Source organism: Manis pentadactyla, chromosome X (assembly GCF_030020395.1).
Source record: "Manis pentadactyla isolate mManPen7 chromosome X, mManPen7.hap1, whole genome shotgun sequence".
Taxonomy (NCBI): domain Eukaryota; kingdom Metazoa; phylum Chordata; class Mammalia; order Pholidota; family Manidae; genus Manis; species Manis pentadactyla.
Genome location: NC_080038.1, coordinates 103,239,059 through 103,290,148, shown reverse-complemented (window position 1 = coordinate 103,290,148; position 51,090 = coordinate 103,239,059). Strand labels below are relative to the sequence as shown.

Here is a 51,090-nt window from a genome sequence, read left to right as displayed (position 1 = left end):
CTATAATGTAGATTTTTATCTGGGTTATATGCATCTAAACGCTTTTTACCTTTCTTCATTGTTCCCTAGATTTCCACCCGTTCCATAACCTCCCCCACTTTTTCTTGTCCTTTGGATTCAAACACTCAGGATCTTAAGGCTGGCTTAGTGTACAGCCCCACTGCTTTGTGACTGTCTCTGGAAAGGACATTTGGACAAAAACTCTTTGATGACCATAACCTTCCCACGAGCTGCAGTGGCTGCTGGTTGAGTCCTCCTGGTGAGGTTCCCCTGGCACCTAACTTAGCAGTTCCCTCAGCGGAACTCCAGCATCATGCCCCAGAATCCACAGTACCAGCATCCAGACACTCAGGCTAGAAAAATGCAAGTTGTCCTGGATTTCTCCTTCTCCCTCAACCCCTACATCAAAACATCTCCAAGTTCTGTTGCATTTTCCTCCCAAACATACTGCATATTGGTCTTCTTGCTACCAGCGCTTCTCTTGCCTTGGCTGCCCTCACCTCTCCCTGGGACAATTGCATGGCTTCCTAACTGATCCCCCTTCCTTCCCGCTTGCCCCCACCCAATTCGTTTTCTCACGTTACCACCAGTCTGTTTTAACTGTGTGACTCTGATCCCATCAGTAACCTACTTAAAACCCTCAGTGGCTCCTCTTTGCTCCCAGGATAAAATTCAGACTCCTTAGTATGTCTTAAAACTAGGATTACCTTATAGTACGGTTACCATGTTCTCCAATCCAGCACTCTTTGAGTGAAAGGGGGTGCTGTAAATAAGCAGGCTGGCACAAAAGGCGGATGGTCACTCTCCTTATGATCCTTCATGATCTGGTCTAAGCAGCCCAGCCCCTCATCACAGCTCCCCACCCTACCCTCAAGCACACACACACACAGCTGCATTCTGTTGGGTGAACAGGTAAGCCCATGCTATCCTGATTACCTGAAACACCTGTCTTCCCCCTCCCCGTCTGGCCAACTTCTAATCAACTGCTTTGAGTCAAGATCATTTTCTCCAGAAAGCGTTCCCAACACCGGCTTAGGTACCCCCTCCTGTGCTTCCATCACACTTTGCTTTTCCCTCATCATAGTCCTTGTCACACCAAGTTTTAATGTCCTGTTTCCACCTCTAGATAAGAGTGCCTTGGGGTTGAGACTGAGTCAGATTTGGCTGTGTTCCTAGCGTCTAACACAGTGGCTGGTCTGCACTTACACTCTGTGTACTGTCCTGTCTGCCAGATGAGTGGAAATTGGGTCCCCTGTTGTCACCCTGGCAAAAAGAGGGGACCTGGAAGACCAACAGGTTCTGAGACTGCACACCTGCCTCTCCTCCAGCCCCCAGACACGTTCCCCAAGTGTCGCCTCCCTCCACCCTCTTCTTGGCTTCCCCCTAGTGGCAGCTAGGCGGCAGTGACACGCCCCTGGGAGCCAGGTGGTGGCTACAGGAAAGGGACGGAGGGGGCAATGTCCACAGCCAGGTTGCAGCTGCTGGGCTGCCCTCCCCTCATTGTGCTCCTCTCCTGCCTCACTACAGCCTCCCTGGCACCACCAGGTCCCCACCCCACCCACTGTGCCATTAGAGGCCCGACCCCAAGAACTTTGAAGAAGATGGAACAGTTGGGTGGTGTGGCTCCAGGCTGACTTCCATGCCGGCAGTAGAAAACTTGTGCTCGGTTGAATGCCCAGGCAGAATAGATTGGCCAAGCCTGGCTGCCCTATTTTGTTTTATATTCAAACCCTCAATCAAACCACAAGATGTGAGTGTGCTCACTGCAACTATGAATGGTGCAGCAGCAAGACCCAGCCACAGCAGTTAGTGGACGTGCTGAGTGGCAATGGACACCTCAAGAGCGTAAGAATTGAGCCCCAGTCTAAGAACCGAAAAAACAAAATGGGGCAGAAGAGAATGGGAGAAAGGCCTATTGTCACTCTGCTCGGTTGCAGATATTTTTACAGTCAAAATAAGCTTTTCCCTCCCCCTATGTATAGTCTTATAGTTGGTAGCTGACCTATCACATGAACATATTGGGGAAGAGCTTGGGAAAGGGAAGGTGGAGAAGAGTCTGATGGTGGTTGGTCCCCCTCAAGGGAGAGGGCAGGGACAGGCTGTCACCAAGGGCATACAACAGGCCAGCAGCAGAGAGGGTCGCACTCACCTGGACTTGGCTGGAGCAAGGAGCCAGCTAGTTTTCTAGAGTCTTGGGCTCTTAGGGCTCTTACAGCTGCCAAGGACTGGAATAGGAAAAGCTACCCTACCCCTTTGTCCTTCCCTTTCACTCTGCAAGCAAAAAACCAAGGTAACATCTACCTAACATCAAAGGCTAAGGGCACTCAGGCTTCCGGGCAGGAGGAGAATGGAAGGAGGAGGTCAGGAAGGAATGTCTTCTTTTTCATGGTCCTTTCTTGGTGCTGAGATAGGAAAGCAGTCTCAGGAAGTAGGCACTAGCAACAGGTCCGGCCTCTGCAATCCTAGGGGCCATGCACAGCAACTGCAGTCATTCCCACAGGGCTCCTGGGTCCGAATATGCCCATTCACCTCTTAGCTCCCCTGCAGCTGTCACAAACACCTAGAAGACTTTGAAAAACGTGACTTAGAAGAAATATTGGAACAAGGACTCTATGGAACATCAAGTTTTATCAATCCTGGTTTGGAGAACTTGCTTTATTCAAGGAGTCTGACTGGAAAAAAAAATCTGCAAGAAAAAAAGTCCTTGGAACACAGCAGGAGGAGGGGAAGCCTTGGGCACAGCCTTTAAACCCTGCCCTGTATCAGAGGCCACCTGCACCAAGCAGCAGTGTCCAGGGGCTAATGACTGGTTCCGAGGGAGTGATGCCAGCAAGTGTGCTCTTGGATAATCACTTGCAAAGGCAGAGCCTTGAAGACAGCCTTCCCAAGGGGCCAGCAGGTGGGAAAAGACAGCAAATGACCAACAGGCACACGACTGGTCCGTCCCAGACCTGAAAATGAGGTGTATATTGACTTTGACCTGCGTTCCTGCCCCGGGGTTGTGTTCATTGTAATAATCCTCCCTTCCTCATTTGCAGCTATTAAGAGGACAATTCAGTAACCCTGGTGACCTGTTACGTGATAGGGGGAAAGGGGTGCTTTGGCATCCCTAAGGGATTTGACATCTCTTTGGGTCATATTCTGCACTGGCTGCCAAAGGCCTTATCACAGGCAGTGAAAGTGGAATGACCAGCAAAGGCAGGCCAAGGGAAAACCGGAGGCAGAGGAAGCCAGGCTCAGGGCTCCACTAGCCAATCAATCAGCGAAGGAAGCATCTCCTTGAAGACTAAACCCAGGGTGGGAGGCTGGCTCCATCTCCTGACCGAAAATAACGACTATTTAACAAACGGGGCATTTACTCCCTCAGTGGCCTAGTCTGAGTGGTGGGCCTGGCACAGTAGTGCCTGTTTTCTGCCTTCATCCTTACTATTTTAAAGAGTTCTCTGTGGGGGAGGTGCCAATAGCCACGTTCCTTTCCAGAGGCCTCTCTTCCCCCTCCCTCACAACCAAGAACAGGTGAGAGGGAGATGTTAGGAGGGAAGAGCAATAGCAGAGTCTCCTTTTAATTTCAATTTTTTTGTATGATTCTAATAACACTCCGGTTAAGGGCTACATTCTATTAATGAGCAAATAAACTCCTTGGCACAACACATTTTGACTCCAAATCTGAAAGGTGACTAGCAGTCCGAATTTGAGATGAAATAAAACTTTTATAAAGGCATTGGCCTGCGGACTTGATGAGCTTTGCTCAGACACAGTCACACAGGTATCACAGGCCGTTTCCACGGGCGCTTACCGCAACTCTGTTTGCCGTTGGGGCTTCCGCCTCACATGCCACCAGCTCTGTTCCTGCTACTGTTCGCTAGTTAAGAACCACTTACCATCCAGGATACTTGGGTCTCTCCCCCTGGAGAAAAAAATAGCCTTGGAGGTACTATGGCATTTTGCTGAGTATCACAGGGAATTGAATGTTGGCCTTGCCCCTGTCAAAGACGGGGACCAAGAGCCTTTCCTGAATGACCTCAAAACCTCACCCTAGAAACTGGATTACCCAAGGGGGACCAAAGTAGAGGTCTTAGGTCAAAATATTCTGACGTGGCAAGGCCTGACCGAGTGGCCAGTACTTCAGGAAGCACATTAATCAGCAGGTTAGGGAACTGATGCTCCACATTAGCTTCTCCTAGAACCAGGGAGAGGGCTGGAGGGTCAGAGCTTGCTTCAGGCCCTTCTGAATCACTTTTTTTCAGAAGATTCATTGTAATATAGATATCTCAGTATTCAACATCAAGGAAAACTGAAGCAAACAGAGGCAGAACTGGACTTCAAAGATCTCTTCACAAAGCTCCAGAAGCATGTAGCTTCCCCAAGTAAAAGGGCACCCTTATTTGATGTACAAGGAAACTCACTTAAAATTTTGGAATCCATTGTAATGCATTCTTAAATTTCGCACATTGCCCTTCCCTAAACGGTTTTTATTGAGAAGGGCTGAAATTAAATGCCAAAAGCAGGTCAACTATTAATGGAGGGAAATTTTACATTTGGCAAAATCAGTTCAAAGTGAGTATAGAAACTGTTAGGTTGGAGGAAGGAAAAACAAGGACATGCAAACAGAACAGAGATGCCATAGGGGGAGAACAGACCAGACCCCAAGGTCCATACCTTATATAGAAAGGGGACAGCTCTTCCTGAATTCCATCCTTCTGATGTGCCAACTAAGACCCGGATGTCAGCCTCCTCCCTCTTGGAAGGAAAAAAGTTTCTAGTTGTCTATTATGTCACCTTTAGCCAATCATACCTCTCCACGCCCCCTAAGACAGCTTGCCCACTCCTCCCCCTCCTAATCCCTTATAAGCCCCCACCTCCCTGACCGGGTGTGACTTCCCCGGCCTGTAATACCAGACTTCGGAACATGACCCGGGAGTGGCATTCAAATAAACTACCTGGCCCTTTGTTCCCTCTCTTCGCCTGCTTATTTCGGCTAAAATTTATCTTACAGAAACTACCCTTCCTCTAAGAAAATACCTAATTGCACCAGATCCAGCAGGCATTATACATCCTCTAATTCAGGGACAATGCACAGTTACACTGTATCTAGCTCTCAGTAAACCCCAGACATCTTAAGGTCTTACATTCAATCAAACAGCAGCCAGTGTCTTCTTCTGGTTCAGCAATGCAGGTAACGGTTTGGAAACAAAGAAGAGCAGCAAGACACTTAAAGCAAACATCTGGCAGAAAGATATGATGTAGACCCACAATCACTTTATTAATTTCACCTATAAGAGACAATAACATCAATCTTGATTACAGAAATATCAGGCCATTTGAGAGGCCAAATAGATCCAAGGAAGTTGATAATCAAATACCTAATCAGAAGGCACTACACCGCCACCTAAAATCTATTACTGCAGTGGCAGTGGGCTAAGGAAGATTAAGCTACAGTGAAATAATCTCATGTAAATGTTAAGACATTACATAGCAGGAAGCAAGGGTACAATAAACATTTGGGTCAAAGAGGGTATTTGGCAAGGAAAAAGGTCAAGTTGGCTGAAAGTCACACCAAATGCAAAGGAACAGTTGTGAAGGGAAACACAAGCAACACAGTCCCCAAGCACACGGCAGCGGATCAGGCTTCGTCCTCCGGAGAAGTGTTCACTGCTCTATGGGCTGCCTCCCCTCAGGCTTCTGCCTTGCTGGGGGCTCAGCACCATAAGGTGGGTTTCGGGCTGCCTAGGGTGGGACTCTTGTTCTGTAATTCCACACCAACTTCACAGAACTTGTCACAGGTTGAGGGGATTGGGTTGGCTTTGTTGCCAGTAGTTCAGAAAAAGGGAAACCCTGAAGCATTCACATGCAAAGTAGCCTGAGCTTCCCCAATCACATTTCAACACCCCCACACAATACCCTCTGAGGTCTGAAAACCTTGCAGCAGCTGAGCTGTAGTTTAAAGCTGCAAGGCTCACAAAACCCAGGGAGCCAGAATGAGACAATGCAGGCAGGAATCTCTGCATGAGCCTCAATCTGTCTCTGTCTCATTTAGGAGAAACGCTAATTAATATACCTGATGTGGGATGTAGAAAGCTACACTGGAGGAAGCTGGGTCTTCTGCTGAATTTTTCATCAAATTCCAAGGGAAGAACAAGAGGTGGGGGTCACTTAATTTTGAAAAACCCTCAGAAGGTATTCTATTATAAAGGGACATGGCTGAACAGGTAGGAAACTGATTCCCCATTGTGAGTTCTTCTGATGGCTTCTGCAAGGATCATGGAGATGTCAATCACCTAGAAAGGCAAGAAAAGGTATCAGGTTGGTGTCCTCTACACAGAGATGACTGGCCAATTTGCAGACACTGGTGTGCAGCCTAATGAGGGCCCTTCCTCTTCAAACTGCTGTACTGTGCTGTTTTCCCTTGTGAACCCACTCCCAGCTATTCTTCATAATAACAGTTTTAATATAACCACTTAGGCAAATGTCAAAATGCTAATGGAGGAAAAACCCTGACTCAGACTCACTAAGATGGTGGTGGGTCGGCATTTAACATTTCTTAGGAATGGGAAGAAAAAAACTTAAGCTGAAAAAAAATTCTTAAGAATGACATCAACCTAAAAGGATCTCCAGGAATGAAAGAATTTTAAGAGAACCGTGTGACCAATCGAAACGGAACAATATCCACATTATAGGGGTCCCAGAAGAAGAAGAGAGAGGAAAAAAGGATAGAAAGTGTCTCTGAAGAAATAATTGCTGAAAACTTCCCCAAACTAGGGGAGGAAATGGCCTCTCAGACCACGGAGGTACACAGAACTCCCATGACAAGGGATCCAAGGAGGGCAACACCAAGACACATAATAATTAAAATGGCAAAGATCAAAGACAAGGACAAAGTATTAAAGTCAGCCAGAGAGAAAAAAAAGGTTACCTACAAAGGAAAACCCATCAGGCTATCATCAGACTTCTCAACAGAAACCCTACAGGTCAGAAGAGAATGGCATGATATACTTAATGCAATGAAACAGAAGGGCCTCGAACCAAGACTACTGTATCCAGCACGAATATCATTTAAATATGAAGGAGGGATTAAACAATTCCCAGACAAGCAAAAGTTGAGGGAATTTGCCTCCCACAAACCACCTCTACAGGGCATCCTACAGGGACTGCTCTAGATGGGAGCACTCCTAAAAAGAGCACAAAACAAAACATCCAACATATGAAGAAGGGAGGAGGAGGAATAAGAAGGGAGAGAAATAAAGAATCATCAGACCGTGTTTATAATAGCTCAATAAGCGAGTTAAGTTAGACAGTTAAGATAGTAAAGAAGCTAACCTTGAACCTTTGGTAACCACAAACTTAAAGCCTGCAATGGCAATAAGTACATACCTTTCAATAATCACCCTAAATGTAAATGGACTGAATGCACCAATCAAAAGACACAGAATAACAGAATGGATAAAAAAGCAAGACCCATCCATATGCTGCTTACAAGAGACTCACATTAAACCCAAAGACATGCACAGACTAAAAGTCAAGGGATGGAAAAAGATATTTCATGCAAACAACAGAGAGAAAAAAGCAGGTGTTGCAATACTAGTATCAGACAAAATAGACTTCAAAATAAAGAAAGTAACAAAAGATAAAGAAGGACATTACATAATGATAAAGGGCTCAGTCCAACAAGAGGATATAACCATTCTAAATATATATGCACCCAATACAGGAGCACCAACATATGTGAAACAAATACTAACAGAATTAAAGGAGGAAACAGAATGCAATGCATTCATTTTGGGAGACTTCAACACACCACTCACTCCAAAGGACAGATCCACCAGACAGAAAATAAGTAAGGACACAGAGGCACTGAACAACACACTAGAACAGATGGACCTAACAGACATCCACAGAACTCTACATTCAAAAGCAACAGGATACACATTCTTCTCAAGTGCACATGGAACATTCTCCAGAATAAACCACATACTAGGCCACAAAAAGAGCCTCAGTAAATTCCAAAAGATTGAAATCCTACCAACCAACTTTTCAGATCACAAAGGCATAAAACTAGAAATAAATAGTACAAAGAAAGCAAAAAGGCTCACAAACACATGGAGGCTTAACAACACACTCCTATATAATCAATGGATCAATGACCAAATCAAAATGGAGATCCAGCAATATATGGAAACAAACGACAACAACAACACAAAGCCCCAACTACTGTGGGATACAGCAAAAGCAGTCTAAAGAGGAAAGTATATAGCAATCCAGGCATACTCAAAGAAGGAAGAACAATCCCAAATGAATGGTCTAATGTCACAATTATCGAAATTGGAAAAAGAAGAACAAATGAGGCCTAAGGTCAGCAGAAGGAGGGACATAATAAAAAGATCAGAGAAGAAATAAATAAAATTGAGAAGAATGAAACAATAGCAAAAATCAATGAAACCAAGGGCTGGTTCTTCGAGAAAATAAACAAAATAGATAAGCCTCTAACCAGACTTATTAAGAGGAAAAGAGACTCAACACACATCAACAGAATCAGAAACGAGAAAGGAAAAATCACGACGGACCCCACAGAAATACAAAGAATTATTAGAGAGTACTATGAAAACCTATATGCTAACAAGCTGGGAAACCTAGGAGAAATGAACAACCTCCTAGAAAAATAAAACCTTCCAAGATTGACCAAGAAAGAAACAGAAAATCTAAACAGACCAATTACCAGCAATGAAATTGAAGTGGTAATCAAAAAACTACTAAAGAACAAAACCCCCAGGCCAGATGGATTTACCTCAGAATTTTATCAGACATACAGAGAAGACCTAATACCCATTCTCCTTAAAGTTTTCCAAAAAATAGAAGAGGAGGGAATACTCCCAAACTCATTCTATGAAGCCAACATCACCCTAATACCAAAACCAGGCAAAGACCCCACCAAAAAAGAAAACTACAGACCAATATCCCTGATGAACGTAGATGCAAAAATACTCAACAAAATATTAGCAAACCGAATTCAAAAATACATCAAAAGGATCATACACCATGACCAAGTGGGATTCATCCCAGGGATGCAAGGATGGTACAACATTCAAAAATCCATCAACATCATCCACCACATAAACAAAAAGAAAGACAAAAACTACATGATCATCTCCATAGATGCTGAAAAAGCATTCGATAAAATTCAACATCCATTCATGATAAAAACTCTCAACAAAATGGGTATAGAGGGCAAGTACCTCAACATAATGAAGGCCATCTATGATAAACCCACAGCCAACATCATACTGAACAGCAAGAAGCTAAAAGCTTTTCCTCTGCGATCAGGAAAAGACAGGGATGCCCACTCTCCCCACTGTTATTCAACATAGTACTGGAGGTCCTAGCCACGGCAATTAAACAAAACAAAGAAATACAAGGAATCCAGATTGGGAAAGAAGAAGTTAAACTGTCACTATTTGCAGATGACATGATATTGTACATAAAAAACCCTAAAGACTCCACTCCAAAACTACTAGAGCTAATATCAGAATTCAGCAAAGTTGCAGGATACAAAATTAATACACAGAAATCTGTGGCTTTCCTATACACTAACAATAAACTAATAGAAAGAGAAATCAGGAAGACAATTCCATTCACAATAGCATCAAAAAGAATAAAATACCTAGGAATAAACCTAACCAAGGAAGTGAAAGACCTATACCCTGAAAACTATAAGACACTCTTAAGAGAAATTAAAGAGGTCACTAACAAATGGAAACTCATCCCATGCTCCTGACTAGGAAGAATTAATATCGTCAAAATGGCCATCCTGCCCAAAGCAATATACAGATTCAATGCAATCCCTATCAAACTACCAACAGCATTCTTCAATGAACTGGAACAAATAGTTCAAAAATTCATATGGAAACACCAAAGACCCCGAATAGCTAAAGCAATCCTGAGAAGGAAGAATAAAGTGGGGGGGATCTCACTCCCCAACTTCAAGCTCTACTACAAAGCCACAGTAATCAAGACAATTTGGTACTGGCACAAGAACAGAGCTACAGACCAATGGAACAGAATAGAGACTCCAAACATTAACCCAAACGTATATGGTCAACTAATATTCGATAAAGGGGCCATGGACATACAATGGGGAAATGACAGTCTCTTCAACAGATGGTGCTGGCAAAACTGGACAGCTACATGTAAGAGAATGAAACTGGATCATTGTTTAACCCCATACACAAAAGTAAATTCGAAATGGATCAAAGACTTGAATGTAAGTCACGAAACCATAAAACTCTTAGAAAAAAACATAGGCAAAAATCTCTTAGACATAAACATGAGTGACCTCTTGAACATATCTCCCTGGGGAAGGGAAACAAATGCAAAAATGAACAAATGGGACTATATCAAGCTGAAAAGCTTCTGTACAGCAAAGGACACCATCAATAGAACAAAAAGGCATCCTATAGTATGGGTGAATATATTCGTAAATGACAGATCCGATAAAGGCTTGACATCCAAAATAATAAAGAGCTCACACACCTCAACAAACAAAAAGCAAATAATCCAATTAAAAAATGGGCAGAGGAGCTAAATAGACAGTTCTCTAAGGAAGAAATTCAGATGGCCAACAGACACATGAAAAGATGCTCCACATCGCTTGTCATCAGAGAAATGCAAATTAAAACCACAATGAGATATCATCTCACACCAGTAAGGATGGCTACCATCCAAAAGACAAACAACAACAAATGTTGGCGAGGTTGTGGAGAAAGGGGAACCCTCCTACACTGCTGGTGGGAATGTAAATTAGTTCAGCCATTGTGGAAAGCAGTATGGAGGTTCCTCAAAAAGCTCAAAATAGAAATACCATTTGACCCAGGAATTCCACTTCTAGGAATTTACCCCAAGAATGCAGCACTCCAGTTTGAAAAAGACAGATGCACCCCTATGTTTATCGCTGCACTATTTACAATAGCCAAGATATGGAAGCAACCTAAATGTCCATCAGCAGATGAATGGATAAAGAAGATGTGGTACATATACACAATGGAATATTACTCAGCTATAAGAAAAAAACAGACCCTACCATTTGCAACAACATGGATGGAGCTAGAGGGTATTATGCTCAGTGAAATAAGCCAGGTAGAGAAAGATAAGTACCAAATGATTTCACTCATATGTGGAGTATAAGAACAAAAGAAAACTGAAGGAACAAAACAGCAGCAGAAGCACAGAACCCAAGAATGGACTAACAGTTATCAAAGGGAAAGGGACTGGGGAGGACGGGTGGGAAGGGAGGGATAAGGGCGGGAAAAAAGAAAGGGGGCATTACAATTAGCATGTATAGTGTGTGTGGGGGGGCACGGGGAGGGCTGTGCAACACAGAGAAGACAAGTAGTGATTTTACAGCATCTTACTATGTTGATGGACAGTGACTGTGAATGGGGATGTTGGGGGGACTTGGTGAAGCAGGGAGCCTAGTAAACATAATGTCCTTCATGTAATTGTAGATTAATGATACCAAAATAAAATTAAAAAAAAAAAAAGAATGACATCAACCCCCATAATTTCCTTATTAATTTCAGAAAGCTAATGGGTTACTATACATATTTTTAATTTAAGCAAGCATTCAATCTTTCAGTGCCAACAGCACTAAAGCTTTACAGTGTCTAATGATTACTAGGGGAATTACTTTGAAGTGTGGTACCAAGACCTCTGGTTTTTGTAGATGTTGGACAGAGCAAATGAATCTGCATTTTAACAAGAACCTTAGGTAATTAACCTTGGTTACTTCCAGAGCACACTTTGCGAAACCAAGGAGTTCTAAGGAGTGCACTATCTGTTCAGAGATTTCACATTATGTCTGCAGGGGCCAACAGTTAAGAGTGACATGCATACACTCACTAAAACAGGCACCTGCCGTGTGCACCGCAATCACTGGGGAGAGCCTATTAAAATGTAGAATCCTGGGCTCCATCCTCCAGCGATTCATCTAGCAATCTGAATTTTAAACATGTGATTTTTAACTTTTGGATCACAGATCCTGATGACAGACTAAGCCCTTAAGAGCAAGGAGGACATCTTCAGAACCCAGACACCTAATTCAACATATGTAACTACCTCCTAAATACTTATCAGAGTCTTGTTCTGCACGAATTCCATCCTCACCTGTATCTTGGAGCAATGCTTCATCTTATCCTCCTGAGGTATGGTATTGGTGACTACTACTGCTTCGAAGCATGCATTGTTAATGCGAGAAATGGCCGGGCCAGAAAAGATTCCATGAGTCAAGATAGCATAAACTCTAGTAGCTCCAGCTGAGAGAAGTCTAGAGGAAAAAAGCAGAGTTGATTTGGACCAATCTTACTTGTCACTACAGAATCTGCGTTAGCTAGTGTTGCCATAAGAAAATACCACAGGCTGGGTGCCTTAAATAACAGAGTTTCATTTCTCAGTTCTGGAGGCTGCGAAGGCTAAGATCAAAGTAGTGGCAAAGTAGGTTTCATTCTGAGGCCTCTTCTTTTGGCTAGTGGGCTGCTGCCATCTCACTGGGCACTCACATGACCTCTTTATGTGCACACACATGGGGGAGTAAGGGGATCAAGCCCTCTGCTGTTTTTTATAAGGATATTAATTCCATCATGGGCCCCATCCTCTAAACCTACTTACCTCCCAAAGGCCCTGTCTCCAAATACTGGAACACCATCTCCACAGTGGGGGTTAAGACTTCAACATTTTAGGGGGACACAATTCAGTCCATAGCAACGAGAAAAAATATGGACTAAGAACTCCTCTGAATGGGTTGGATTAGTATAAAAAACCTATGGCACAGACTGCTATGTTACACAAAATCCATCTCTTCTTCCAGGGCACACACTGGGACGACATTTCCCAGCCTTCCTTCCATAGTTAGGTGTGGCCATGTGACTTAATTCTGGTTATCAAAATGCGGGCAGATACAATGTACACTTCTTCTTGGCTGGGCTTAGAAAACTCTTTCAGGGACTCTCTTGTCCCCTCCTGGTGTGAGCCGGGAGCTCTGTCCTTTCACTTTATCTCCAAATAAAAGCCTGTACCTTGCTCTCCTAAAAAAAAAAAAAAAGAAAAAAAAAGAAAACTCTTTCATGGGTGATCCTCCACTCTCATTTCCCTTTCTGGCTGGCCAAAATGGAAATGTCTTCCAAGGTAATCTTGGAAGCCACATGTTAAAGATGCACATTGAAAGAGGAGTACTTCTACCAGAATAAGCCATGAACAAGAAAGAAACTTCATTGCATTAAGTCACAACATTTCAGGAAGTTGGTCTGTTACAGAAATTAGCATTACCTTAATAATACAAGGACAAAATGAGTCTTATAAACTATATATGCTCCAGAATCCAAATCAGGAATCATTCAGTACACAAATATCTTTTAGCACCTACTATATTCCAGACCCTGTGCAAGGTAAGATGCTCAAAGGTCAAGAAAAAATTGAGAAACAATGCTGTCCATAATGGTTTGGATTGTAAGCAATGGGAAACCACTTAAGGTTTTATTTTTTTACTGAAGTACAGTTGATAGACAATTATTATACTGGTTTCAAGTATACAACATAGTGATTCAACAGTTATATACATTATTAAATCTTTACCCCAACTAATGTAGTTACTATCTGTCATCTTAGAAAGATGTTAAAGAACAACTGACTATATCCTCTCTGCTGTACTTTCTTTTCATTCCTGTGACTAATTTATGTAATGTTTGAGATTTGGGGCCTCTTTATCCCCTTCACCTATTCACCCACCTACCCCAAACACTCCCAATGGTAACCACCAGTCAATTCCCACTGTCAACCAGCCTACTGCTGTTTGTTCACTTTGTTTTGTTTTGTTTTTAGACTCCACATATAAGTGAAATTATATGTTACTTGTCTTTTTCCACCTGGCTTATTTCACTTAACCTAATACTCTCTAGGTCCATCCATCCATGTTGCCACAAATGGCAGGATTTCTTCCTTTTTATGGCTGAATAATATTCTACTGTGTGTATGTACCACCTCTTCTTTATCCATTCATCTATGGATGAACACTTTGGTTGCTTCAATATCTTGGCTATTGTAAATAACATGGCAATAAGCACATGTGTGCACTTATCTTCTCCAATCAGATTTTGTTTTCTTTGGTAAAATTCCTAGAAGTGGAGTAACTGGATCGTATGGTATTTCTGCTTTTAGTTTTATGAGGAACCTCCATAACTGCTTTTCCATAGTAACTGTTCCAATTTACATTCCTACCAGTAGTGTAGGAGGGTTCTCTTTTCTCCATATCCTTGCCAACACTTGTTATTTCTTGTCTTTCAGATAGTGGCCATTCTAACCGGTGTGAGGTGATATCTTACTGTGGCTTTTATTTGCATTTCCCTGATGATTAGCTATGTGGAGCATCTTTTCTTGCCCCTGTGGCCCATCTGTATCTCTTCTTTGGAAATATGTCTCTGCCCATTTTTTAATCAGGTTATTTGATTTTCACATTGTTATTTACACTTCTTACATATTTTGGATGTTAACTCCTTATCAGATAAATCATTTACAAATACATCTCTCATGCTGTTGCCTTTTTGTTGATGGTGTCCTTTGCTATACAAAAGCTTTTAGTTTTGATATACTTCCACTGGTTCATTTTTACCTTTGTTCCTGTACCTGGGAAAGACATATCCAGAAAAAAACTGCTCATGCTTATGTTCAAGGGATTTTTGCCTATGTTTTCTTCTAAGAGTTTTATGGTTTCATGTCTTATATGTAGGCCTTTAATCCATTTCAAGTTTACTTTTGTGTATGGTGTTAGGAATAATCCAGTTTCATTCTTTTGCATGTAGCTCTCCAGTTTTCTCACACCATTTCGACTGTCTTTTCCCCTATTATATTCATGGCTTCTTTATCATATATTAATTGACCATATATGTGTGGGTTTATATCTGGGCTCTCTATTATGTTTTATTGCTCTATGTGTCTGTTCTTGTGTCAATACCAAATTGCTTTGAGTACTGTAGCTTGTGGTAGAGTTTGAAGTCAGGGAACATAATACCCCCAGCTATATTCTTTCTCAGGCTTGCTTTTGGCTATTTAGGGTCTTCTGTGGTTCCACATAAATTTTAGAATTATTTGCTCTACTTCACTGAAAAATGCTGCTGGTATTTTGATAGGGATTGCACTGAAATTATAAATTTCTTTGGGAAGGATGGGAATTTTGACAATATTAATTTTCCTACCCATGATAGTTTCCATTTATTTGTATGTAATTTCTAATTTCTCTCATCAGTGTCTTACAGTTTTGAGAGCATAGGACTTTCACCTCCTTGGTAAAATTAGGTTTATTCCTAGGTATTTTATTATTTTTGATGCAAAATTATAAATGGAATTGTTTTTTCCTGATTCCTCTTTCTTCTAGTTCATCATTAGTATATAGGAATGCAACAGATTTGTGTTATTGATTTTGTATCCTGCAACTTTGCTGAATTCAGATATTAGATCTAATAGTTTTTTGGCGGAGACTTTAGGCTTTTCTATATAAAGTATCATGTCATCTGGAAATAGTGAGTTTTACTTCTTCCTTACCAATATGGATGCCTTTTATCTTTTTTTCTTGTCTGATTGTCATGGCTAGGACCTCCAACACTATGCTGAATAAAAATGGTGAGAGTGGGCATCCTTGTCTGGTTTATGATCTTAGAGGAAAAGCTTTCAGATTTTCACTACTGAGTATGATGCTGGCTGTGGGTTTGTTGTATATGGCCTTAATTATGTTGAGGTACATTCCCTCTATACACATTTTTTGGTGAGAGTTTTTACCATGAATGAATGTTGAATTTTGTCAAATGCTTTTTCAGCATCTACTGAGATGATCATATGGTTTTTCTCCTTCCTTTTGTTAATGTGGTGTATCACACTGATTTGTGGATATTGTACCATCCTTGCATCCCTGGAATAAATCCCACTTGGTTGGGATGGATGATCCTTTTGATGTGTTTCTGAATTTGGTCTGCTAACACTGTGTTGAGAATTTTTGCATCTGTGTTCATCAGGGATATTGGTCTATAATATTCTTTTTTTTTGTAGTGTCTTTGTCTGGTTTGAGTATTACAGTGATGCTGGCCTCATAGAATGAGTTTGGAAGTATTCCCTCCTCTTCTGATTTTTGGAATAGTTTAAGAAGGATGGGTGTTAGCTCTCTTCTTTAAATGTTTGGTAGAATTTAGCTGTAAAGTCATCTGGTCCTGGACTTCGATGGGAATTTTTTTATTACAAATTCGATTTCATGACTGTAATTGGTCTGTTCAGATTTTGTTTCTTCCTGGGTCAGTCTCGGATGGTTGTACTTTTCTAGGAATTTGTCCATTTGTTCTAGGTTGTCCAATTCCTTGGCATATAACTTTTCATAGAATTCTCTAATAATTCTTTCTATTTCTGTAGTGTCAGTTGCAACTTTTTTTGTTTCTGATTTTGTTTATTTACGTCATCTCTTTTTTTCTTGGTAAGTCAGGCTAGGGTTTTGTCCACTTTATCTTCTCAAAGAATCAGCTCTTGGTTTCACTGATGTCTACTACTGTTGTATTACGATCTATTGTTTCTGCTTTATTATGCCCCTCCTACTAACTTTGTGTTTCACTTGTTATGCTTTTTCTCGTTTCTTCAATTGAGGTAAGCCTGTATTGCCCTGTATGTCCTCTTAGAACTGTTTTTGTGGGGCTCTTCTTCAAATCTATCTTTGTTGAAGTTCTGAGATCATCAATACTTTCCTGCGGATCAGTGAGTATATTTTATGACTGTTACTTTGAAATCTTTATCAAGAAGATTGGTGATCTCCATTTCATTTAACCCTCTTTCTGGTGTCCTACCTTGCTCTTTTGTTTGGAACATATTCCTCTGCCTCCTAATTTTCTCTAGGTTTCTCTGTTTCTTCCTTTGTATTAGATATATCAGCTATTATCTCCTGATCTAGAAAGTAACGGCTTTATGAAGAAGGTATCCTGCAGTACCCAGAAGCTCAAGAGTTCACCAGCACACAGTTCTCCTTTGGAGTGGAGCCACAGTTGTTGGTGGGCTATGGGTGGGGCCGCCTTGCTGCCTGTCTCTGGCAGTGGCTGATCCCTGTCTACAGAGGTTGAAAGCTTATCTGTCTGTGCCCTCTGTGTGCCATGAGGCACTTCTGCTGGGATTCATTGAGGGTGGGGCCACCTTCTGCCCTCAGACCAGCAATGGCAGAGTGACTGGAGAGGGTGGGTGTGCAGGGAAGTCCTGCCGCAGGGCTGAGCCACCAATGAAGGAGGTGGAGAGTTTGGAACTGCAAGCACCCCACCAGTTAGGCTGAAGGAGGGCCAGAAAAGCTGAGAAAGTGTCCTCCCTCTGCCTGCCAGGCAGCAAAGTCAAATTGCCGAACATGATGGGTGTGTAGGGAAGCACTGCTGCGTGGTTGAGCCATCAGCAAGGGAGATGGAGCCTGTGGAGCCGACTCCCATGAGTGCCTGACCAGTTGGATTGAAGAAAGGCTGAGGAAGCATCATCCACCTGCCGTTTCTCCTCAGGAGCGAACTCCCTCCAACATCCCTCTGGTACCCTTTCTGCTGCTGGTAAATCTTTCAAACTGCCACCCTGTTAATCACGAATGCACAGTGCAATGTGTACTCATGTTCTCAGAGATCTCCAGAACCAGGTGTGCAGGATTCCTCAGTGCTTATCATATCCCTGCTCCATTCCTCTCCCTCCTGCTTGTGGGCTGGGGTGGGGAATGGTAGTCATGGCTCTGCCACTCTACCATTCTCAATGCTGTCTTCTCTTCTTCACCAGGTATAGATGGTCTGTTCTGCAGTCTTCATGTTGTTTTCAGGGTTAGTTATATTTTCTGTAGCTACTTCCTTCGTGTGTGTGTGGGGGGGGTGGTTTCTATCTTACTCTGCCACCTTTTCCCCCTCTCATCCTGCCATTTAAGGTTTTAAGGGAGAGAAGTATTGAGACCTAGTTACAAAGATTCACAAGTGGGGAGGTAATGTGAAAGATGGATTGGGGAGGTAACAGACTGGTGACTGGCAGCAGAGAGAACAGAGAAGCCCATTTAGAACAGTGCAGGCAAGAGAGGAGAAGTAGTATGAATGAAGGTACTAGCAGCTAGAATGGACAGTCAAGAGGTAGGACCAAGGTTTTGGTTTAGGTAAAAATATAAATGTGAGAATATATTGTCTGCTCTGGCCTATGGATTTCTACCTTAACTTGTTTTTAAAATCTACCAAAAATACGGTACATGAAGTGATGAAAAATTTTGAAAACAGTGGTGATAGTTGTACAACATTGTGGATGTAACTAATGCCAGTAAATTATATGCTTAGAAATAGTAAAAATGGCAAATTTTGTTATCTATAGTTTAGTATAATAATAAAAAAAAGAAACTAAGGAAATCTGGGGGAAAAAATAGAGTACTTATCAGTTTATGCCAATTATAATTTAAGCCTAGAGTGATAAAAAACACTCCTAAAGCTAGTTATCATCACCTAATGAGCAGACTTAAGGCATTCAGACAGCAGTTAGCTTTTTATTTCTAACCACCAGCTCCACCACTCAGCACTCACTTGTCAGCTGCATGGCAGATTGTGCCACATGTGTCAGCCATGTCATCCACCAGGATGGCCACTCGATCCTTCACATCTCCCACCAGCACCATGCGATCTACTTCATTGGCCTTCTTCCGTTCTTTATGAATCAAGGCAAAGTCCACATTCAACCGGTCTGCAATGGAGGTTACTCTGCAAAACAGGGTGTTCACAGTTAAAACCTGTGTGTGTGTGGCTCATAAAACAAAAGAAAGGGCCTAATATTGGACTGTTTTCTGGGGGAAATACTCCCTGAAACCAGACTGTTCCCGGGGCTGGAAGAAAACTATAACTGATTGACTTCTCAAAGAAAAACATCACAAACTGAGTTTTATAGACTAATGCCTCCATCTCCTGAGAGCCATTTATGTATGAATGTATTAGTCAGGCTTAGATATAATTAATTCTAGTTTACAATAGGGATACAGGCAAATGTCCTCACCAGTCCCAGGAAACAGTATAATGCTAAGGCACATTCATTTAATGGATTGGCAGCAGAAGGGGAGAGAAAGAAGACTTCATTAACTGTCAGGAGGGCACAGATTGTCCCAATTTGACATGCGGATGAGGTGAGAAGTGAACCTGAACCTGGCAGGAAGGGAGCAGTAACCAGCCTGTTGCTGATCCACCAACTGCCAGTGTCAACTATACCTGGACACCAAACTTGGGAGTTCCTTTGAGGAGTACTAGAAAGGAAGTCATACCAATTAAGCAGGCAAACTAGGCATCTAGCTACAGAGCCCAAAGTATCTCTAAATCAAAACATAATTATAATTTCTTTATCACAAGATAATACAAACCAGACTAGAAGGTGGGATAGAAGACAAATCTGTCTGGTGACAAAGCACCATATAATTCACTCAAACACAAATCTATTCAGTGCTTCCCAAGTGACATGCAGGTCCGTGCTCCACTGGTGTCATCTTCACCGTGTGTGAAGAGGCCTGTGCTTTGGCTTTCATTTATTTAATGTAGCACTGATCCAACCAGAATATTATATCCTATTTCAACTGTAACTATGGTCATATATCTAAGTTTGTGCTGGATGGGGGAGGACCTGTGACCACATAATAGAGAACACACAAGGTCTGAACCACAACCTTGGCAACATTGGTACCCTGCTCTAAATGACCTACACCCTACGCTTTCCTCTACTACTGTGTGGGCACAGAACAGCAAGAGTAACCAGTCTACTTGGAATGATTACTTAACTGAGGCAAATGCATGATCAATTAGTTCAAGCACCCCAAACCGTCCAAACTCAATGGTCAACAGGTTCAGTGACTGATAAAACATGAATGACTAGAAAAAGTTACTCCCTATACACTTGAGGGGAGAACTATGCACAAGTCACAGTTGCACAGGGATCTTCACCTATTCTGAAAACCCTGCCAAGACAGAAGTGACAGCCAGTGATAGTCACTTTGAAAGCACTCCACCACTAAAGAAAATTATGAACAAAAAAAGTAATTATGTAATAATAAATCACCTACTGAAGGCAGTTTTTCTGTACTCAACTTTGAAAAGAAAATCCTGCTTTATAATTTATTTCAAAAATGACTATTTTCTAAGTCCCATGGCAAGATGTGAAAATAATGACCATGTTAAGACAAGTATGACAACTACCATTAGGCAGACATTTTAAGGCTTTGTCTCTACAGTGTAACAGATGGCAACCACCGATTACATGGGACTCGCAAAGCCATACATCTGGCTGGATAACAGAACTCAAGCTCTCAGCTCATCAGTTCTGTTGAAGTTACTGAAATAAAGAGGTTGTTGAGAAAGAGTCATTGAAGATTTGAATGGTCTTTAGAAAGATGTGAATTAGCTTTCCCTAATCATCTGTGTTTTGTAGCTCTTCGTTCTATTTCCACAACAAGAACATGTGTCATACTTCTGAATGTATTACTAATGAGGGATCTGCTAAGGAAATCAAGAGCTCTTAGTTTTGCACCATGTGAGCCATATAAAGCACTGCAAGTGGCGATCCTTGGCAGTCCATTTGTTTAAAACTGGGCTTGGCTTTAAATAATATCACCCCACTTTATTTTCCTTCCTGTTTCATATTTTAATACAAGAATCAAAATGGTCTAACCAAAAGCATTCTGAAGTATAGAATGCTTACTTGTCCACTATATTATGGGTTCAAGAGATGGGAGGTGCCATTCACTAGAAAATCAAATCGCCTGCCCTTCCTGATTGGTTTATAGCAGTGCTGCTAGCTCTGCAGTGACAGGTTACTAACAAGCTATACAAGCCCACAATACCACAACCCTTTAGGTTCCCCTTTCTGCTATCTTGTCTTCCAGGCATGAGTAAAACTACACCAACCAACCCATGTCCCAGCTACTGGTACACCCATTCTAAAGTACTTAAAAGTTGTCACTTGACAGAAAAACATCACTCTCTGGAACTGTCTGAATGGTTTCCCAGGACACTGGGAATCATGAATTTCAGCCATACCTCTTAGCTCCACCTGCATCAGGTGAGACAATAGTGCAGTTCCTCCACTCAGATATGTTCTCTCTTATCCACTTCAGGACAGCTGGCTCTGCATACAAGTTGTCCACTGGGATATCAAAAAAGCCCTGTAGAAAGAAACTGGGTCAGTCTTACTTATCAGTGATTAACTGAAAGAGGACAATAACTTGCCTAAAGAACACTGTATTGCAAAATTCAAACTAATTAGAAGGCACATCTAGTGTGGGAGACTAAGAATGGCTTCCTTAGATCTGGGCTGTGCCAAGAGTGCCCAGCCAAGATGAGCAAAGGCAGCCCTCAGCTAACCCACAACTGACCACAGGCACACAAGTGAGCCCTGGGAACAAACGGCCAAGTTCAGCCAATACCAGAACTGCCCGGCCGATGGGCAAACTCGTGAGGTGATAAATATTTACTGCCTTATGTCACTAAATATTGGGCCAGTTTGTTAAGGAACAAAGGTAACTGCAACCAGAGATGTACACTATATCAACTTAGTGGAAGGTATGTAAATAAATGGTCACACAGAGTAACTAGATGTCAGGAGTTCTGTGTTCTAATACTAGTTGCATCAGATTATTGTGTTTCTTAATTAGTTTGTTCCTCTTCTATAATATGGGTATCATCCCCTGCCCTATGTACCTTTTGGATTTCCATAAGCCTTCAATGCCAGTGATTTGGAAGTCTCTCTAAAAAATATAAAATAGAAGATGGTATTCTGCTCTCAACTATGGATTTACACAGGAAGTAGGCTCCAATACCTGTGGCTCTAAATGTAACAATGACCATAACAGCTATCATTTATTGAAGACCTGTCATGGGCCAGACATTATACCATAAATTTATTATCCTGTTTAATACACTATATGTATAGTGTATATAATAGTAACAATGCACTATATGTTCAGAGAAGTTAAATAACCTGCCCCAGGTTACAAAGCTGGTACTCATCAGAGCCAGGATTCAAACTAGGTCTGATCCCTAAACCTGTGCTCTTCTTCAAACTCCAGACTGCCTCCCTACCCAACCCTTACAAATGACTAAGATCATGAACAACGCTTCAGGGGACGGTGTTTAAAATGTTGTCAGTGTCTAGCTTAATGGAGCTGTACTTGCTGGACAGTTTTTTGCTTCTCCGTAGTCTTCAGCCTTTTCAGTCCTCTACTCTCTTCATTATCTCTAGCCTCTAATATTCAGATTCCATTGATACCTGAATTTGAGAAGCATGCAGGTCCATGGTGATAATATGATCCGCGCCTGCTACAGAGAGCATATTTGCAACAAGCTTGGCGGAGATTGGAGCCCGGCTCTAAGTAGGAAGGAAAGGAAACAAATAAAAAGTCAATTTGAGAACAATTCATTTGCTTAAGAAGCATTTATTTACTGTTTTTAATAAATATACTATAAATAGAGTACTTACACTGTTTAAGGCTCTATGCCACCAGGAAATTCATAGAAAGTGCCATGGTCAATGACTGAGTAGATCACAATCTAGCATAAATATTAAGTGGAACATCACTTTTCCAACTCAGGATATATATTTCAAAAAAGAAAATATCTTCCTACCTTTTCTTTTCTTAGCTTAATGTACATTATTTTCAGCCTACTCAAGTATTCCAATGCTCAATTATTTAAACTAAGCAGACAATCTTTTTTGGGAGAATTTTATTAAAACTTAACATGTACATAACTCAAACCTATATAACATGTAAAAAATTTAAAGACACATCAAAAAATGGAAATTAGTTTATTTTATAAGTTACAGTACTCAGTGACTCATCAGGATGCCAACATCCCAGTAACCTCAAGCCCCTTAAGTAACAGGTAAACGTACCTGCTACATGTAAAATAGCAAAGCCCATGCATGTGCTTTATTCTATCCCCTGTAGGAGCACCTACACAGGAATAAAACAATCTGCCCTTCTCCCAGGCCTTGTATAGAAAATTTGGGCATTGATTATGGTAGACCTGCAAGTTTTATGTAAATGCCTTACCCTGTAATATACAGACAAACAAGGCGAGGTGCATGTGTGTTTGCGTACAATGAGACCAACATTATTTAAGACCTGTGAATTCAGGTGTTATGAAGAGGTCACAACTAGAACCCCAAGAGGGTCTCGGAGGATCCACCATCGTCTAAAAAGTAGTCTCCTCCATGGGAGCTGGTGTTTACTCTTACACTGATACAACTGAAGTCAGCAGTGAGCTAACCGAAAATGCAACATGCCATAACCAGAATAAAGTATGCACACTACAAGTGTGCTGCTTTCTATAAGCCAATCATATGTCAACTGTTTTGAAGGCTGGGTAAGAGAGAGTATGGTAAAAATAGTACCTTCTAAATACACTTATCTAATGATTAAGGAATTTTTTGTGACTTTGGGCAAGGGCTCCTACTTCCCCTGACTAAAAAAAAAGAGATTCTGCCCCTACCTTATCCTTCTTATCCTGCCGGGCATAAGGGAAGCATGGGATGACTGCAGTAACCCGGCTGGCTGAAGCAATCTTGCAGGCATTAATCATTATCAAAAGCTCCATTAAATTGTCATTGATCTCACCACAACCACTCTGGACAATGTAGACATCTTCTCCACGCACACTTTCACCGATTTCCACACTAAAACAGGAAAGGAAGAACAAAAGCAATAGATTTTAAACTACTATACTACACTTCTACAGACAGTAGGTCTAAAAAGCATTGCATCCCTTCTGGTATGCTATGAGTGGGGTACAGCTACATGTGGACAATGATCCCCTAGGACATGAGGAGATCCCCTATATCAGAAACAGGTTACTCCCAGTGCACCTAACAAATATTACCATTTTTACATGTGACATGACATGAAAAAGACTCCAGTACTTACAAGTAATGGGACCTTCATTTTAGCAGATGGTCTATATCTGTTACATATGGAACATGACATGTAAATGCAAATTTGAAATACCATCTGTGCCTGCCACAATCAACATACAACAAAACAGGAAGATCATATAAGAAATGAATCACTACTGTTCTATAACATGTTCTACAAAAGTCAGTATCATATCTAGCACACTGGCAGTTCACTCAACAAATATCAAATGTGCACAGGCCAGTCACTGCGCTAGATGCCAGGGACACAATGAAAACATAACAGATGTGAGCCTTGCCCTCATTCTACGCTAACTGTACTGTGGTCCAACTAGAAAATTTTTTTTCAAAGATTCCACAGGTAGTGTAAAAACAAAGCAAAACTGTAGGAACAGACTCACAGACTCCAAGAAGGGAGTAGTGGTTACCAAGGGGAAAGGGGCTAGGGAGGGTGGGTAGAGAGGGAGGGAGAAGGGGATTAAGGGGTATCAAGATCAGCACACATAATGCAGGGAGGGCATGGGGAAGGGAGTATAGCACAGAGAACACAAGCAGTGACTCTACAGCAACTTACTACATTGATAGACAGTGACTGCAATGGGGTGTGGGGGGTACTTGATAATAGGGGTTAATGTAGTAACCACAATTCTCCTCATGTGAAACGTTCCAAAGACTGTATATAAATAATACCTTAATATAAAAAAAAAGATTCCATGGGAAGTTACCCTAATTATGAAATAGGACTACATTTTACCATAAAATGAGTTTTACTATCTATGCTTAGATCCCTACCAAGAATAACTCAGGATTGAAAAATCATATAACCTGATGAACACAGGTACAAAAATACTCAACAAAATATTAGCAAACCGAATAATACATCAAGAGGATCATACACCATGACCAAGTGGGATTCATCCCAGGGATGCAAGGATGGTACAACATTCGAAAATCCATCAACATCATCCACCAAATAAAGAAAAAGAAGGACAAAAATCACATGATCAACTCCATAGACGCTGGAAAAGCATCTGACAAAATTCAACATCCATTCATGATAAAAACTCTCAACAAAATGGGTATAGAGGGCAAGTACCTCAACACAAGAAAGACCATATATGACAAACAGACAACCAACATCATACTTAACAGCGAGAAGCTGAAAGCTTTTCACCTAAGATCGAGAATAAGACAGGGATGCCCATTCTCCCTACTTTTATTCAACATAGTTCTGGAGGTCCTAGCCAAGGCAATCTGACAAAACAAAGAAATACAAGGAATCCAGATTGGTAAAGAAGAACTCAAATTGTCACTATTGGCACATGACATGATATTGTACATAAAAAACCCTAAAGACTCCACTCCAAAAGTACTAGAACTAATATCGGAATTCAGCAAAGTTGAAGGATACAAAATTAATACACAGAAATCTGTACCTTTCCTATACATTAATGATGAACTAATAGAAAGAGAAATCAGAAAAACAATTCCATTCACAATTGCATCAAAAAGAATAAAATACCTAGGAATAAACCTAACCAAGGAAGTGAAAACCCTATACCCTGAAAACTGTAAGACACTCTTAAGAGAAATTAAAGAGGACACTAACAAATGGAACTTACCCCATGCTCTTGGCTAGGAAGAATTAATATTGTCAAAATGGCCATCCTGCCCAAAGCAATCTACAGATTCAATGCAATCCCTATCAAAATACCAGCAGCATTCTTCAATGAACTAGAGAAAATAATTCTAAAATTCATATGGAAGCACAAAAGACGCCAAATAGCCAAAGGAATCCTGAGAAGGAAGAATAAAGCTGAGGGGATGACGCTTCCCAACTTCAAGCTCTAATACAAAGCCACAGTAATCAACACAATTTGGTACTGGCACAAGAACAGACCCATGGGCCAGTGGAACAGACTACAGAGCCCAGATATAAACCCAAGCATATATGGTCAGTTAATATACGATAAAGGAGGCATGGATATACAATGGGGAAATGACAGCCTATTAAACAAAAGGTGTTGGCAAAACTGGACAGCTACATGCAAGAGAATGAAACTGGATTATTGTCTATCCCCATACACAAAAGTACAAAAGTAAACTCGAAATGGATGAAAGACCTGAATGTAAGTCATGAAACCATAAAACTCTTAGAAGCCAACATACGCAAAAAAAAATCTCCTAAATATTAACATGAGCAAATTTTTTCTGAAGGCATCTCCTCGAGCAAGGGAAACAAAAGCAAAAATGAACACAAGGGACTACATCACACTAAAAAGGTTCTGTACAGCAAAGGACCCCATCAACAGAACAAAAAGGCATCCTACAGTATGAGAGAATATATTTGTAAACGACACATCTGACAAGGGGTTAACAACCAAAATATATAAAGAACTCACACACCTCCATGCCCAAAAAGCAAATAAACCAATTAAAAAACAGGCAGAGGATATAAACAGACAATTCTCTAAAAAAGAAATTCAGATGGCCAACAGGAACATGAAAAGATGCTTCACGTCACTAATTATCAGGGAAATGCAAATTAAAACCACAATGAGATATCACCACAATACCACCTAGGATGGCTAGTATCGAAAAGGCTAAGAACGATAAATGTTGGCAAGGATGAGGAGACAGGGGAACCCTCCTACACTGCTGGTGGGAATGTAAGCTAATTCAACCATTGTGAAAAGCAATATGGAGGTTCCTCAACAAACTAAAAATAGAAATACCATTTAACCTGGGAATTCCACTCCTAGAAATTTACCCAAAGAATGTAATTTCTTAGATTCAAAAAGACATGCACCCCTATGTTTATTGCAGCACTATTTACAATAGCTAAGATATGGAAGCAACCTAAGTATCCATCACTAGATGAATGGATAAAGAAGAGGTGGTACTTATACACAATGGAATACTACTCAGTCATAAGAAACAAATTCTAGGTGGAGCCAAGATGGCGGTGTGAGAAGAGCAACGGAAATCTCCTCCCAAAACCACATATATTTATGAAAATATAACAAAGACAAATCTTCCTAGAAGAGAGACCAGAAGACACAGGACAATATCCAGACTACATCCACACCTGTGAGAACCCAGCACCTCACGAAGGGGGTAAGATACAAGCCCCAGCCTGGCGGGACCTGAGCGCCCCACATCCCAGCTCTGGGCGAGAGGAGGGGAGTCGCAGCGGGGAGGAAGAAGGAGCCCAGGACTGCTAAACACATAGCCCTAGCCATCCGGACCAGAGCCCAGACACAGTGCATGTGTGGGGTCCTGTATACTAGGGAAACAGGACAGTAAGACCTGTCAGCGGGTCCCTGAGGCCGGCGCCCTGGGGACAAAGAAAAGTGAGTGCTTTCTGGAAGTCTTAAAGGGACAGGGACCCCACTGCTGGACGGAAGCATCCTGGGACACTTAGTCCAGCTGCAGGGAATCTGGGGAACTCTGGGCACTCTAACCCCCTGGGCAGCAGGGAGCACGGAGGCCCCTCACGGAGATAAATAGCCTCCCAGCCGCTCCCCATCCAACGCGGCTCCACCATATCGGAGGAGCAGCCCGAGGCAGGCCACACCCACAGCAACAGTGGAGATAAACTCCATAGCAGCCGGGCAGGACTCAGAAGACCTGTCTGTGTGCAGCTGCCCAGCACAAGCCACTAGAGGTCGCTGTTCTCCCAGGAGAGGAGGGCCACTAACCAACAAGAAGGGAAGTTCTTCCAGCTGTCACTCATGCTAGCTCTACAAACTATCACTATCGCCGTGAAAAGGCAAAATTTCAGGCTGACCAAGATAACAGAGTCAACACCTGAGTAGACAGACCTAACCAGTCTTCCTGAAAAAGAATTCAAAATAAAAATGATAAACATATTGACGGAGATGCAGAGAAATATACAAGAGCTAAGGGATGAAGTCTGGAGGGAGATTACAGATGCCCGGAGTGAGATTACAGACGTCCGGAAGGAGATTACAGAAGTGAAACAAATTCTGGAAGGATTTATGAGCAGAATGGATAAGATGCAAGAGATCATTGATAGAATAGAAACCAGAGAACAGGAACGCATAGAAGCTGACATAGAGAGAGACAAAAGGATCTCCAGGAATGAAACAATATTAACAGAACTGTGTGACCAATCCAAAAGGAACAATATCCATATTATAGGGGTACCAGAAGAAGAAGAGAGAAGAAAAGGCATAGAAAGCATCTTTGGAGAAATAATTGCTGAAAACTTCCCCAAACTGGGGGAGGAAATAATCGAACAGACCACGGAAATACACAGAACTCCCAACAGAAAGGACCCAAGGAGGACAACACGAAGACGCATAATAATTAAAATGGCAAAGATCAAGGACAACGAAAGAGTTTTAAAGGCAGCTACAGAGAAAAAGGTCACCTATAAAGGAAAACCCATCAGGCTATCATCAGACTTCTCGACAGAAACCTTACAGGCCAGAAGAGAATGGCATGATATATTTAACGGAATGAAACAGAAGGGCCTTGAAACAAGGATACTGTATCCAGCATGATTATCATTTAAATATGAAGGAGGGATTAAATAATTCCCAGACAAGCAAAAGTTGAGGGAATTTGCCTCCCACAAACCACCTCTACAGGGTATTTCAGAGGGACTGTTCTAGACAGGAGAACTCCTAAGACTAAACAGATGTCACCAGAGAAAAAAAAATCACAACAAAGAAAGCACACCAACCAAATACTAACTAAAGGCAAAAAATAAAATCAACTACCCACTAAAAGCAGTAAAACGAAACACGAAAGAGAACAGAATAAAACAATCAACATATAAAGAATGGAGGAGGAGGAATAAGAAGGGAGAGAAGAAAAGAATCTCCAGACAGTGTATATAACAGCTCAATAAGCAAGCTAAGTTAGGCAGTAAGATACTAAAGAGGCTAACCTTGAACTTTTGGTAACCATGAATCTAAAGCCTGCAATGGCAATAAGTACATATCTTTCAATAGTCACCCTAAATGTAAATGGACTTAATGCACCAATCAAAAGACACTGAGTAACAGAATGGATAAAAAAGCAAGACCCATCTATATGCTGCTTACAAGAAACTCACCTCAAACCCAAAGACATACACAAATTAAAAGTCAAGGGATGGAAAAACATATTTCAGACAAACAACAGAGAGAAGAAAGCAGGGGTTGCAGTACTAATATCAGACAAAATAGACTTCAAAACAAAGAAAGTAACAAGAGATAAAGAAGGACATTACATAATGATAAAGGGCTCAGTCCAACAAGAGGATATAACCATTCTAAATATATATGCACCCAACACAGGAGCACCAGCATATGTGAAACAAATACTAACAGAACTAAAGGAGGAAATAGAATGCAATGCATTCATTTTAGGAGACTTCAACACACCACTCACCCCAAAGGATAGATCCACTGGGCAGAAAATAAGTAAGGACATGGAGGCACTGAACAACACACTAGAACAGAAGGACTTAATAGACATCTATAGAACTCTACATCCAAAAGCAAGAGGATACACATTCTTCTCAAGCGCACATGGAACATTCTCCAGAAGAGACCACATACTAGCTCACAAAAAGAGCCTCAGTAAATTCCAAAATATTGAAACTCTACCAACCAACTTTTCAGACCACAAAGGTATAAAACTAGAAATAAATTCTACAAAGAAAACAAAAAGGCTCACAAACACATGGAGGCTTAACAACATGCTCCTAAATAATCAAAGGATCAACAAACAAATTAAAATAGAGATCAAGGAATACATGGAAACAAATGACAACAACAACATCAAGTACCAACTTCTGTGGGACGCAGCGAAAGCAGTCTTAAGAGGAAAGTACATAGTGATCCAGGCACACTTGAAGAAGAAAGAACAATCCCAAATGAACACTCTAATATCACAATTATCGACACTGGAAAAAAGAACAAATGAGGCCTAAAGTCAGCAGAAGGATGGACATAATAAAGATCAGAGAAGAAATAAACAAAATTGAGAAGAATAAAACAATAGAAAAAAATCAATGAAACCAAGAGCTGGTTCTTTGAGAAAATAAACAAAATAGACAAGCCTCTAGCCAAATTTATTAAGAGAAAAAGAGAATCAACACACATCACAGAATCAGAAATGAGAATGGAAAAATCACGACAGACTCCACAGAAGTACAAAGAATTATTAAAGACTACTATGAAAACCTATATGCTAACAAGCTTGAAAACCTAGAAGAAATGGACAACTTCCTAGAAAAATACAACCTTCCAAAACTGACCAAGGAAGAAACACAAAAGTTAAACGAACCAATTATGAGCAAAGAAATTGAAACAGTAATCAAAAAACTACCCAAGAACAAAACGCCCGTGCCAGCCGGATTTACCTCGGAATTTTATCAGACACACAGAGAAGGCATAATACCCATTCTCCTTAAAGTTTTCCAAAAAATAGAAGAGGAGGGAATACTCCCAATCTCATTCTACGAAGCCAACTTCATCCTAATACCAAAACCAGGCAAAGACCCCACCAAAAAAGAAAACTACAGACCAATATCCCTGATGAACATAGATGCAAAAATACTCAACAAAATGTTAGCAAACCGAATTCAAAAATACATCAAAAGGATCATACACCATGACCAAGTGGGATTCATCCCAGGGATGCAAGGATGGTACAACATTCGAAAATCCATCAACATCATCCACAAACAAAAAGAAGGACAAAAACCACATGATCATCTCCATAGATGCTGAAAAAGCATTCAACAAAATTCAACATCCATTCATGACAAAAACTCTCACAAAATGGGTATAGAGGGCAAGTACCTCAACATAATAAAGGCCATATGTGATAAACCCACAGCCAACAACATACTGAACAGTGAGAGGCTGAAAGCTTTTCCACTGAGATCAGGAACAAGACAGGGATGCCCACTCTCCCCACTGTTATTTAACATACTACTGGAGGTCCTAGCCATGGCAATCAGACAAAACAAAGAAATACAAGGAATCCAAATTGGGAAAGAAGAAGTTAAACTGTCACTATTTGCAGATGACATGATATTGTACATAAAAAACCCTAAAGACTCCACTCCAAATCTGCTAGAACTGATACTGGAATACAGCAAAGTTGCAGGATACAAAATTAACACACAGAAATCTGTGGCTTTCCTATACACTAACAATGAACCAATAGAAAGAGAAATCAGGAAAACAACTCCATTTACAATTGCATCAAAAAGAATAAAATACCTAGGAATAAACCTAACCAAAGAAGTGAAAGACCTATACCCTGAAAACTACAAGACACTCTTAAGAGAAATTAAAGGGGACACTAACAAATGGAAACTCATCCCATGCTCTTGGCTAGGAAGAATTAATATCGTCAAAATGGCCATCCTGCCGAAAGCAATATACAGATTTGATGCAATCCCTATCAAAGTACCAGCAACATTCTTCAACGAACTGGAACAAATAGTTCAAAAATTCATATGGAAACACCAAAGACCCCGAATAGCCAAAGCAATTCTGACAAAGAAGAATAAAGAGGGGGGGATCTCACTCCCCAACTTCAAGCTCTACTACAAAGCCATAGTAATCAAGACAATTTGGTACTGGCACAAGAACAGAGCCACAGACCAGTGGAACAGACTAGAGAATCCAGACATTAACCTAGACATATATGGTCAATTAATATTTGATAAAGGAGCCATGGACATACAATGGCGAAATGACAGTCTCTTCAACAGATGGTGCTGGCAAAACTGGACAGCTACATGTAAGAGAATGAAACTGGACCATTGTCTAACCCCATACACAAAAGTAAATTCGAAATGGATCAAAGACCTGAATGGAAGTCATGAAACCACAAAACTCTTAGAAAAAAACATAGGAAAAAATCTCTTAGACATAAACATGAGTGATCTCTTATTGAACATTCTTGAACATATCTCCCCAGGCAAGGAAAACAAAAGCAAAAATGAACAAGTGGGACTATATTAAGCTGAAAAGCTTCTGTACAGCAAAAGACACCATCAATAGAACAAAAAGGTATCCTACAGTATGGGAGAATATATTTGTAAATGACAGATCCAATAAAGGCTTGACATCCAAAATATATAAAGAGCTTACCCCACCTCAACAAACAAAAGACAAATAATCCAATTAAAAAATGGGCAGAGGAACTGAACAGACATTTCTCCAAAAAAGAAATTCAGATGGCCAACAGACACATGAAAAGATGCTCCACATCGCTAATTATCAGAGAAATGCAAATTAAAACCACAATGAGGTATCACCTCATACCAGTAAGGATGGCTACCATCCAAAAGACAAACAACAACAAATGTTGGCAAGGTTGTGGAGAAAGGGGAACCCTCCTACACTGCTGGTAGGAATGTAAATTAGTTCAACCATTGTGGAAAGCAGTATACAGCTTCCTCAAAATGCTCAAAATAGACTTACCATTTGACCCAGGAATTCCACTCCTGGGAATTTACCCTAAGAATGCAGCACTCAAGTTTGAAAAAGACAGATGTACCCCTATGTTTATCACAGCACTATTTACAATAGCCAAGAATTGGAAGCAACCGAAGTGTCCATCAGTAGATGAATGGATAAAGAAGATGTGGTTCATATACACAATGGAATATTATTCAGCCATAAGAAAACAAATCCTACTATTTGCAACAACATGGATGGAGCTAGAGGGTATTATGCTCAGTGAAATAAGTCAAGCGGAGGAAGAGAAATACCAAATGATTTCACTCATCTGTGGAGTATAAGAACAAAGGAAAAACTGAAGGAACAAAACAGCAGCAGAATCACAGAACCCAAGAATGGACTAACAGGTACCAAAGGGAAAGGGACTGGGGAGGATGGGTGGGTAGGGTGGGATAAGAGTGGGGGGAGAAGAAAGGGGGTATTATGATTAGCATGCATAATGGGGGGGTGGGAGAAAGGGGAGGGCTGTACAACACAGAGAAGACAAGTAGTGATTCTACAACATTTTGCTATGCTGATGGACAGTGAGTGTAATGGGGTTTGGGGGGGAACCTGGTATAACGGAGAGCCTAGTAAACATAGTATTCTTCATGTAATTGTAGATTAATGATAACAAAAACAAAAAGAAAGAAAAGGGGGATTACTCCCTGATAGGATAAAACTAACTGCAAATCAATGATTAATGCATGCTTTACATATCCTTAATTTTGATCTTTCAAAGGGTGTCAGATGATCAGCTATGGAAGTACATTTTTCTGATAATATTCCTTTCTCTTAAAAAAAAAAGCAGTTCCTGTGTGGTGATCTCCAGTAAGTTCTTCACACTGTTATAAAGGTCATATCAAAGTGTGGGCAAAGGATTTGTTTGTGTTTATACAGAGGATCAAAGCCTAATTCAGCTACCCAGAAAATGAATTAAGATACAATATGAAGAAGAACTTCCAATATCAACATCCTCTGGAAGAGTCATTCCAGAAGATGATCATCAAAAAACTTCAACAAAGATCCTGGTGCTGTTGCAGTTGTAGCTGCATTCATCCCACCAGTTCCTGGACTTGCCATTGGAATGAAGAAGGAGATATCTAAGCTGGCCTGTGCATACAGTAAAACAACAAATTTGACTGGATCTATACTGTTGGAACTCAACCAAGAATTAGGAGAAGTGCAAGTTGCAGCGCTCCAAATCGTGCGACTATAGACTATCTACTTTTAAAAGAACATATGGGATGTGAACAGTTCCCAGGAATGTGTTGTTTTAATTTGTCTGATTTTTCTCAAACTATTCAAATTCAGTTAGACAATATCCATCACATCATTGATAAGTTTTCACAAATGCCTAGGTTTTCTTGGATTCACTGGATATGGCTGGTAATTGTAGGTCTGCTTTTGTTATGTAGCTATATTCCTATTATGTTAATGTGTATGCGCAATTTAATTAGTAGTTTAAAACTTATACATGCTGATGTTACTCTACAAGAAGATATATCAAAGAAATAATCAATCTTCCCATGTTTTCTTCCGCCTGCTACTTCTATAGCTTTTCTTCTTCCTTCCTAATTACAACCCTTTAGTAGAATTCGTGCCTCATATCGAAATTACCAAGTATCATAATTCTTCCAAGTGGTAAATATACCTCAAGACAAATGCTGGGCATAGAAGCCACAGGGCATAAATCTGCAAAGAAGTAAAAAGCTAACTTTTTCAAAGAATATTTCTTCTCTCTCACTTACCCACTTTACATTTTCCTGTATGGCCCCGAAAGACAACTGGTTAGCCAGAGACGGGTAACATTCCTCAAGGGAAGAACAACCTAAGACAGGCACAGTCGCAGGGGGGTCATCAGGTGAGAAATTGGGGATCAACAGAGGTGAGGCTTAGAACCTCACCCCCCCGCTGTTTTGAGAGAAATCTTCTGCATCCATGGATGTTTTGTTGCCCTTGTCTAGCTCGGATTAACACTTAGTCTACAGGCACAGACCTGATCATCTACATTTGCCCTCTTACAGCACTAAATTATGTTTTCTACCTTTATCTTGCATCTACCTACCACTTCAGCATTTTATTAAAAATAATAATAATAATAATAATAATAATAATAATAAGGGAGAAATGTGGGATTCACATATAAATCAAGTATAAAAATCAAACGAATAATCATATTTGACCTGATTGTTTATAGTTCATGATGCGTGATCAAAACCGAAAGTTTCTGTGATATGACTGCCCTTGCACTGTTCACCATGTAAGAACTTATTCACTATGTAAGAACTTGTTCACCATGTAAGAACTTGTTCGTTATGCTTCAGAAGATTGGAGACTGTTGAGAATTAGGCTTGGGGTTGATTAATGATTGTGCATTGAGTCCCTTATACAGAATTTTATTGTTGTTAACAACCAGTTGATCAATAAATATGAGAGATGCCCTCTCAAAAAAAAAAAACAAATTCTATAATTTGCAACAACATGGATGGAGCTGAAGGATATTATGCTCAGTGAAATAAGCCAGGCGGAGAAAGACAAGTACCAAATGATTTTCCTCATTTGTGGAGTATAACAATGAAGGGAAACTGAAGGATCAAAACAGCAACAGACTCCCAGACTCCCAGAAGGGACTAGCAGTAACCAAAGGGGAGGGGTGGGGGAAGGGAGGTGGGGAAGGAGGGAGAAGGGGATTCAGGTGTATTATGATTGGCACACATGGTGTGGGGAGGATCAGGGGGAAGACAGTGTAGCACAGAGAAGGCAAATAGTGACTCTGTGGCATCTTACTATACTGATGTGCAGTGACTACAATGGGGCATGGGAGGGACAGGATAACAGGAGTGAACATAGTAACTACTTTTTTTTCATGTGAAACCTTCATAAGAGGGTATAGCAATACCTTAATGAAAATAAATGAATACATACATACATACATACATACATACATAAGAAAATAAACAAACAAAAATGAATCTGTAAGTACATCTATATGCTGCTTACAAGAGACTCACCTCAAACTCAAAGACATACACAGACTAAAAGTGAAGTGATGGAAAAAGCTATTTCATGCATCAATAGGGAGAAAAAAGCAGGTGTTTCAGTACTTGTATCAGACAAAATAGACTTCAAAACAAAGAAAGTAAGAAGAGACAAAGAAAGACATTACATAATGATAAAGGGGTCAGTCCAACAAGAGGATATAATGATGATAAATATCTATGCACCGAACACCGGAGCACCAACATATGTGAAACAAATACTAACAGAATTAAAGGAGGAAAACTTCAACACACCACTCACTCCAAAGGACAGATCAACCAGACAGAAAATCAGTAAGGACACAGAGGCACTGAACAACACATTAGAACAGATGGACCAAACAGACATCTACAGAACTCTACACCCAAAAGCAGCAGGATACACATTCTTCTCAAGTGCACATGGAACATTTTCCAGAATAGACCACATACTAGGCCACAAAAAGAGCCTCAGTAGGCGCCCGAAGAGGCAGTTGGGGAGGTAGGCAGCTCATGCAGGGCTGATGGCTGCGCCCCTTCTGTCCGTTTGGCAGCGGGAAGCACTTTCCCCAAAGGACATCAATGCAAGCCTGAATAAGAAAAACAATTTCTTCCTCCTAAGCCATGGCATATCAGTTATACAGAAATACCACTTTGGGAAACAGTCTTCAGGAGAGCTTTGATGAGCTCATACAGTCTCAGCAGATCACTCCCCAGCTTGCCCTTCAACTTCTACTTCAGTCTGATAAGGCTATAAACTCAGCATTGGCTCAGAGGGTCAGGAACAGAGTCAATTTCAGGGGCTCTCTGAATACATACAGATTCTGTGATAATGTGTGGACTTTTGTATTGAATTATGTGGAATTCAGAGAGATGACAGAACTTATTAAAGTGGATAAAGTAAAAATTGTAGCCTGTGATGGTAAAAATAATGGCTCCAGTACTACAGAATGAATAGAAAAAAATGTTTTTTTATGCCATCTTGTTATTATTTATCACTTTTGAAGAGAAGCATAGAAGAGCCTTTTAAATTTGTTCTAGCATTGCAGCAATGACTACACTGTGCTGTCAGAGAATTCCAGTAGAAAGAAGCTTGTAACTTTGTAGCCTCTCACATTATCTTCACTAAACTGCATGAAGAAACAGGACTTTTTTTTAAATGACAAATCAAACGTTGCCTTCCTAAGAACATTCTTTAATAAACTCATTTTAAAACTCAAAAAAAAAGAGCCTCAGTAAATTCAAAAAGATTGAAATTTTACCAAACAACTTTTCAGATCACAAAGGTATAAAACTAGAAATAAATTGTACAAGAAAACAAAAGGGATCACAAACACATGGAGGCTTAAAAAAATGCTCCTAAATAATCAATGGATCAATGACCAAATTAAGAGAGATCAAGCAATATATGGAGATAAATGAAAACAACAGCACAATGTCCCAACTTCTGTGGGACACTGCGAAGGCAGTCCTAAAAGGAAAGTAAATAGCGATCCAGGCCTATTTAAAGAAGGAAGAACAATCCCAAATAGTCGAAATTCACAATTATTGAAACTGGAAAAAGAAGAACAAATGAGGCAGAAGGAGGGACATAATAAAGATCAGAAAAGAAATAAATAAAATTGAGAAGAATAAAACAGAAAAAAAATAATGAAACCAAGAGCTGATTCTTTGAGAAAATAAACAAAACAGATAAACCCCTAGGCCAGACTTATTAAGAGAAAAAGAGAACTTACACACATAAACAGAATCATAAATGAGAAAGGAAAAATCACTATAGACAGCACACAAATACAAAGAATTATTAGAGAATACTATGAAAATCAATGTGCTAACAAACCGGATAACCTAGAAGAAATGGACAACTTCCTAGAAAAATACAACCTTCCAAAACGGACCCAGGAAGAAATAGAAAATCTAAATAGACCAATTACCAGCAACAACATTGAATCGGTAATCAAAAAACTACCCAAGAAACAGATGGATTCACCACTGAATTTTATCAGACATACAGAGAAGACATAATACCCATTCTCCTTAAAGTTTTCCAAAAAATAGAAGAGGAGGGAATACTCCCAAACTCATTCTATGAACCTAGCATCACTCTAATATCAAAACCAGGCAAAGACACCACAAAAAAAGAAAATTACAGACCAATATCCCTGATGAACACAGATGCAAAAATACTCAACAAAACATTAGCAAACCGAATTCAAAAATACATCAAGAGGATCATACACCATAATCAAGTGGGATTCATCCCAGGGATGCAAGGATGGTACAACATTCAAAAATCCATTAACATCATCCACCACATCAACAAAAAGACAAACAAAAACCACATGATCATCTCCATAGATGTTGAAAAAGCATTCGACAAAATTCAACATCCATTCATGATAAAACCTCTCAACATAATAGGTATAGAGGGCAAGAACCTCAACATAATAAAGGCCATATATGACAAACCTACAGCCAAAATCGTACTTAACAGCGAGAAGCTGAAAGCTTTTCACCTATGATCGGGTATAAGACAGGGATGCACATTCTCCCCACTGTTATTCAACATAGTTCTGGAGTTCCTAGCCACGGCAATTAGACAAAACAAAGAAATAAAAGGCATCCAGATTGGTAAGGAAGAAGTCAAACTGTCCCTGTTTGCAGATGACATGATATTGTACATAAAAAACCCTAAAGAATCCACGCCAAAACTACTTGAACTAATATCTGAATTCAGCAAAGTTGCAGGATACAAAATTAATACACAGAAATCTATTGCATTCCAACACACTAACAATGAACTAGCAGAGAGAGAAATCAGGAAAACAACTCCATTCACAATTGCATCAAAAAGAATAAAATAACTAGGAATAAAGCTACCCAAGGAAGTGAAAGACCTATACCCTGAAAAGTACAAGACACTCTTTAAGAGAAATAAAGAGGACACTAACAAATGGAAATTCATCCCATGCTCTTGGCTATGAATAATTAATATTGTCAAAATGGACATCCTGCATAAAGCAATCTACAGATTCAATGAAATCCCTATCAAAATACCAACAGTATTCTTCAACGAACTGGAACAAATAGTTCTAAAATTCATATGGACTTGATGATGGGGGGAGTCTAGTAAACATAATGTTCCTCATGTAATTGTAGATTAATGACACACACACAAAAAATTCATATGGAACCACAAAAGACCCCAAATAGCCAAAGCAATCCTGAGAAGGAAGAATAAAGTGGAGGCGATCTCACTTCCCAACTTCAAGCTCTACTACAAAGCCACAGTAATCAAGACAATTTGGTACTGGCACAAGAGAAGACCCATAGACCAGTGGAACAGACTAGAGAGCCCAGATATAAACCCAAGCATATATGGTCAGTTAATATACGATAAAGGAGCCATTGATATACAATGGGGAAATGACAGCCTCTTCAACAGCTGGTGTTGGCAAAACTAGACAGCTACATGTAAGAGAATGAAACTGAATTATTGTCTAACCCCATACACAAAAGTAAACTCAGAATGGATCAAAGACCTGAATGTAAGTCATGAAACCATAAAACTCTTAGAAGAAAACATAGGCAAAACTCTCTTGAATATAAACATGAACAACCTCTTTATGAACGTATCCCTACGGGCAAGAGAAACAAAAGCAAAAATGAACAAGTGGGACTATATCAAACTAAAAAGCTTCTGTACAGCAAAGGACACCACCAGTAGAACAAAAAGGCATCCTACTGCATGGGAGAATATATTCCTAAATGACATATCCAATAAAGGGTTGACATCCAAAACATATAAAGAGCTCATGCATCCCAACAAACAAAATTAAATAATCCAATTAAAAAATGGGCAGAGGAGCTAAACAGACACTTCTCCAAAGAAGAAATTCAGATGGCCAATAGGCACATGAAAAGATGCTCCACATCGCTAATCAGGGAAATGCAAATCAAAACCACAATGAGATATCATCTCACACCAGTGAGGATGGCCACCATCCAAAAGACAAACAATATCACAGGGAAGACAAGTAATGATTCTATAGCATCTTACTACACTGGTGGACAGTGACTGTAATGGAGTATGTGGTGAGGACTTGATAATAGGGGGACTCTAGTAACCATAATGTTGTTCATGTAATTGTACATTAATAATACCAAAAAAAAAGTTACTTCCCTGAGAACCAGTAAGATTAAAAGTAACTTAAAAAAAAAACAACCAATTGTACTGCATGTACCTTATTTGCATACCAATTGGAGCAAAGTGAAAAAAAAAATTATAACACAGGTAAATGTAAACACTGGCTGGTTATTTGATATTAAGAGGTTACTGTTAACTTTTTTAGGCAAGAAAATGGTGTGGTTACTGAAAAATACATACAGGTGATAAATTATCTAGGTTTGCTTCAAAATAATTGTGTGTATACGTGCATGTGTGTAGGGGGAATAATAATGAAACAAGACTAACGATTAATTGATAACTGCTGATCCAGGTGATGGGTACACATGGGGGGGGTGTCATTGTACTATTCTACTTCGGTTATGTTTGACATGTCCCATAATAAAATTAAATAAAGTGACTCTCCCCAGTTATTCTCTCATACCCTGGTTATTACCTAACGAGCACTTACCACAATTTGTTATCACTTTATTTTTTAATTTTTTCATTGTCTGTCTCTTCCACTAGAATGAAAGCACCATGAAGGCAGGGACCAGATCTGTCACGCCGATCTGTGTCCCCAGCCTGCCAGTGGCAATATGACATGAAGGATGAATTAATTAATCCCTCAGAATTGATTAGGCTGCCTATTGCACCCACTCACTTTAGACAGAATGTGAACCTTCTGCAGATCTGCTACTGTGAACATTTAGAAGTCTGACTTATAATCCCTTGCAAAGTATCTCATTAGAGTCAAGTGTGCTCGTGTGCTCATACCCTTTTACAGATACTTGGCTAACAGAGTTAATTCTGGGTAGAACTGCAACCTGTTGGGTCCACCAGGATGTGACAACTACAGGGGATTTCATGGCAGGATCCTGAGACAGTGATACTGAGCAACATAATAAATAATATAGTAATTTTGGGGATCCCAACTTAGCTGAACTGACATCTATTAATCACCAAGACCTAGCTTAAGGAACTACTGAATCTGTCCGCAACATCAACTATGCCAATGCTTTCCAAATTTGCTTTCTGAAGACAGTCTTCAAAATTCAAATGGACAGGCAGGAGGGAGCCAGGGAGGACTCTGTGGAGCAACTTCAGTATTTTTTGAAGTTGAAGTCCTAAAATAGCACTGTCCAATATGGGAGTCGCTGGACTCATGTTAGTGAGCACATCACATGCGGCTGGTATGACCAAGGAACTGAACTGAGATGTGCTGTAAGGGTAAAACACACACGTAATGTAAAGTCAGCATAAATAAAAGGAAAATATAGCTCAGTTTTCATACTGCTGACATATCAAAATTATTATACTTTGGGGTTTCTTTTTAAAATTTCTGCCCAAGTGGACTGATAGATGAATTATGAGGGCTTTTTAATGTACAGCTTGACAGATTCTGATGTGTATACGCTCATGTGCCCAGATAAAGATGTCAAACATTCTAATTTTTCCCCCTTTACTTATCTCACACATCTCCCCACCCCCTCTCCCCTATGGTACTCACCAGTTTGTTCTATGTTTGAATCTGTTTGTTTTGTTTTTTAGATTACACATGTAAGTGAAATCATATGGCATTCTGTCTTTCTCTGACTTATTTTACTTAGCATAGTATTTGTGCTATAAGCTATATATAATTTGCATATAAATTATAATACTTTGGATATAGTAGGACAAATATATTAAAATTTTTAAAAATGCACATGGACAAGAACAAGTGACACGTCCTGGAGAACATGTTCTCCAAGTCACTCACTGTGGTAGGCCCAAATAAGAGAGGCAGTGGTAGTATAATGGGGCTTCTCAGATCTCCCTTACTAATACTGCCCACCCTTTGAAAGGTTCCAGGCTACAAGGGTTCCTTTTGTTTTTCAGTGCACAACTCAGGGGTCTCGACCAAGTACTTCAAATATCTGAGCAACTTCAGAACTTAAAGACTTATTTTAATCCTGCCTGTAGGTAAGGGGTGAGTCCCATACCTCCACCTCTTTGACCAAGATCTCCATTTCCCTTGGGGGAGAGTGGCAGTCAGGCACGTTGATTTCCAATAAAATGTCAATTGTGTCCTCTACAACTGGTATCAGACGCCTATGGATCTAATTTCAGCCAAGAACACAGAATATCAACTGTGCTCCAGACATTCACATGCCAGAGCCAACTATCTGATTAGGAGCTAAGGAAACAGCAGTCTGACAACTGATCCAAGACAGTATAAGAGATACATTAATTATCCATTCTAAGCTTTCTTATTATCATCTAAGACCAGAAAAGAACATTCTTAGACATACAGTGGTTTATCGCTCTTCACAAATGCCTCAACTATCAAAGCCAATATAAAATTGTTTACATTTTCCATTATGTTACTCAATATCATTATTTAAGGGTCCCACCCATAATTCTTAGAATTTTGTGCCTAGAAGTGGCTAAAGAGTTTTAAGAAAATTAAAACTACATAATCCGCTGCATATGCCTTTATCCCTTTGGCTGCCAGGAAGTCAAGGGATACAGTTAAAGTAGCACTAAACTTCAGTAATCACTTTACGCTAAATTCTTGGCACAATTACTAGAGTCCTTCGTTCTAGAAGGCTTCTGATGTATCTACTTAACGAACCTTTTGCATGTGTGTAACTATCATGAAACATACTTCAGATACTTTCTTGAAGACAGATAAGGTATTAATTATAAAACTAAATTATCACTGCCAATTTCAACATCAGTGAGCATTTGCTAAATACATAGTTTTAGTAGAGATGATTCCTTAAAAAAATTATATATTCTAATATTACATAAGGTTTGAAAAGTAATTCTTAAAAAAATCACTGGCTATGTCCTTCCAATGAGAAAACAAGGTCCTCCTTTACCCTCTCCTGTAGCATCAGGCAACCGTGTACCTGACTGGCATGGAATGCTAACAAACACAAAAAGGAAATAAAGTGAATCTGAAAGGCAGGTGTGGAAAATCTCAAGTATTTAGATGGAGACATTGGTACATGCAAAATACATGGATTAACTAACCAAGAGATACAGTTCTTAGGAAAATTATAGGCGACCAAACTTAAACTCTTCCCCCTCTCAACCTATCCAGAGCAAACAAATAAACCAGTTATTTATGAATATCAAAGAAAACTTAAAATAAAAAATTTTGGCACATTCTAAAGTTTCAAAAGCTCTGATGAGATACTGTATCAATGAAAAATCTACAGAACAATAATACCCAGATTTGGGCAAGTTACTTAACCTCTCAATCTAAGTTCCTTCATCCATATATAATGGGGACAGTACCTCATAGCAGTGTTGAGGGGATTATGTATATAAACTGCTTAGCATGGGAGCTAGCATATCTTAAGCGTTCACTTTACATTATTAGTAATATTGTTACTGCTGCTGAGAATGGAAATTGGTTCAACTTTTCTGAAGAGCAATTTGGCAATAGGTACCAAAAGCCTGAAAAATGGCATATACCCTTTAATAATCCCCCTCCTCGGGATTTATCCTAAGTAAATAATCAGAAATATTTAGAAGATTTATGTTTCAGAGTTTTCATATAAAAGCATTAGATCAAAAAATGGGAAATAGTCCCTGTATGGTCCTGGAAGATGACTGGTTAGCCAGAGACGGGTAAGATTCCTCAAGGGAGGAAGAACCTAAGACAGGCACAGTCGCAGGGGGGCCATCAGGTGAGAAATTGGGGATCAACAGAGGTGAGGCTTAGAACCTCACCCCCCCTGTTCTGAGAGAAATCTTCTGCATCCATGGATGTTTTATTGCCCTTGTCTAGCTTGGATTAACACATAGTCTACAGGCACACACCTGATCATCTACATTTGCTCTCTTTACAATACTAAACTATGTTTTCTACCTTTATCTTGCATCTACCTACCACTTCAGCATTTTATTAAAAATAATAATAATAAAGAAATGTGGTATCCACATATAAATCAAGTATAAAAATCAAACGAATATTCATATTTGAACTGATTGTTTATAGTTCATAATGCATGAGCAAAACCGAAAGTTTCTGTGATGACTGCCCTTGTACTGTTCACCATGTAACTTATTCACTATGTAAGAATTTGTTCTCCATGTAAGAACTTGTTCGTTAAGCTTCAGAAGATTGGAAACTGACGAAAATTAGGCTTGGGGTGGATTAATGATTGTGCATTGAGCATTGACTCCCCTATACAGAATTTTATTGTTGTTAACAGCCATTTGATCAATAAATATGAGAGATGCCCTCTCAAAAAAAAAAGTACATACTTCCAATTGTAAAATAAATAAGTAACCAGGATGTAATGTATAGCATAAGGAATATAGTCAAAATATTGTAACAACTTTGTATGGTGATAGCTGGTACCTAGAATTATCATGTATATAAATGTTGAATCATCGTGTTGTACACCTGAAACTAATGTAATACTGTGTGTCAACTATCCTTCAATAAAAAATAATTATCTACAAAAAAAAAAGGGAAATAGATAATAAAAGGGACTTGTTTATCTAATATTATGGTAAAACTGTAAGTTAAGACTTACAGCTATTTACAGCTATGTAAACAGAACATTAAGGGGAGAAGCTTCAAAATATATTATTAAGTGAAGAAAGCTATAAACAGCATCTTACATTTTTAAGAAAGTATATAAACACATAGAAACATCTGGGAGGTCATAAATCAAAATGCGAACAGTTTATCTTGGGTGGTGGAATTATTTGGGATGTCTTTCCCCCCCCCATATACATTTTCCACATTTTCTGCAATACTATCCCCCACCCCCACCCCGCTTCTTACCAACATTTATCATGCATTTATTGTGTTGGACAACGTAGTAAGAACTTTACCCTTATCTCATTTAGTTCTCACAACAACTATACGGGGTAGATACTACTTTACAAATCAACGAAAGTAAAAGAAAGTAAGATTTCAAATCCAGGTTCTCTGATTCCAGAGTTGAGCTTTTAACCTCTCTTATCTATTTGTGTGTGTGATACACCCACCTATGTGTGTGTATGTTTCCTAAATAAATGAACAGCAATGGATAATCCTGACTTCTGTAGAAAAGCCACTCCGCTCAGGAGAGCATCAACCTCGAGATACTGCCAAATTGTAGCAAATAGGACAAGCTATCTCATTTGAGGATGGGCTCTGCAGTTCCCCATCGGATGTCCCAGAGCACCCCCTGAGCTGCTCTGTCCCAGACCTTTAGATCCCAAGAGTCACACTGGGCAGCAGTTAGCATTTCTGCAGCGTATAAAAGCTGAAGGTTTGGGGGGTGGGGTAAAGCTCCAAAGGCAAAATTCTCGATTCTGTTCAATGAAGATCTCAGAACATCTAAGGAACCAAAAAGCTAATAATTAATCCAGAAACAAGAAAACCTAACCAGTCAGCAATTTTCCACGTTGGGCTTAATCTTACCCAGTTTCCAAGCACATTACTGTCCAGTTGTTACAAAATGAAATCAGCCTTTTATCTCAGAGAAATAGATTGGGATTGCTGATGAATACAGATATCAGTTCTTCCCATCCCCCTTCCAATATAGCCTCAGGTTCTGTGATATTGCATTCCATTACGCAAGGCTGAAGGGTTTAACACAAGGAAAAATAAAGTCCCTGTATTTTTCCTAAAAGCATAGGAAAAGGATTTAATAACCACATTTCTCTAAGGGGGCCAAAAAATACTCTCTAAATGAAAATTTTCCTTGCCTCCCAGCTATATTGCAAAATCTGGTCATGTTTTGTCTTCGTTATTACAGCCAATGAGTCATAATGGTGTGGTCAAAGCTAAAGACACCAGCTTGGCTCTTGACTTAAGGTATTGCCTAGTTACAGACGGCATCAGTGTTTGCACTATCATTTGCACCACAACCAGAGGCACAATAATCAAGCATCCAGAAGGAAGCTGTCCACTACAGGTGAATGCTTTTATCAGCAGGGTCTAAAAAGAGTAAGGGGAATTACTCTGGCAATAAGCTTAAAGAAAAGTAAAAAGGAACAAAAGCATTTAAGAAAAAAATGTTCAAAACAATTTTAAGTTATTTAATTGATCAGTAGCTTTGGTGATCAGATGATCACCCTTAAGAGACGACTGTAAGTGTAAGATTGTGGGCAGTGATGTGATTTGATCAACAGGGTAATGACGAGACAAAGTATGCATATCAGAACCAGAAGACTACATTTAGGTGGAAGGGGTATTGAATGGATCAGGTAACCAAGTTATCTCTAAGATGGCCCCAAGGTGCAGGAGGCGGATGGAAGTTGGGGGAGGGAGCAAGTTTAATTAATTAGCAAGGCAATGAAAAAAATTCGAGTTACAATGCACTACGGGATCCCCGTCTTCCACTCCATTGCCTTCCCTCAATTATTTTAACTTTCAGGGATAAAACTGTTTTCCAAACTCCCCAGAAAGCGCTAAGAGACGTGAACAAGTTCAGGATAGGCTTTGCTACTGAAAAATATGCTTTTGTATTATCTGTACCAGTAGCTGCACTGGGGACTCCAGAATAAAGGGTCTCTAAAATTTTCCGGATGGCTGAAGCTGAGATGCTGGCAATCAGGATGGAGAGTTAACACATCACTTTATCTGATCAACTAGATTTAACTTAAGTTTGCCTCCGATTCTAAAGATTCTGAAGATAGGGCTCTAAAGATGTGAAAAGTCAACGCCTGCCAATCTAAGGGAAGTTCTTAGTAATAATTTTGGCGCCCTCGATACCTAATGTCAGTTTCCCTTCAACACCAAACCCGACCGACACCATTTCGAATTGAAAAGCTCCCTTTCGGACTACAGGAGAAACACCAGGGGGGCTCAGTACACAGTAGGTGCTCCCAAGCAAGCGGGTCCAAGAGCTGAAGCGAATCCATTCCGGCCTGGATGGCTCAGCAGCGAAGCGACAAAACCACGTGTCCTTATAGCTAAGGCTGTCTTTGCCCTCCCGTAGCTGTAGGCAGCCACAATCCCCGCTTTGGGTCCTCCAGCCCATGCCTTCAAACCCAGCAGCCCTGCCTCATGCTCCATCTTGACTCCACCCCACAGCACGGTGAGAATGAACGTGACTCTTCCGTGAGTGGTAAAATAACGGAAACAGCCCGGGGGGCACGCAAGCCAGAGCTGCCCCTTCCCTCCACCTCAGTGCCTCGCAAACTCCCGCGGAGGCCCCATCTCCCTACCCTCTGCCGCCCAGGCGTCGCCCCCGCCGCCTGGGCAGGTGAGGCCGGTCGGAGCCCCAACTTCGCCCTTACCAGGTTTCCTGGTTGCTGAATTTCTTAGTCACCACCTTGCCTAGCTCCAGGCCCAGGCGGTCGGCAATTTTCTGTGACAAATCCTGGTGGGAGCTGCCGCTGAAGATCTTAATATTCGGCATCTTGGCCAACTACCTAGGCACTCCGTTCAGCGATCACTGCTGCTGCCAAGACACGAACTAAAGTGGGCCTGGAGACTCGGTACCAGTCACTTCACGCTGCTACTCCGCCATCTTACATTCCCGCCCGCCGCGCGGCTCTAAATTGCCCAGAGCCGGAGAGGCGGGGTCACCAGGGAAGTCTACACCCCACCCGCCCTGACTAGCTGAGCCGTAGAGAGGGGCGGGCCCTCGCGGTAACTCCGCCTGCCGCCGGCCCTCTCAGGTATTGGCTGGCGGCCATGAAGCGGGCGAGGCTATGAACTAGCTGGGCTGACGCCGGGAGGGGCTAGAGAACCTAGGCAAACCGCGGTAGGCTTAGGGGTGGAGGCCTGCCGGTGACGCGTAGGGCCTGAGCTTTCCCGCTAGCGGGAAATCAGCCACCCTTTTTTTTTTCTTCAGCACTATAAAGTGTGGCTCTACCGTTCCTTTTAAGAAACGCTGCGTATCAGGACGGCAGCCACAGTTCGTCAGAATGAAGGGGAGATTTCTGAACATGAGTTTGCATAGCTCTGAACATGATTTTTATAAGACTGGGCCGAATTGAAGCACGTCTGCATCACGTAGAGACACCCCTTAGCACAGGCACATCCAAAGGGCTTACTTGCCTTTCCCTGGAAGACCGTGGGGAAAGTGACTGAAGGCTGTCACCTGAATCACTCAGAGGCATTGCAAGAGGAAGTTGCGTTGTGTTTCTGACTCTGGGACCAAGAATGTTCAAACAAATGAAGGAGTATGGCTTTTCCAAAATTTCTGGGCAATGAAGGTCTGATGTATCCAACCTTTGGAAAGGAAAGAAACTATAGTATATTTATGGGACTTCAGATTACGAGTCCTGAAATGATTGGAAAACCTGGGTTTTGGTCCTACCTGCCTCATGTGACCTCAGCGTCATTGTTGCTAATGTGAACTTTTATACCATGTTTTATTATTTTTATAATGACACTTGCTAATTGGGCCAATGTGTATATTCTTGCACAACATGTTCATTAAGCATATTCCAATCATAGGTTAAAACTAGGAGAAAAACCATACAATTTTAGAATTTTAGACTAAAAAAACACAATTTCAATTATGAGCACCACAGAGCTCATAACTGTAAGCTATAAAAATAGAAGGGACTTGAGAAATCATCTAGCCTACTAGTTTCATTTTACATATGGTGAAACAGACCCAGAGATGAAGGGATTTGGCTGTGTGGCAAAGGCAGAAAATATGCAAAGCAGCATCCTATTTTTTTTTTAACTGCCGTTTTCAGCAGTGTCCATGGAGGACCTCTCCTTCTGACCTTTTGTCATACTTCTTCGAGTTCAGAAATTTAATATACACCCAGGTGTATAGGAACATAATTGGCTCTGGAACAATGCAGGAGTTAGGGGTGTCGGCCCCCACACAGTCGAAAATTCACATATAACTTCTGACTCTCTAAAAACTTAACTACTAACCGCCTACTGTTGACCAGAAGCCTTGTGGATAACATGAACAGTTGATGAACACATGGTTTATAGGTTATATCTATCATATACTGTATTCTTATGATAAAGTAAGCGGAAGAAAAGAAAACGTTTTTTCAAATTATTGCAAATCTCCAAAACCTTTCCAATATATTCATTGAAAAAAATCCACATATAAGTGGACCTGCACAGTTCAAATCCATGTTGTAAATAAAGGAAATATATATTATGTCAAATGGTGAAAAGTGCTATAGAGATAAGGCAAGGAAGTGGGATAATGTGCCAGGGACATTGTGGGGGAAGGAAGGATATAATTTTAAGTGCAGTAGTCAGAGAAGGCCTACCTGGGAAGATAATATTTGAGCAAAGACCTGAAGGAGATAAAAGGAATGAGCCATGTTGATATCTGGGACAACCAGAGGGAACAGCAAGTGCAAAGATCCCTAGGCAGGAGAGTATCTAACTTGTTTGAGGAATAGTAAAGAGGTGGGTGTGTCTGGAGCAGAGTGAATGTTGGTGTACTGGGGGTGGAGTGCACCTGTAAGAGAAAATAAGGTCAGTGAGATAAGGGCAATTAGTGGTTACCCAAAGAAAAAAAAACCCACTAATTTGAGAATATATGTGCACCCTTATGTTTACTGCAGTATTATTTACAATAGTCAAGATATGGAAGAAACCTAAGTGTCTGTCAATAGATGAGTGGATAAAGAAGATATTACATATATGAGTGTGTGTGTGTATATATATATAATGGAATATTATTCAGCCATAAAAAAGGATGAACTATTACCATCTGTGGAAAGACTGATGGGCCTTTGAGTACTACGGACCATGGACCATTGAGGATACTATACTAAATGAAATAAGTCAGACAGAGAAAGACAAATACCATGAATTCACTTATGTGTGCATTGTGAAAAACAAAACAAACGAACAAACAAAAACAACCTCCCCTCCCCCAGAAACAGACTCATAAATTCAGAGAACAAACTGGTAGTTTCCAGAGGGAGGTGGGGGGTGAAGGGCCCCCACCCGTAAGATGGCAAACTTCCTGCTTCTCTTCCGGGTCTTCGGTTCCCGCCGGCGCCACCCGAGGCCCAATTACCTCTCGCCCCACCCCAATCCCAGCACCTGGCCAATAGCCACCAGTCCCATTGAAGTGACACCTCAATCAGCTTATGTCCCTCCCTATATAACCTAGTACTTTTCCCCAATAAAGTGGAACTCTCCGGTGAATTGCTGCTGTGTGTCGCTCCTTCCTTTCAGGGGGGATAGGTAAAATAGGTGAAGGGGATGAAGACATACAAATCTCTAATTATAAAATAAATAAGTCATAGGGATGAAAAATGCAGCATAGGGACTATAGTCAATAATATTGTAATAACTTTGTATGGTGACAGATGGTAACTACATTTATTGTGATGTGCATTTTGTAATGTATATAAAAGGTCAGATCACTATGTTGTACACCTGAAACTGATATTATGTCAACTATACTTCAATAAAAATCTTAAAAATAGCAGGAAATGTGTTTTAAAAAAAGGAATTGGTGGGAGGGTGCCAATCCTGCAGGAACTTGTAGGCCATTTTAACGATTTCTGCTCTTACTGAGCAAGGGTTTTTAGTAAAGAATGACATGATCTGATTTCCATTTTAAAAGGATTACCTCAGCTAACAATAGAGTGTAGGGGGCAAGATAGGAAGCCAGGAGACCAATTAGGATTTGCCTGCCTAATAGGGAAGATTAGACACTTATACAAACAATTGTAAGCCACAGTACAATTTAACATGGTGCCACAGAGAAACCTGTGTTTGGCTATAGGTAAGCTACTATAACAGAGACTCTAAAATATAGTGATTCAAATAAGACATATTATTTCTCTGTTCATAACATGCTGGCCAGCCTAGGCCGGTGGGACAGTTCTGCTCTATGCTAGGTCATGAGCACATCCACATTCCAGCTCATGGGAAGGAAGAAACAGAAGAGGTCTGGGCAAAGGATTTCCTTCTTAGCAAGTTATGTGGAATTTGTCCATTTCACTTTTTGTCACCTCCCTTTGGCAAGACTTAATCACATGGAAAGAGCTTAGCTGCAAGTCACACCTAGCTGCAAGAAAGACTAGGGCGTGCCTTGTTAGATGGCCCTACACCCAGAAAGAAGAGGAAAATGGATTTCGGAGGTACAACTAGTCACCAGCCACAAGACCCAAACAAAGTGATATGCAAACTCAGTGTGGTACAGGGTACTGCCTCTGCATGGGGCATCCTGGGAGGAAATTCTGGAGGTAGAAGCACATGAGCTAAGCCTTGAAGGATGGGTAGGGTTTTTTTTTTAATTAAGGTATTATTGATATACACTCTTATGAAGGTTTCACATGAAAAAACAATGTGGTTACTACATTTACCCATATTATCAAGTCCCCACCCATACCCCAATGCCATCACTGTCCGTCAGTGTAGTAAGATGCCACAGATTCACTCCTTGCCTCCTCTGTACTACACTGTTCTCCCTGTGATCCCCCACACCATGTGTACTAAACATAATACATCTCCATCCCCTTTTCCCTCCCTCCACATCTACCTTCCCATACCCCTTCCCTTTGGTAACCACTAGTCCCTTCTTGGAGTCTCTGAGTCTGC

At 40.5% G+C, this 51,090-nt stretch overlaps 2 protein-coding genes across 2 annotated transcripts; one reads left to right on the top strand and one right to left on the bottom strand.

The window, feature by feature from the left end:
- Positions 1 to 5,239: 5,239 nt before the first annotated feature.
- Positions 5,240 to 47,101, bottom strand: PRPS1 (phosphoribosyl pyrophosphate synthetase 1). Its single transcript, XM_036924965.2, has 7 exons — positions 46,839 to 47,101; positions 23,523 to 23,706; positions 22,300 to 22,398; positions 21,072 to 21,196; positions 18,585 to 18,758; positions 12,154 to 12,313; positions 5,240 to 6,278 (listed from the first exon to the last, which is right to left on the bottom strand). Exons 1-7 carry the CDS (start codon positions 46,958 to 46,960, stop codon positions 6,186 to 6,188), a joined length of 957 nt encoding a protein of 318 aa, XP_036780860.1. The 5' UTR covers positions 46,961 to 47,101; the 3' UTR covers positions 5,240 to 6,185.
- On the top strand, positions 35,921 to 36,391 carry LOC118931974 (transcription initiation factor IIA subunit 2-like). Its single transcript, XM_057495274.1, has one exon. The coding sequence runs from the start codon at positions 36,062 to 36,064 to the stop codon at positions 36,389 to 36,391; it is 330 nt and encodes a 109-aa protein (XP_057351257.1). The 5' UTR covers positions 35,921 to 36,061.
- Positions 47,102 to 51,090: the final 3,989 nt, after the last annotated feature.

What these genes read in the sequence shown, in the direction of transcription:
- LOC118931974 (XM_057495274.1), top strand. Translation starts at nt 36,062, where the DNA reads ATGGCATATCAGTTATACAGAAATACCACTTTGGGAAACAGTCTTCAG.
- PRPS1 (XM_036924965.2), bottom strand. Translation starts at nt 46,960, where the DNA reads ATGCCGAATATTAAGATCTTCAGCGGCAGCTCCCACCAGGATTTGTCA. An exon ending in TGCATGCTTCTCAAATTCAG is followed by an intron (nt 21,197 to 22,299) that starts GTATCAATGGAA and finishes TTCTTTCTACAG; the next exon opens with GGCTTTTTTGATATCCCAGT. An exon ending in AGCATTGCTCCAAGATACAG is followed by an intron (nt 6,279 to 12,153) that starts GTGAGGATGGAA and finishes TTGCCTTTCTAG; the next exon opens with GTGATTGACATCTCCATGAT.